The sequence below is a fragment of the Lissotriton helveticus genome, chromosome 3_1 (genome assembly GCF_964261635.1).
Source record: "Lissotriton helveticus chromosome 3_1, aLisHel1.1, whole genome shotgun sequence".
Classification (NCBI taxonomy): domain Eukaryota; kingdom Metazoa; phylum Chordata; class Amphibia; order Caudata; family Salamandridae; genus Lissotriton; species Lissotriton helveticus.
In genome coordinates this window covers 57,683,768-57,755,856 of record NC_136061.1, presented here as the reverse complement: position 1 = coordinate 57,755,856, position 72,089 = coordinate 57,683,768, and positions in this window count along the sequence as shown.

Below are 72,089 nucleotides of genomic sequence, written 5' to 3'. Positions count from 1 at the left end.
TTATCGCAGACTATCTCTGGAATTTATCGCCCTGGTAGCGTGTTATTAACAGCGCGTTTCTCCAGGGCGATAAAAATTCCAGAGATAGCGAGGTCATCGCCCTTTTGCAGGGAACATCGCTGGTTTTTCAGTGATGTTCCCTGCAATACGCCGATAACCTTGCTGATACGTATCAGCATAATCCACCCCAATGTTGGGGATAGGTAAGTCTGCATTTTAGCAGACGTTAGTTTTTGGAGATAACAGCTGTTTTCTCTAAAAACTAAAGTGTGCTAAAATGCTGAGGCAGCCTTGTAAATATCGCGATGTGAACATCAGCGATATTTGCAAGGTTGTCCATCTGGGGGACGCCTAGTGACGCCCAATTTGCATCTCATTAGAGATGCAAAAGGAGGCGTTGGGAAAAAGGGTGCTAACATGCGATTATGCATGTCAGCACCCTCTTGTAAATAGGGTGATAGTTTTATCTCCGCTTTTTAGGCTTTTTAAGCCCTTGTAAATATGCCCTTAATAACCTAATTTAGACTCACACTATGGGTCTGATTCCGATTCGGGAAAAACCACTCCAAATAGCCGTACAGAGCGTTTTTCCCGTATGAATCGTACCCTGCAACCTCCCCGTACTTACGATGAAGTACAATTCGTACCAGGAGCAGGACTCCGTACTAATCGTACAAAGACCGTATGACTCTAAATTCCGCACGATTCTCCCTCGGAACCCGCTGTACACGACATCCATACGGTTCGAAGCAGGTTTTCCCGACCCGCAAGTACGATTCGTGTTGGGTACGCACCGTACAACGCTTTATTTACGGGAGCCCAAAACATCCAGAGAAGCAGAGTACGCCGCGAAACAGGTACGGAACAGCCCCCCGGGTACGGTGCGTACACCCCATGTCTGCAGGGGTACGGTGCGTACCCCTGCGATCATGGGGTGTACGCACCGTACCCCACGATCATGGGGTGTATGCACCGTACTCCATGATCGCAAGGTGTACGGTGCGTACATCCTGCGATCATGGGGTACAGTGCGTACACCCCATGATCGCAGGGGTATGCACCGTACCCCTGCGATCATGGGTTGTACGCACCGTACGGTGTGTATGTGATTGTGTGGTTGTCCGTACGAATTGCCCTTACCTGACGTGGACCGTACAAATCCCATCCTCATACCCCGGTCCGGATCGTACTCGCCGGGTCGTACGGCATGTTTACGAATCGTACGGTTCACTGTGAGGGTCCGTGTCGTACAGTTTCAGCCTTGCAATTTGTACGGTTTGCGACGATTCGGACGGATTGACGAGATACGGATGTTACTACGTGATTCTGACGGACATGTACGAATCGTACGGAGAGGGCTCCGGATACGAATCGGACGGACGTTTTTTTCCCGCATCGAAATCGGCCCCTATATGTATATGATCTGTAGGAACTCCATGATTTCAGTGCATTGCAACTGAAATCTTTGAGCAAACTATTGGAGAGAAATGAGGAATAACAAGGGGAACTGTGCATGGCATTCCCAGTCCCCCGGTAATTTCTCATTTCTAATAAAACACTCAGAACCTGATTCTCAAAGGTAACTGCCATTTTTGAGTAATTTACACTTTTGAGTAAGTTTACTACTTTTGGGTATTCACAAAATATGAGTGTAAGTTACTACAACAAAACCAAGAGTAGCAAGTCCAGCACCATATGTACAATTTTTATATATATCATGGCCTTATACCCCGCCGTAGAAGGCTATACCGGCTAGTAAAGGCCCTCTCCAGCGTTAAAGGCCCGAGCCGATGGCAAGGGCTTTTAACAAGGGAGAGGGACTTTAATAGCCGGTATAGCCCAGCTATGAAGGGCAATAAGGCTATTAGAACATTCTGCCACTAGAGGGTAGAATGTTCTAACAAATAAAACAAAGCCTTCAGGAAGCGAGACGGGATTGAACTCCCCTCAGGCTCCCTGAAGCTTTTGTTCACAGCCAGAGCTGTGAACAAAGAAACATTGGAATGTTGGCGCTCCAGGCTTATACCAGCCATTATAAGCCCAGAGCTCTCCATTGTTTTCAATCAAGCTCCCAACATTCCAATGTTCTAATTAAACATTATATAAAATTAATTTATATTTTTTACTATTTTATGTAACTCAGTTTAATTTAACATTATTTCTGCTGATGTTTTATTTTAACTCCCCAACTCCATTATTTTCTATGAGAGGTGATGCAGTACCAATGATTGGCCATGTGTGGCGCTGGTCTTACTAATGTTTCCTATTAGTTGTAACTTACACTCAGATTTTGTGAATTGCCAAAAGTAGTAAACTTACTTAAATAACTTTGCTACTTTTGTGTATCGGGCTCATAGTGTGCCCTTAATATTACCAGGCAATCCACCCCACCCTGAGGTTACCGAAGCCCCCAGTCTTAGTGACACCCTGGAGAGAGTTAACAGACCAAACTCTGAGACACTCGGAATGAGGCCACAAAAGTTAAGGCAGGAAACTAGAGACACAATCCTTGCATTTGTTGGTATCTGCTGATGGCCTCTATGTGTTTTTTGTCACATGGTCTCTGTCTTGAGGCCCACATCTGTTTGAGCAGCAAACGCGTTGGTGGTCAGTGGCTAACACCACAAAACAAAGATTATGTCATGAAAAGAAAGGTTATAACAGAGAATACCCTAAAAGAGAATCCCCCATAACAAATATTCAAAATATAGCAAACAGTATGTATTGTCTTGAAGTCAATGGGAACTATTTATAGATAAAGTCTACATTAGATCAACGCTAGGCATGAGGGAATCCATCAGCGTAAGAATAAGGAATAGCTTCAGGTTTAGGACATGAATGTATGGCTCAGGATTACATTTAGGGTTAAGACAAGAGGGTAAGGGTAATGGGAAGGTTTATGGCTAGGGCATAAATATATTGATAAGGATTAAATAGAGGTTTAGTATTAGGGTTTTTGTAAGGCTTTGGTTAATGGTTACAATGAAGGCTAGAGTAAATATTAAGGTTACAGAAAGGGGTAGATACTTGAGCAGAGTAGCAAGAGGGTTAAGCATGGTGGATGGCATGTGATAAAATGTAGTTACAGGGACAGGGGTGGAGGTTTTCCTTAGGGTTAGAGGTAAAAAAAAGAGTAACTTGATCTGTGGGGGTTGAGTTAGGAGTAGGATGCAGGGAGAAGGACCCCAGGTTCATTGTAGAGTGTGTCATTTTATGAGGTTTGTTTTCAAAGTTTTTACAAGCTAATTATAACACCTTTGCAGGAGCTCCTGATTATGGTTCCTCTGTCACGATAGCTCACTGTCATGACCTAGAGCTGGGTGCTCCTGTCAGAAAGCTACAATAGCCCAACTGCAAGTTAAGGCCCATGGATGTGGCATGTGCTTGAATGGCCTTTGGTGATAATGGGAGTAACCGAAATTTGAAAATAAAATCTAAGTGCGCTGTATATAAATTCATGTTGTCTAGAGAAAAGGAGCAGCTTTCGGATAACCCGCAAGATACAGGGGAATTTAAACTATGATATGTAGTAAGACCAGAGTAAGAGTGTTTGACAGGCTGGCATTGGTAACCCATGGCAGTCCACCACACTATAGTGAGCACATTTTAACAATGCCACAAATGCCATACACATAATACAACTAGAGCATCTTCCCGGGTGATAGCGTGCTGTGCAAATGTCTTCCCAGTCCTGATGAAGACCCCACCTCAAGGATAACAATCTGTCCTGCCCTGAGGGGTCGAAACGTCGACACAAACTCATGTGACACTGTATACAAACAACTTCTGGTCCATTTGAATTTTGCGTAACACTGGGAACATTTGATCATTCACAGGCGGAAACTTCTACACCTAACCATGTTGATGTATATATGTCACGTTTACCTTTCCTTGTCCTCTACCCAAACGTGAACACTCAGTACGCATTCCCTCCCTTCTTCCCTACCACACCAAGAGCACTGTATGATACTGCACAATTGCCTCTATGAGTAACTCCATTGCCTCTATCTGTAAAATACTTTGAATATAATCGCATCAGGTACTCTATATTGCTATCAAGTAACCCAAGTGGATATATGCCACAAGTAATTTGTGTTGTGTTTTTTGCTACTACTATTTATTTTGAACAAAAGAATTGATTTCTGCCGTGACCACACTGTTTGATACTGTACTTATTGACCCAGGTCAGGTAGTATATACGGGTTACCCCCTTTATATACAACACCACCCTATAGTGAGCACATTTTAACAATGCCACAAATGCCATACACATAATACAACTAGTGCATCCTCCCGGGTGATAGCATGCTGAACAAATGTACGTAACGTAACATAACATGACACGACTTGACATGACATGACATGACAAGACATAACAAAACATAACATAACTTTATATTTGAAACCAAAGATAAGTGTGGAGACGGGTTTCACACCTGGGAATGGAGCAGACTTCACTCTATACTATTCTTTCCTGTTCGAAGGGTTACGCCGCCTTCATTTCAGCCATCATGAGTGTCACCTACCCTGCTGAGCCTTGCCTTCTGAGGTTGTTCAAGGCTTAGATTACTTATCATTCATCCTCATTAAACAGATGCACCCTTCCCTTCCCATCCCAACCTTATTTCATTGAGTTAAGGCCGCCTTTACAGACAGGGACCCCATTGCCAAACACCTTAAAATTGACAGGAAAGATCAATTTACAGTAAGTTCTCCTTCTTGTACCTTGGGTAGGGTCATGAAGACGAGGTGAGCTCCACACCAGCACACCTCTTCAACAGTACAGTGGTATAAAGAGGCTGATACCGTTTTTTTGAGAGGAAGAACCCCCAAGGAGGGTGGATTGGGCTTGGAGAGAATCTGAGCGATAAAGATTACCGTAAGTAATCAGAGCATTACGTATTCATACTCTTCCCTAGAGATGGATATCCTGTTGGCCTTCCAAGTTCCAGCTGCAGTCTACGGGACTGCAGAGATGCAAAACTCCACATTCTTCAAGAACTGCAAAGTTTTCAGACTGTGCCCAAGTACATTTGAAACATTTTCATTCTTTAATCTCTAACTAAAATCTATGAACCAAACTGGAAGGAAATATGCATTCCTGTTCTCACAATCCGTTCTGGTCACGAGAGGATGGCCGGAAGTTAAGTTCTCATTCTCCATGTTTGAAACTGTTCCTGCTTCAGCATCCCAGTACACTGTCTCTGCTGCCTTTCTGAGGTTTCATCATCCTCCATACATTGATAACCTAGTAATTTGGATGATGGTCAACCTGTTGATGTGATGTGATGTGATGTGAAAGGTTCTTGTAAAGCGCAGCTAACACCTGAAGGTTTCTTGGCGCTTGTGTGGAGAGAGCGGAAAAGAAAAAGGGATAGAGGGCTAATTGTAGGCTTCAATGAACAAAAAGGTTTTAAGGAGAGATCTAAACCTGGTGTAAGGGGAAGGTAACCTTAGAGAGAGAGGGAGGGCATTCCAAAAGGTAGGAGCTAAACAAGAAAACCTGAGGCCACCGTGTTTCTTCCTCTTAAATCTGGGGACTGTCAGTAAGGCCAGCTGAGACGAACGAAGGCTACGAGAAGGAACATAGGTGTGAAGAAGGGAAGAGATAAATGAGGGGCCTCCGCCTGCAAGGGATTTGAAAATTATGCAGCCTAGTTTAAACTTGCAGCGTGCAGTGACCGGAAGCCAATGTAAGCTTTTCAAGAGGGGACGAACATGTAGATGTCTGGGTTGGTGAAAAATGAGGCGGGCGGCCTGGTTTTGGATCAGCTGCAGTCTCTTGGCTTGGTAGTCAGGGATGCCTACATAGAGCGCATTTGCGTAGTCAATTCGTGAAATGACTAGCGCAAGCAAAGCCAGAGTGAGGGCCTCGGAGGTGAGGAGGCGGGAGATTTTACGGATCTTCCTAAGCTGGAAATGGCTGGAAGACACTACCGCACTGATCTGGGACTTCATTGAGAGGTCACTGCTGATAATGACCCCCAGGCTTTTTGCTGAGTTGACTGGGCAAGGGGGACTGCCCAGTCTTGTCGGCCAGAAGGAAGGTTGCCAAGGGTTAGGGGATCCCCCGACAAGAACCAGCTCGGTCTTGTCGGGGTTGAGCTTAAGATGGTTTAAGCTCATCCAATCACTGATGAAACAGAGGGTGGTTTGGAAAGTGGAAATTGACTGATCCGAGGGGTCGATGGTAAAGACCAGTTGGATGTCATCCGCGTAATTAAACGCGGTGACATTCAGGCTGCGGAGGGAGCGGATCAGGGGAGCCAGGTATAAATTAAAAAGAAGTGGGGACAGGAAGATCCCTGGGGTACGCCACAGGTTAGCCCAACCTGGTCAGCTGAAAACTGGGACAGCCTGACCACTTGTTTGCGGTCAGACAGGAAAGAGTGGACCCAATCAAGGGCAATGCCCCGAATGCCGGCCTCTCTGACACGGTCGACAAGGATACCATGGTCGACCGTGTCAAAGGCGGCCGACAGATCCAGCAGTACCAGGGCCTGACAGATGTTAGCATCGATGTTGAGCAAAATCCATTTGGCTTCACAAGTCAGCTCTTGGAGCACTTGATTATAAGGCGCCCATTGAAAACCTTCTAGTTTTTGTGGATTACGTAGAGACTAATGTTGCTGTCATGTGGGGTTCAAAAGGGGGTGGTGATGGACGGAGCATCTGAACCAATCAAACACTCACACCCAGTCAACAGATCTGGGTTTAATCCTTCACCGTTCTTTAGCCCACTCTGACACCCCATTTCAGACATGGCCATATGCAAATCAGTCTGACCCTGTGCCTCATGGGAACAGTCCAGCCCGAACTGCCAAGCCATTCCTTCCCTGGACCAGAAACAAGCTTCCGAGGACCGGTTTCTGGCATTTAAGCCGTCTTCAGCCCGGCTTGCTTGAATCCAGTGGCAAAGTGAGCAAGGGACTCTCGTCTGAGCATACCCTGCCAACTTATGGCGAACAAAGCGGTACAAAAGGGGGTGGTGATGGACGGAGCATCTGAACCAATCAAACACTCACACCCAGTCAACAGATCTGAGTTTAATCTATCACCGTTCTTTAGCCCACTCTGCCACCCCTGTTCAGACATGGCCATATGCAAATCAGTCTGACCATGTGCCTCATGGGAACAGTCCAGCCCGAACTGCCAAGCCATTCCTTCCCTGGACCGGAAACAAGCTTCCGAGGACCGGTTTCTGGCATTTCAGCCGTCTTCAGCCCGGCTTGCTTGAATCCAGTGGCAAAGGGAGCAAGGGACTCACGTCTGAGCATACCCTGCCACACTTATGGCGGCCAAAAGCGGTACAAAAGGGGGTGGTGATGGACGGAGCATCTGAACCAATCAAACACTCACACCCAGACTGTTCCCATGAGGCACAGGGTCAGACTGATTTGCATATAGCCATGTCTGAACTGGGGTGGCAGAGTGGGCTAAAGAACGGTGATGGATCAAACCCAGATCTTTTGACTGGGTGTGAGTGTTTGATTGGTTCAGATGCTCCGTCCATCACCACCCCCTTTTTTACCGTCATGTGGGGTTGGCATGGCCACAGCGGGATAACTTGGATACTCAAATAGAAAATTTCACCAATTGTCAGGAGTTTCCCTCACTTCAGACTCATTTCCACCCAGTTCCCACATAGAAAAATGTGGCCATTCAAGAACAAAGTTGGGGAGTCACTTTGTCATTACACCATCTTTTCCATCTATTTTGCCATCAAAGTATCTGTCCAATATCCAGGGTATTGCTCGGTGGAATTGTTCACCTTACCCTTCAGCTCTCCAAAAGGTGAGTGGAAGTTGCCTTACCCCGCCTGAGAAGACAGCAAATAAGATTAGTCACTCCCAGGTCAGGGTTAGTTTTTTCCCAAAATTCTATTTCAAATCCAGATTTTGAACTCTCACACAATTTCAGGTTTCAATAAGTGTTTGAAACCGTAGTAATGATGAATTTTAGTAGCTAATAATGCTACTAATCATTCATGAGCCTAATAATCTATCAATCAGTGTTCTTTCACACTCAACCAGCTGCAAATGACACTTACTGTAAATCAGCGTAATGGATATTGCTTTGAATCAATATGTTTTATATCATAATAAAAAGTTACTATTTTTCAAACCAAACAGCATGACTATCAAACTTTAAAAGTGAAATAATGTGGGATGAATATTGAAAATCTAGTAAAGAAATGTAAAACTAGACAGGAATTTAAACAATTGATTAAATGGATAGACATATACAGAGTTATGTCACTATACAATTTATGTACCCCTTGAAATGCATTTAAAAAGGCTAGCCTGTGTTTAAGTGCAGTTTGGAAAACAATGACACCAATGACATCAATTCAAAATTATGTACAGAGTTCGTTCGATAAGAACTCAAATGAATTCATATATTAAATGAGGTTAAAAAATATTCTTATATATAATTGCATGAATACTAAAAGCTTAGTTTAGCATATAAATAACTAGCCTTTTGTCACCACTTAAAGTAAAAGGTTCTTTATTTGGATTGAGCCTTTTCAGATCTTAAAATTATGCAAAATCTATGATGCCCCTCATGTTGTATATCCTCCAGAACACCACGTACAGGGTGCCGCAGGACTTTTTCAGGAAAGTGAATAGAGAGTTGCCTAAGCTCCTTTGGAATGGTGGGAGCTCATGGATTTCCCTTGGTAAGATACAAAGGGGGGTGTTTGAAGAGATATTGGCAGTCCCTGACATCCATGCCTACTACTGGGCAGCCCAGTTGACGATAACCAATAACTGGGTGTTCGGAGATGTTGAGGACCCTGCCTACAGAGTCGATCGTGCTGCTATGGGAAGCCCGGGACATCCATCCATCCTCTACGACAAAAGGCGAATGGGATCACTGCAATTCCACAATTAGGCAGTCGTCAGGGCGTGGCATGAAGTCACTAAATATTTGGACTGGATGGCAAACTAACTGCTACCACTCCACTGTGGGACAGCTAACAGCTTCGGGAAGTTAGGAACAGTTTGCTTCAGTGGGGATTGCTTGTATTGATGGCCTTGGAGATGTCTGGAGGGGTGGGGGTTGCACAATTGACAATTGCGGACCTCCGATCGGAATATGAAACGGGTGCCTAAGAGCATTATAGATATCGACAATTGAAACATGCACTGCTGTGCCATGTACCAGAGGGAGAGCAGGTACCGGAGTCTTCTCCTTTGGAGGACTGATTGTACCAGACCCTACGCCGGTCAAGGCGGTCTCCTGGTATACAGGAAAATACTGAATAATTCCCTCAACCCGTTACGCTCATTGCAAGAAGCTTGGAAGGGGGATATTGGATTGATGAAGGACGACAACTGGGTAGGGGCCCTATAAAGCCCTACGGAAATAGTTATAAGAGCTTGTTTCCACCTCATAAAATTATGCATACTACACAGACCCTACTATTCCAGATCCCAGTTACACCGCTTGGGTCGATATGACTCAGCCCTCTGTGCAATGGGTTGTGGAATGGTTTGCTCCTTTTATCACATCCTCTGGGATGGTCCTGTAAACCAACGTTATTGGAGGGAAGTGGTGCAGGCTATGGCCACAGCACTGGGGTTCATGGTTCCCCTCGAGGCTAAATGGTTGTTGCTATGTATAACAGAGGAGGAAACCTGGCCCCGGTATTTAAAGATATGGTTAATGTTGGCAGTAGGTGGAGCAAAACGTGATGTTGCAAAGACGGGCGAGTGGACCCCAGGGTGTCCAGGACTGGGAAAATGATTAAGACTGGTGTCAACGAGCCGAACAGGATAGTTATCAGTATCGGGGCTGCCATCAAAAATTTGAGAAAATCTGGGACAGGTGGAGATAATATAGGGAAACTTAAGGATCTGATTGGGGAACTGTAGTAGGTGGGAGGATTGTAGTTCCAACAAGGATTCCAGTTGTTTTAAGTTTATCTCCATCCAAAGGATATATCTGTTGATTTTGTCATTACTTGAAACTGATATGGTGGATTTCTCTTCATACTGGATTGTCATGTTATTATCCACAATTCTATACTTTTATAATGGTTTAATACAAAAATTTCCAACAACAAAAACATGGTGCAAAACATATTTGCTACTTTTCCTAGGAATACATGTCAATTACCTCCTCTCGCTGTTTCATTAACTTTGCCAATGCAAAAAAGGTGTAAAACAGAAATATGGATATCATTTAAATTTACAACTACAGTATATAACAATTTTTTTCTTTCAAACGATCCAAGGCTACTGCCTAAATACATTTTCAGAGAAGTATATTGGCCCATTTTGAATTCAGTAGATTTTAAGTTATTGAGTACCATCTAAAACTACTTTTTCCTGTGGCTGGTGTTTATAAAGTATTTTTTGTTATATGTTTTTACTTTCACTAGAGCTTTCCCTAATAAACCTTTAAAACAAGTGTCTGAATAAACATTGGTACAATAATGGCAACTTCCCCTCAGAAATTACACTCTGTATTACTATTGTGTCTAACCCTGAGTAACTGACCATAAATAATAACATTTTTAGTTGAGTTGGTGATTTGATATACAATGCAAAATGGAATCTAATGTATGCGATGTACTTTGAATTGTACTTACCAATGCATTACTCTGAACTTACAGTATTACATTCCGAACAATTTAAGTCCTGTATTGGAGGTTACTTCAGTACTTTATTTGTAAACTAGCAGCCCGCCCCAGCGTTGCCTGGGGCAGAAGGGGGCTGGGGGCAGCATTTGCTGATTGCGGCAGCGTTGCCCGGGGCAGAAGGGGGCTGGGGGCAACATTTCAGGCTTGGGTGCACTCCCGCCCCAGCCCCCGCCCTCCCCGACATTGCCCAGACCGCCTCCCGCCTCCCTCCTGCCTCCCTCCCGCCTCCCGCTTTGCCTTTGCCTTACCTGAGCCGCCGCTCTTCCCCGCGCTCCGGACTTCACAGCCACTCCTCGCTGCTCGTCACCGCTCCTCCCCGCCTGTCGTCATCACGCACGTTGCGGACATCGCTAGGTCGCGGCCAGCGCTACGTCGCAGGCGGCGCTACTTTTAGGGGACTACATTGTTTTTAAAGTTTAATTTTTTAATTTACGTTTTTTTGTATTTTATGCAGCCTATGTCCATCTACACCCTGAGGATTACAACAATGTATTGGGTGTGTGGATTGGCGCTGTGGTTCCCGAGTTTACCTTGCCAAAAGGTTTCTGTTCTCTCTGTATAATAGTAGTATAGAAGGACAAGTGTCAGCGCCCAAAGCTCTGCTCAGAAGCCCCTGTCCGCACTATTACATGTGGGCACCCGAATACCAAGGCTGTGGAGTCTGAAATCCACTTCATGCCTCTTTAACCAACTACCAAACACTCCCTGCCCCTTTATCTCATGCTTGCAGGTTCCTGCAGTCTCCCTCTGGGACGGGTTTTCTTCTTTCTCTTCCTCTTTCTTTCTCATTTGAGTGCTTTCTCTCTCTTGCTCTAGGTAAATGTCTGATGAGGAAACATAAGGGCCGGTCCCCAAAAATGAGTGTCAGTGAACCCCACCCACAGCTCAAATTAAGCACTGCTCCAATACTGTTTGTATGCTTTTACAACATAAATCACCAGTAAAATTGAACCCACAGGCGGTAGAGGATACATTAGATTATAGAAACAAGGGAAGGCGGCAAAATAGAGGAATGGATAGAGTAATGGGTGCAGGAGAGAGCGAGACGGGTAGATGAAGGGAAGGTACTGAGGATAGGACATGATGAAAGAGATGGATGGAGAGTAAAAGAAGTGAAAGAGGTTATTTATTAATGGAGAATACAGGAAAAAAGTGACGAAAACAAAGTAGTCTAAAAAAGAAATGCAGTAGGAAATGACAAAGAAAAGAGGAAAAGGGAAATGAAGGAAGCAAAAAAGAATGCTAGAGAGAGTGAGAAACGATGGGGAAATGGAATGCAGTTAGGATGTGATGTATTTCCTATGGGAACTGTACCAATATACCTGTTTCTGACCCTTGTCCGGTTAATAAATCAATAGTGGCCATACAACGGCACAGAAACCCGTTCTCTGATTAGGTCATAGCGCATGCTACCACGTTAGGCAAGCACTATTCCCCCAGCCCCCATAGAAAGCATACCGAGTTCTCAAAACAAATCAAACCTCCAGCAACCTGGGAAATCCCCCGCAGCTATTGTTTTGATTTTGTAGTGTAGTTCCTATTTTCCCAATAGGCTCTGCGCATCGGAATAATACCTACAGCAGTAAAGGCCTAGACCAGACGTTAACTAGGTCTACTACTGTCGATACTAGACTTAAGTTTTGGGTTTGCCAGCGTAGCTCAGAGTTCGCTAGAAACTTTCTCGAATGTTCAAGGAGGAATTAACTTCCCTGATTAGACAAGAAGGGATTTAGTTTCTGACAACCATAGAACATGACAACTTTGCTCTCCCCTAATCAAGAGTCAATCTCAAGAGTCGTGTGAGCACAAGGCAATTATTTTACTCAGTCAGTACGTGCATTCTTAGTCTCATCAGATTGTAGAGAAAAGGAAGAGACGGGCGTGTTCAATAAAAAGGTGTTATTTATTGATCAGTCTCTTTTCTCGTACAAGAGAAAATGGATCGATATTATTGCAATACTTATAGTTAAGTAAAGTGCATACATTAAAAGCAATAGTATAAAATAATACTGTAAAAACATTGATATGGTTTCTGAGCCATATGATGTTTAAAATGATTAAAATATATTTACATACACATATACATTTGACTAAACGTACTCAACTGGTGTTTCTAAATACGCCTACCCCGTGTACCTGACCTAAGTCTAATGCGTGGGCGGGAATAGAAAGTTACAGTTTAAGTTAAGTTTGTTTTTGCCAAGTGAATAACTAAAGAATTCTCTGTGAGGGGTTATTCAGTTCTGTACCTGGAATTTAGGATGAATGAGGAATGGTATCACTTTCTCTGCTCTCGATATTCCAGGCTGCCTGCGAGGGCTGCCCAGAAGCGCCGGTGCTGGGTCTCTCGGCTTGAGATAGCAGCGCGTCTCTCAGCGCGTCAGGAAGGCGGGGCTGCTGCCAGCGGGGTCTGCTCCTGCTCTCGGCTTCGGCAAGTGTGGCTGCTCCGTCTCGTCACCACGCGTGTGTTTGCATAGGGCAAGATCGGCAATATTTATACCTTAAAGGTGCCGAGATTGACGTAAGGATGGACATAGATACGTCAATAAAGATGTCATACGACTTGCTCGTTAGCACATTCTTTACTAAAGTTCTCTGTGAAATCAAAACAATGGCCGCACGGATTTTCCAGGTTGTCATAGGTTTGATTTGTTATGAGAACGTCGTATGCCTTATCAGGGGCTGGAGGAATGTCGCTTGTCTAATTAGATCTCAAGCGTTATGACCTAATCAGATAACACGTTCCTGTGCCGTAGTGTGACTGCGTCAGATAACGGTATCTGCATCATGGGGGCTTTTCTTGCCTCATGGGCTGACTGTTAGTTAACTTGATAGTTAGTTTAACCAGAATAGGGTCAGGAATAGGGGGATTGATTCAGAACCTATAGGAATACATGACACCCACTCCACGCTAACTATGGTCATATTTACTAATCTATGCATAGTATAACATAGTACAACATACTATAGAGTATAGTGTATACCTTACCACCCCAAAATACATAAATGCATTTTCGAAATTTTCAAATATACTGAAAAATTGCAGTCATATATATTGTATGCACTTAAGCTATGCTACGCATTTGTAGACATTATTGCTTATTTGGTATATGAGAAATACACATGAAATGGCTCTTAATATGGCTATACAGAAAGAAAGTTCGAGACCATTTCATCACATAATAAAATATTTGTGAACATCCCAGCGGGCAACTAAAGTTCATAAAGTATCTAAAAATAGAAATCTTAGTTCTCTAGGAATAGTTTCTTACTTTAAGCAGAAGATAAGTGTCCCGAAAAATTTGTGAAAAATAATTTGGGGCTGCTAAAAAATTGTTGTCCGTGAACTGGTGGGAAGAATTGTTCATGTGACTTTATTTTTAAAGTTGAAGGCCGAATTCAGGGAACGCCGTGTGCGAGCTTGCTCAAAAGTCTCTATTTCTGTTTCGGAGAGAACATCATATCATTAAGGCTTTCGAAAAAAACTGTCAACAGCTTCATGGGAAAGTTCCACTAAGTCGGAAATAGGGGTAACTATGCATTCGTGCGCATGATTGTCTGCATTGACATTCTGTATCGCATTGCTGACAGAAGGTCGTACCTGTTCAATGCTGCTTTCATCTTGAACTTCACTACTCTTCAATCGTAGTGGTGAAGATTCCAGGAATGCCGTCATCAGGATTGGCAGCCTTTGAGGGCAGCACAAAGCGTGAACCTTGGTAGGAACCAACAATGTATCCGCATCCACTGGCGCATCCGATTGTAGCGTCAGACAGGTGTCTAACACGCATTCTTCTCCGCATAGCAGACATCTCAATACAGGTAAAACACATCTTTGCCACATTGGTCGAAATGATAGAAACCAAGTCATGTTCAGGTCTCTAAGCCGGGATAGTCCCAGGCTAGGATCGTTTCTTCCATTGTCGCGAGAGTTTGATCTGTGACATGGGTTGCCATAACGAAAAATAAGGACTAGGAATAGGATTCCTGCAATTAGTCCCAGGATCAGGGGAAGTCCGCCAAAAATCGAATGGACGAAATCTGGAAAAATACCCAGTATGGCTTTGAATGGTGTTAATGCCATCGAAAATACTGTCTTAAATACCTTTGAGACCCCAGTGGTATCAGAAATATTTAAGATTTCGCTCAGGATTTCCGCGAAATGTACGGGGGAATTAGTTGATAATAATGTATGTATCTCTGCAGTCGTCCTTGCGACTTGTAGATCATACGTTTCTTTTGATGACGTGAGCCTTGTCGGCGTCTGAAGAAGCACTGTTTTCATTCTGCTTAAAGTATCTATTCGAATAGAAGTAATTTTCAAACTGGGCCATGCCCTTGCCTCCCTGTCTGGAAAGGAGCTGGGGAATAAAGAACGTCCACAGCACTTGACCTTCGCCGTCGTAGTGACTAGATAAGGAGTCCCGGGCATAAGACTACAACATCTGCGGTCTACAATAAGAATGTAACTCCCATTATAGAGTCTTTGAAAGAATGGTTCTATTTCAGTTGCAGGTGCGCCTTGCTGGTGACATGAAAGGTTGTATGAATTCCCTTCACAGGCTCCATGCAAACTAATTCCGTTACACAGAAGCGTGCCGCTTAGTGACATAGCACAATTGTTGCCACTAAGAAACACTTTCTGTCCTTTATTACTGACACATGCATGTGAATAGGGCAGGTTCCAAGTTGTTTTAAGGTACCCCTTTCCCAATTTCTCGTACATGCCAGCCTGTATATATTTTTGGCAGTATTGAAACCTGAAGGTTGAGATTGGAATATTTATGATTCCGTGGATTATCCATTCACTGACAGGTCGTTCTGACATTGTCATTGGTAATCTTTCTAGTTTTTCAATGCTCAAGATTGTATAATCAGCACCCTTTTGCGCCATACCGATTTGTCTATCAGTAAGGTTAAAGATTTGGAATAGTGACGTTGTGTTGATTAAACGCCAAGGCACATAGCCTGAACGCAGATTTTGCAACGTCCAGCCAAGCTGTACAATAGAACGCAATTGTGACTGACCATGTTGTAATAACAGTAAGTCTTGCGATAATATATCGATTGCTGACGACACAATGCTGTCCAAAGAAAAAATTCTGGAGGACAGAGTCATTAACCCATTGTCCACTACAGAAAGTGATTTTTCCAAATTAATACGGTCAATTTCCCGTATTCTCTCTGCTGTTTCAATTTGAGTAACCTTCCAGGCCTCATTGTATGCTGCATATACAGAGGCTGCTATGAAACGCTTTTGACGCTGTTTGCGTGGTCCCATTATGAAATCACGCAAGTCAGCACCATCAGTAAGTAAAGTTAGGTGTTGCTTAATTTCGGGCAGTGTGGAAGTTTGTAGCCATTGAAGGCATAATTTGCCCACACTGTAGGTTGTTATTATCCCTGGGTGATGTCTTTGGGGATATCTAGGGTCTGGCCTGGTCATTTTGAAACCCTGTGTTTTATTCAGGAATCTATCTTGACAGTTATTTGTATCTGTGGGCCAGATCAACCATTGTTTCCAATCAGGATGTGTTCTGTTTTGGTTTAATATATGGTTTACGTCTATCTCTTCATCTGTATCAGAGTTATTGCTAAACATTATTGGCTTTGGAATAGACGGTTTATTTAAATCTTTGATTTTGGCTAAGCCAAGACAGGTGGTTTGTTGAACAGTGTCATTTAAAAATATCATTTGTTCTGGGATCATGCAGGCTCTAAACAAAGCTTCTATACCCTGTACTTGCCAATCCTTTGTACCCCAAACACTTTTCAAATCAACATTTTTGTCCCAATAATCAAATCCAAAAGTATTCATTTTTTCGAAGAATGAATCTGAATATATCAATTTTGTGTTGGTTATCATGGTTTTCATCCCTGTCTTGTTTGACATTTTAAAATAAAATGTTTCAGCATTATTTGTGTTAAAACCTGAAAAATATGAATATTTGTCGTAAACGGTTCTTGAGCTCCCTTTTGGAGGTGTAGCACAATGTTCCCATTGATTATAATTTAAAACATTTCTAGGTTGTGCAGATTTATGCAAAAAATGATTACCATAGTGGTTATAGCAATACATACTATCATAATTTGTAGAACCTTGCAAATAATCGTGTTTTGTAAATTTAGCAGACATTACTAGATCAGACATCATGTTGTTAATACTTTCGAAGTCCCAATCATCAGCAAATGAGTTTGGTTTTGCAAAGTCACTCAAGGAGATCTTGATTTGGTGTGGATATTTCAGGATCTCGACCGGACCATAAATTTCATAGTCAGTGTTGTCCCAGGCTACCCCACCAGGTATAGGATTGGCTGTGAAGTTGGCTGAAGAAAGTTCTCTTTTCTCGACGTGTGAAGATGTGTGTGGTTTGAGGACCAAGTTGATGTTCTGGCTTGCTGTGTCCATTTTAGCATATTTTCCCTCAATGAAGCGTCCCAAAGTAAATACCATGATGAGCCAAAGTATGAGGATAAATGCACCAAAACCCACCCAAAATTCAATCCATGGAGAAATCAGATATGTTTCTTTCAGTTGGTTCAAAAGTTCCTTAGCTTTGTCTTTAAAGGATTTTGATGATGGCTGTGTCTTTGATTCACTGAAGCCTTCAGAGGAATCATCGAAGTTGATGAAGTAGCCGGATGCAGTTCTGTCAATTGTTCCAATTGGTTCAGGATTTTTGTTTCTTGCATTGTCACTTGGTACTTCATTATAGAGTGGTGTGTCTCTGCTAAATGTTTTTATTTGGGTTTTCAGAGGTCTTAGTTCTATTGCATTATTGCATAGTCCTTGTTGTTCTTCTGTAGGCGTTTCGAATGTGATGAGCCTCTTCGTTAGGACCTCTGTACTGGTAGCAAACCTTGGTGTTCTGCTACTTATTGGGAGTCCACTTGGCCTACTGTTTGTTATCGGCCACATGTTGTGGTTTTACCAGGTCGATGGATACAACTCTGTTCTCCTTTTTACCAGCAAGTGGCGGTAGTACAACTGATCTTGTACCGTTGACAGACAAGACAGGAACTGCTTTTCTGTAAGAAGGCCCAAATTCCTTCTTTACCGCGATCTTCTCCCTGACTAGATCCCCGACTTTTGGAATCCAGACAGGTCTTGCTGGGACAGGTGGTGGTTCTTCAGTGGTTGTTGGCTGTTGTTTCAACTGTATGTTGCTCAGTTCTTTTCTTGTTTTGTTTAAGTCCTGCAAAATAGCCAAACGGTCTTTGACATCAAAGCTTTTTTCTTTAACCACTGAAGTCTGACTATCAAGGTCAGAGATTATCATTCTAGTTCCAAATAATAATTCGTACGGACTGAATCCCTTCAGAGAATTTCTTGGCAAGTTATTTAGACTACGTTGGACACTTATTAGATGTTTGACTCACCCAGCTCCCGAACCTAATATCCTTTCCATTATAGATTGCTTTCTGCCTTGGTTTTTTCTTTACACCATCCCGTACCCTCAGGAAGGAAGTGAGAAGATTCCCGCTGGACTGTGCTCATTCGGCCATGTTTCCCCCCAGGCTGTTGGGCCTGAGTGAAAACAATGGTCGAACGTAACATGCTCTTAGCGTATATGCCATTTAGACTCGCAAATCTTTGTATAACAGTCCGGACGTCAGCCGAGTGCTGAGGATCGACATTATAAGTGGAAACTAGCCTGTATATGTTAATCGCAAGCCCTGCTTTTTACTGGTGATATTATCTGCCTTGATACGACGAGGTATTAAACTGTTTCTCTCCCCACTGCGATCTCTGTTGCAGTTTGGGCAGTTTTTTACAAACATGGTGTGATGCAGGCTCATGCCTGGCCACCAGTACCGTGATTGTAATTCTTCCAGAGAATCTTTTAATTTAAGGTGTCTGAGACCCTCGCCCATATGTGCGTCTGCGATTAACAAGTTTCTCCTGTCCATGTTTGGAATCACTCTATCCCCCACTCCAGGGATTCGAGCAAAAGGGACGGAGTTTGCATCGATTATGTATGTATAATTGAGTGGATAGTTGATCGGTAACGCTGAGCAGTCGCCTTTTGATGACGTTTTCACCGCCAGCACTGTTTCACCGTCAATGTATTTTAATGTACGCTTTTTTCGAACTACGGGAGCCGATTTAGTGGCTGCCGCTGCGGCTGCTTCAGCCAATGAATTCCCTACAACGTGAACGCCATCACGCTGATGACTCAGTGAGTGTGTCACGTGAGTCTTTGGTAGTTCTTTTTGTAAAAGAGCTACTTGTTCCCAGAGCAGTTTCTGCTTTATTGGTGCATCTGTGTCATCTTTGTAACCGTTTTGAATCCATGCCTGCAAATCGCTGTTATATGATTTGACGCAGTAATATGAATCTGACACTATAAGTGTCGGGAATTCGCGATCCGCATTATCTAGCGCCATTTTCAATGCTATTATTTCAGTTTGTTGTTCTGAATTAGTTTCTACTGAGTGTGATTTTGTTAATAGAGGTTTTAGTTTACCTCCGCGCCACACTTCTTTTGTAATCTCACATGTGGGGTTGTATGCTTGTTCTCCCCAAACGGGGCGTTGAGCATGTCCGTCTGTATAGATTACACAGGCGTAATGTCGTAGAGGCAGAATGTCGATTGGCAGAGGATACGTCTTTTCATATTTTAGATTTTTTAATTCTTCTAGTTCTGGATCAAAGTAGTAGTATACTTTGTCCGTTGTGATTGAATTCACCCATTGTATCCATTCCGGATTCAATGTTGTTGTTGGTAAATTACACGGTGTTGTTAGTGCCTCAAAGGCTGATTCTGCTGTTCTGACTGTGATATGTCTACCGTCAGCTATGTCTTTTTCTCTAGCTATTGCGGTTTGAACTGCGCGAATGATTTTTTCTGTATTACTGAATTTCTGTTCAGCTTCTGTGTACAAGTGTGATTTGAATGCAATTGGTACCTTTTCTCCTTCATTAGAAGTCAGGTATGTGAATCCGCATCTCCCTGGGATGACTCGAATCACAAGATTGCGTGTGTTATCACGTGTTTCTAATTTTGTTTTAATTAGCATGTCTGTTTGTAAGGATCTCAAAATTTCTGTGTGTGTTTGAGTCCAATTGGATCTTTTAAAGTCTGGTTTAATTAGATCATAAAGGGGTTTGACCCTTTCTGCGTAATTTGCAATGTATGTTCTTCCGAAATTTAGGAAGCCTAGAATTGACTGTAGGTTTTTTAGTGTTTTAGGAGCTTGGATTACGGCACATTTCTCTAGGAAATTGTCTGCCAGGCTTTTACCTTCACTTGATAACTCATATCCTAAGAATAGGACTGTCAGATGGGCAATTCTGGACTTTTTAAAGTTGAATTTGTAACCCTCTGCAGCGAACCCAAGTATTATGGTGTTCACTCTTTTCAAGTGAGTATCCAAGTCATCATCTGTTAAGTAAATGTCATCGACATAAGATAATGCTTCATCATCATATAGTTGTAGTAATTCTGTTACTCTCGCTGAGAATACCCCCGGGCTGTTCTTGTACCCCTGGGCTAACCGACAGAATTGTTTTTGAGTGCCATTTACTGAGAATGCAGTTAAATATCTGCTCTCTGGTGCTATATTTTGACAAAAGAATCCATTGGAGATGTCCAAGGTTGTTTTGTATTTTTTGCGCACTATGTTATTCATTAGTGCAGCACTGTGTGAGTTTTGCACTGCAAAGGTTTTGCAACATGTGTTAAGGTGTCGGTAATCCAAAACTAGACGATATGAATTGTCTGGTTTGGAGACCGGAAACAAAGGATTGTTCATTTGTGAGGTGCAAGTTTCAATCACCCCCTGGTATTCTAGCTGATCTAGTATTTCATTTACCTGTTTTTTAGCTTCTTGCTTAATTGGGTACTGCCTTTGTGCAGTAGGTTGTGATTTTAACTGGATTTTGTGAGGAGGAGAATCCTCATCCCATCCTACATGATTTTTATATAAAGCAGGTGCTAAGGCCACTGCCCACTTTCTAGCAAGTGTGTATTTTTTATGAATCGGGATTTGATTCGAGAAGGCAGGCATAATTACTTCTTCGCCATGAGGGCATTCCCTGACAAACTCTGGTGGCCAGTCTTTTTCAGCTAGAAGGATATCATAGCCCTTGGAGAGGTTATCCCAAAATAGTCCCCTTATTTTCCTAGTCTTATCTCCCTCTATACGTAATGTTATCTCGTATATCTTGTGGGGTTTGCTAACTCTGGTGTCTGCAGTTTCCACTTGAAGATATTCATTCGTGTCCACTGTCTCCAGATGATTCATAAGGACTTTGCGAGCTATGCTCACCTCTGCTGCGCTGTCTAGCATTGTCTGAGCCCATTCTCCGTTTTTCAGTTGTGTCCTCAGTATTCTCGGCATTTTTAACTACCTTGATACTGGCTACCTTTTTTTTTGGAAATTGTAATTTCTTTTTTAGTTGAGCAGGTTCCTTGTCTTTGGACTTGGCGTGCTCTTCTCTTTGTTCTGATCGTCCTCTTCTTTCCGATTTCTGCGAGGAATTCTGAAAAGATTCAGAGGGACGTGTATCAATGTCTTGATATCTATCAGGTTTTTTAATATTATCCCTATTTCTAAGGTTATATCTATTCCCAGAGGGGTCACTCTACGGTGACCTCTGTCTTCGGTTTGGAGATTTCTCCCTTCGCCTAGGAGACCTTCCTCTGGACTGGAATTTCTTTTCTTTTGGATTGGATTGTTTGTTTCCATCCCAGTTCTTTTTTGGTGAATTATTATTAAAAAATATTTTTTCTGGACTTTCAGTCAGTTGCGGTTTAATTGGTATTCCACCTAAACTATCTCTACCTAGTTCCTCATAGGATTTTTCTATGATTCTGGCAATTTCAGCTGGTTGGTCTGCTATATCTGTCTCTTTTAACCTCTGGCGGATTGCCACGTTTGCTGCTTCACCTTTTATGTTGGCTAATAATATAGCCGAGACCTGCTTGAAGTCTTTCAGTAATTTCATACCAAGAGTTAAAGCTGGTTCTGGACCGTATTCATCTTGAATTTGTTTTAGCACATCTGGTATCACCGAAATGGATGGAACACCGTGCGTTTTTGTGTAGATGGAAGCAAAGACTGTACCCCAAGTGTCACAGTCCTCTATGTGTGGTGCGATTCCCATTGGGAGACATATAGTCAGAATCCTGTGTTTTTCTATCGAGGTGGTGTCAGGAAACACCGCCTCTATTTGGGTGATTTTCTGTGCCAACCAGAATGGTATCTGTTCCCGTTTAGCCGGAACTTTACCTAGGCAGGATTGGATGTTCTGTGGTGTGATTTTATTTGTGTTCCCCTGGTGAGGGGTCAGCTGTGGTAGTTTAATCGCTGGCTGAATTGTTGAAGTCCGCATTACATACTGAACTAATTGTCTATGAATTTTTAGTAATTGTTTTAGCTGTATTAACAGCTCTCCCGTAGACATTCCTTCGATGTCTGGGTGTGGTGTGTATCCGGCCAAGACCGGCCACGTTGCTCCTGGTCTACCTAAAGGACCGAGCCTTGTAATGTGATTGTTATGTTTTAGGGCGCCATCAAATAAGAGCAAATGCTCTTGGAATTTGAGTGGTACTTCCACCTCCTCGAAAGGAGTGTACTCATTAGGAGGTTCCTCTATTTTGTAATAGTGGAAGTACTTTGTTACAGCATTTGCTGCTGGAAAATGTATCCATGAATAGTATACCTCTGTCTGCCGATATTCGTGTGCCTCAATTACGAATATGACTGTGCCACCTCTAGGTGTCAGTCCATTTTCTATAAGTTTTAGAGTTATAGATTTTCTTTTGATGACCGGAATGAGTATTATATCCGCGTCTGCTGCTTGCATGGTAGCATCAGCATCTGCGATTTCAGTTGCTAATCTAACTGCCTCTCTTTCTTCATCACTTTCTGACATTTTACTGTTAGAAAGGTTATTTTGTTTATTTGCAGATCAGGTTTCTCAATGGAATAAAGATTAGATGCACAATATTTTGGAACAGTGTATCCTTCAACGTTGACTAAACCAAGAACCTTACATAGGAGTTCTCTCCTGCGAGGTTTTGGAGGATATTACCTTTCACCCACTCCAGACGTCTTTGGAGTATTTGGGAAAAGGGGTCTGAGTGAGAAAGCACGACTGAGTTACTCTAAATGTCTTACGTTAGTTTTATCGCCCTTTCCAAACGCGTTGGGCGCCATGTAGTGTAGTTCCTATTTTCCCAATAGGCTCTGCGCATTGGAATAATACCTACAGCAGTAAAGGCCTAGACCAGACGTTAACTAGGTCTACTACTGTCGATACTAGACTTAAGTTTTGGGTTTGCCAGCGTAGCTCAGAGTTCGCTAGAAACTTTCTCGAATGTTCAAGGAGGAATTAACTTCCCTGATTAGACAAGAAGGGATTTAGTTTCTGACAACCATAGAACATGACAACTTTGCTCTCCCCTAATCAAGAGTCAATCTCAAGAGTCGTGTGAGCACAAGGCAATTATTTTACTCAGTCAGTACGTGCATTCTTAGTCTCATCAGATTGTAGAGAAAAGGAAGAGACGGGCGTGTTCAATAAAAAGGTGTTATTTATTGATCAGTCTCTTTTCTCGTACAAGAGAAAATGGATCGATATTATTGCAATACTTATAGTTAAGTAAAGTGCATACATTAAAAGCAATAGTATAAAATAATACTGTAAAAACATTGATATGGTTTCTGAGCCATATGATGTTTAAAATGATTAAAATATATTTACATACACATATACATTTGACTAAACGTACTCAACTGGTGTTTCTAAATACGCCTACCCCGTGTACCTGACCTAAGTCTAATGCGTGGGCGGGAATAGAAAGTTACAGTTTAAGTTAAGTTTGTTTTTGCCAAGTGAATAACTAAAGAATTCTCTGTGAGGGGTTATTCAGTTCTGTACCTGGAATTTAGGATGAATGAGGAATGGTATCTCTTTCTCTGCTCTCGATATTCCAGGCTGCCTGCGAGGGCTGCCCAGAAGCGCCGGTGCTGGGTCTCTCGGCTTGAGATAGCAGCGCGTCTCTCAGCGCGTCAGGAAGGCGGGGCTGCTGCCAGCGGGGTCTGCTCCTGCTCTCGGCTTCGGCAAGTGTGGCTGCTCCGTCTCGTCACCACGCGTGTGTTTGCATAGGGCAAGATCGGCAATATTTATACCTTAAAGGTGCCGAGATTGACGTAAGGATGGACATAGATACGTCAATAAAGATGTCATACGACTTGCTCGTTAGCACATTCTTTACTAAAGTTCTCTGTGAAATCAAAACAATGGCCGCACGGATTTTCCAGGTTGTCATAGGTTTGATTTGTTATGAGAACGTCGTATGCCTTATCAGGGGCTGGAGGAATGTCGCTTGTCTAATTAGATCTCAAGCGTTATGACCTAATCAGATAACACGTTCCTGTGCCGTAGTGTGACTGCGTCAGATAACGGTATCTGCATCATGGGGGCTTTTCTTGCCTCATGGGCTGACTGTTAGTTAACTTGATAGTTAGTTTAACCAGAATAGGGTCAGGAATAGGGGGATTGATTCAGAACCTATAGGAATACATGACAATTTAACCACGAACTCCAGTAAAGAATGTACGAACGACCAGTTCTTATGACATCCTTATTGACGTATTTATGTCCATCCTTACGTCAATCTCGGCACCTTTCAGGTATAAATATTACCGACATTGCCCTAAGCAAACACACGGTGGTGACGAGATTGGAGCAGCGATACTTGCCGAGGAGCCCAGCTGATGCAGAAAAAGCCCACGGACTCTGCCCCTCCTTTTTGACGTGCTGAGAGAGAGACGCTGCCTTTTCTCTTGCCGAGAAATCCAGCCCCGGCGTTTCCAGCCGCCCTTGCGGGCAACTGGGATATCGAGTCCTGAGATTGAGATACCAGCCCTCCAGCCTTCTAAATCCCAGGTACTGAACTGAATAACCCCTCACAGAGAATTCTTGAATCAGATCCTTGGCAAAACAAACTTAACTTAAACTGCTACTTATCTACTCCCGCCCACGTATTAGGCTTAGGTCAGGTACACCGGGGTAGGCATAGTTAGAAGCACCAGTTGAGTACGATTAGTCAATGTATATATGTATATAACTTTTATCCATTTTAAGTATCATATGGCTAAGAACCCATATAAATGCTTTTACAGTATTATTTTATAATTCTGTTTTTACTGTATGCACTTTACTTAACTATAAGTATTGCAATAATAGCGATTCATTTCTCTTGTATGAGAAAGGAGACTGATCAATAACTAACACCTTTTTATTGAACACGCCCGTCTCTTCCTTTTCTCTACAATCTGGTGAAACTAAGAATGCACGTACTGACTGAGTAAAATAAGTTGTCCTTTGTTTTCACACGACTCTAGAGATATACTCTTGATTAGGGGAGAGCAAAGTTGTCATGTTCTATGGTTGTCAGAAACTAAATCCCTTCTTGTCTATCCAGGGAGGTTAAACTCCTCCTTGCCTATTCGAGAAAGTTTCTAGTGAACTCTGAGCTAGCTGGCACACACATAACTTTAAGTCTAATATCGTCGGTAGAAGCCCTAGTTAACCTCAGTCCTACGTCTATACTATTGAAGATATTATTCCAATGCGCAGAGCCTATTGGGATAATAGGAACTACACTACATGGCGCCCAACCGTTTGGATAGGCGATAAATCTAACGCAAGACATTAGAGTAACTCAGTCGTGCTTTTTCACACAGACCCCTTTTCCCCATAATACTCCAAAGACGTCTGGAGTGGGTGAAAGGTAAATCCGCCAAAACTTCGTAGGAGGAGACTCCTATGTATGGCTCTTGGTTTATTCAACGTTGAAGGATACACTGTTCCAAAATATTGTGCATCTAATCTTTGTTTCCATAGAAACCTGATCTGCAAATAAACAAAATAACCTTCCTGACAGTAAAATGTCAGAAACTGAAGAAGATAGGGAGGCAGCTAGAATAGCAGCTCAACTCCTAGCAAATGACAATAGTCTCCTACAACAAGACCCGGAGGCAATACTAATCCCGGTCAACATAAGGAAAACTATAACCTTAAAACTTATAGAAAATGGACTGACACCAAGAGGTGGTACAGTCATATTCGTAATTGAGGCACACGAATATCGGCAGACAGAGGTATTCTACTCATGGATAAACTTTCCAGCAGCAAACGCTGTAACAAAAGAGTTCCACTATTATAAAATAGAGGAACCACCGGAAATCTACACTCCTTTCGAGGAAGTGGAGATATCACTCAAATACCAAGAGCACCTGCTCTGGTTTAATGGTGCCCTAAAACATAATAATCACATCACCAGGCTCGGTCCACTAGGTAGACCAGGAGCAACGTGGCCGGTCCTAGCCGGATACACACCACATCCAGACATTGAAGATATGTCTGCACCAGATCTTTTAGTACAGCTAAAACAACTGATTAAAATACACAGACAATTAGTCCAATATATAATGCGGACTTCAACAGTCCAACCAGCTATTAAAATTCCACAGCTGACCCCTCATCAGGGGAACACAAATAAAATTACACCACAGAACATTCAGTCCTGTTTAGGTAAAGTACCCGCAAAACGGGAACAAATTCCATTCTGGTTAGCACAAAAAATCGCTCAAATAGAGGCGGTATTTCCGGATACCACCCCGGTTGAGAAACACAGGATTCTGACTATCTGTCTTCCAATGGGAATCGCACCGCATGTGGAGGACTGTGACACTTGGGGTACAGTCTTTTCTTCCGTTTACACAAAAACACATGGTGTTCCATCCATGTCAGTAATACCAGATGTGCTAAAACAAATTCAAGATGAATACGGTTCAGAACCTGCCTTAACTCTTGGTATGAAATTACTAAAAGACTTCAAGCAGGTCTCGGCAATATTACTAGCCAATATAAAGGGAGAAGCAGCAAATGTGGCGATCCGCCAGAGGTTGAAAGAGACAGATATAGCAGACCAACCATTTGAAATTGCCAGAATCATAGAAAAATCCTATGAAGAACTAGGAAGAGATAGTTTGGGTGGAATACCTGTGAAACCCCAACTAATTGAAAATCCTGAAAAGATATTTATTAAGCTGGGATGGAAATAAACAATCCACTCCTAAAGAAAAAAGATTCCAAACCAGAGGAAGGTCTCCTCGGCGGAGAGAAAGATCTCCGGACCAAGGACACAAGTCTCCCCAAAGGGAGCCCTCTGTGAAAAAATACAACCTTAGAAATAGGGATAATATAAAGAAACCTGACAGATATCAAGATATTGATACACGTCCCTCTCAATCTTTTCAGACTTCCTCGCAGAAATCGGAAAGGAGAGGACGATCAGAACACAGGGAAGAGCACGTCAAGTCCAAATACAAGGAACCTGCTCATCCAAATAAAAAATTACAATTTCCAAAGAAGAAGGTAGCCAGTATTAAAGTAATTAACCATGCCGAAAATACTGAGGACACAACTGAAAAACGGAGAATGGGCTCAGACAATGCTAGACAGCGCAGCAGAAGTGAGCATAGCTCGCATGATCCTGATGAATCATCTGGAGACAGTGGACACGAATGAATACATTCAGGTGGAAACTGCAGATACCAGAGTTAGCAAACCTCATGAAATATATGAAATAACATTGCGTATAGAAGGGGATAAGACTAGGAAGATAAGGGGTCTGTTTTGGGATAATCTCTCTAAAGGCTATGACATCCTTTTAGCTGAAAAAGACTGGCCACCAGAGTTTGTCAGGGAGTGCCCGCATGGCGAAGAAATAATTATGCCTGCCTTCTCAAATCATATTCCAATACATAAAAAGTATACACTTGCAAGAAAGTGGGCAGTAGCCCAAGCTCCAGCATTATATAAAAACCATGTGGGATGGGATGAGGACTCTCCTCCTCACAAAATCCAGTTAAAATCACAACCTACTGCACAGAGGCAGTACCCAATTAAGCAAGAAGCTAAAAAACAGGTAAAAGAGATCCTAGATCAACTTGAATACCAGGGGGTGATTGAAACATGCACCTCACAAATGAACAATCCTTTGTTTCCTGTCTCCAAACCAGATAATTCATATCGTCTTGTTTTGGACTACAGACACTTGAACTCATGTTGCAAAACTTTTGCAGTGCAAAACTCACACAGTGCAGCACTAATGAATAGCATAGTGCGCAAAAAATACAAAACAACATTAGACATCTCTAATGGATTCTTTTGTCAAAATATAGCACCTGAAAGCAGATATTTGACCGCTTTCTCAATAAATGGCTCGCAGAAAATTCTGTCGTTTGCCCCAAGGGTTCAAGAACAGCCCAGGATTATTCTCAGCAAGAGTAACAGAGTTACTACAAATGTATGATGATGAGGCATTATCTTATGTCGATGACATCTATCTAACAGACGATGACTTGGATACTCACTTGAAAAGAGTGAACACCATAATACTTGGGTTCGCAGCAGAGGGTTACAAATTCAACTTCAAGAAGTCAAGAATTGCCCATCTGACTGTCCTATTTTTAGGATATGAATTATCAAGTGAAGGCAAAAGCCTGGCTAAAGATTTCCTAGAGAAATGTGCTGTAATCCAAGCACCTAGGACACTGAAAAACTTGCAATCAATTCTGGGTTTCCTGAATTTCGGAAGAACTTACATTATAAACTATGCAGAGAGGGTTAAACCCCTCTATGATTTAATAAAACCAGATTTTAAAAGAATCAACTGGACTCAAAAACACACAGAAATTTTGAGATCTTTACAAACAGACATGTTAATTAAAACAAAACTACAAACACGTGACAACACACGCAATCTTGTGATTCGAGTCATCCCAGGAAGATGCGGATTCACATACCTGACCTCTAATGAGGGAGAAAAGGTACAGATAGCATACAAATCACACTTATACACAGAAGCTGAAAAAAAGTTCAGCATTAAAGAAAACATTGTTCTTGCGGTTCAAACAGCTGTAGCGAGAGAAAAATACCAAGCTGACGGTAGACGTATTACAGTCAGAACAGCAGAATCAGCTTTTGAGGCATTAACAACCCCATGTAACTTACCAAGAACGGCACTGAATCCAGAATGGATACAGTGGGTAAATTCTGTTGCTACAGACAAAGTAAAATACTATTTTGATCCAGAAATGAATGAATTAAAATATCTAGAATATGAGAGAGAATATCCTCTGCCAATCGACATTCTGCCTTTACGACAGTACGCCTGTGTAATATATACAGACGGACATGCTCAACCCTCAGGATGGGGAGAGCAAGCATACAAGGCCACATGCGAGATTGTAAAAGACGTGTGGCGCGGAGGTAAACTGAGACCTCTATTTACAAAAACACACTCAGTAGAAAATAACTCAGAACAACAAACTGAAATAATAGCGTTAAAAATGGCGCTAGATAATGCCGATCGCGAATTCCCGACACTTATAGTGTGCGATTTGTATTACTGCGTCAAATCATACAATAACGATTTACAGAAATGGATTCAAAACGGTTACAAAGATGACACAGGTGCAACAATAAAGCAAAAATCACTTTGGGAACAAGTAGTTCTTTTACAGAAAGAACTACCAAAAACTCACGTGATACATTCACTGAGTCATCAACGTGATGGCGTTCATGTTGCAGGGAATTCATTGGCTGAGACAGCCACAGCGGTAGCAACTAAATCGGCTTCCGTAGCTACAAAAAAGCGTTCAGTAAAATACATTGACGGTGAAACAGTGCTGGCGGTGAAAACGTCATCAAAAGGCGACTGCTCAGCCTTACCGATCAACTATCCACTCAATTATACATACATAATCGATGCAAACTCCGTTCCTTTTGCTCGAATCCCTGGAGTGGGGGATAGAGTGATTCCAAACATGAACAGGAGAGTCTTATTAACATATAGAGACTATTTTCACTTGTAATGTAGACCCCAACTTTCGGCTGACGTCTGAACTGTTATAAAAGATTTGCGAGTCTTTATCGGCACATACGCAATTGGCATGCTGCATTCTGACCAGGGTCCTGCTTTTAGCTCACGGGCTTATAAGGAGGCCATGACCAGCATGGGCATTACATTGCGGTACTCTTGTCCCTTTCATCCTGAGGGAAACGGAATCGTGGAAAGAAAAAACCGTGACATAAAGCAATCGATAACAGCAAAGGTATTAGGTTCGGGAGCTGGGTGGGTCAAACATTTAATAAGTGTCCAACGTAGTCTAAATAATCTGCCAAGAAATTCTCTGAGAGGTCTCAGTCCGTACGAACTATTGTTTGGGACTAGAATGTTAGTCCAGGACTTAGATAGTCAGACTTCAGTGGTTAAAGAAAAATGCTTTGATATCAAAGATCGCTTGGCTATTTTACAGGACTTAAATGAAACAAGAAGAGACCTGAGCAACATAAAGTTGAAACAACAGCCAACAACCACTGAAGAGAAACCACCTGTCCCAGCAAGGCCTGTCAGGATTCCAAAAATCCGGGATCTGGTCAGAGAGAAGTTGCGGTAAAGAAGGAATTTGGGCCTTCTTACAGAAAAGCAGTTCCTGTCTTGTCTGTCAACGGGACGAGATCAGTAGTATTACCGCCCCTTGCTGGTAAAAAGGAGAACCGAGTTGTATCCATCGACCTGGTTAAACCACAATCATGTGGCCAATAACAAGTAGTAGGCCAAGTGGACTCCCAAGAAGTAGTAGAACACCTAAGTTTGCTACATCTACAGAGGTTCCAACTGAAAGACTTATCACATTTGAAAAATCTACAGTGAACCAACAAGGACTATGCAACAAAGCAATAGAACTTGAACCTCTTAAAACCCAAATCAAAACTTTACATCAAGAAACTCCACTCTACACTGATGTAACGGACTATGCTAATGAAACAAAGCAAATCCTAAAAACAAAAAATCCAGATGCATTTGAAACAATTGACAGAACAGCATCCGGCTACTTCATCAACTTCGATGATTTTTCTGAAGATCTGAATGAACATGACGATCATCCAACAAAAAGAACTTTTAAAGACAAAGCAAAGAAACTTTTTCATCAACTAAAAGAAACCTATCTGATTTATCCATGGATTGAAATTTGGGTGGCATTTGGTGCATTTATCCTCATACTTTGGCTCATCATGGTACTATGCTTGGGACATTTCATTGAGGGAAGATATGCTAAAATGGACATAGCAAGCCAGAATATCAACTTGGTCCTTAAACCACACACATCTTCACACGTCGAGAAAAGAGAACTTTCTTCTGTCAACTTCACAGCCAATCCTATACCCGGCGGGGTAGCATGGGACAAAACTGAATATGAAATATATGGTCCGGTTGAACTACTGAAGTACCCACACCAATTTAAGATTTCATTAAGTGACTTTGTAAAACCAAGCACATTCGCTGATGATTGGGATTTTGAAAGTATTAATGATATGATGTCTGATCTAGTGATGTCAGCCAAATTTACAGAAAATGATTATTTACAAGGTTCATCAAATTACGATCAAATGTTTTGCTATAACCATTATGGTAACCATTATCTGCATAAATCTACTCAGCCTAGAAATGTTTTAAATTTTAACCAATGGGAACATTGTGCAACTCCACCAAAAGGCAGTTCAAAAACATTTTATGATAAATATTCATACTTTTCAGGGTTTAACACAAGCAATGCAGAAACATTCTACTTCAAATTGTTAAATAAGACAGGAGTGAAAACCATGCTTACAAACACAAAATTGATATATTCCGACTCATTTTTTGAAAAAATGAATACATTTGGTTTTGATTTCTGGAACGATAACATTGAAACGAAAACGATCTGGGGCACAAAAGATTGGCAAGTGCAAGGTATAGAATCATTATTTAGAGCCTGCATGATCCCAGAACAAATTATATTTTTGAATGACACAATTCAGCAGACCACCTGTCTTGGTCTAGCCAAAATCAAAGACTTAAACAAACCGTCTATTCCAAAGCCAACAATGGATAGTAATAGCACCTCTGATGTGGAGATAGACGTAACCAGTATTTTAAACCAAAACAGAACACATCCTGAATGGAAAAAATGGTTGATCTGGCCCACAGACACAAATAACTGTCAAGACAGATTCCTGAACAAAATACAGGGGTTCACATTGACCAGGCCAGACCCAAGATACTCCCAGAGACAACATCCAGGGATTGTAACTACTTACAGTGTGGGAAAGCTCTGCCTTCAGTGGCTACATACATCCACACTGGCGGAAATTAAGCAACACCTAACTTTACTTAAAGAAGGTGCTGACTTGCGCGATTTCATTATGGGACCACGCAAACAGCGTCAAAAACGTTTCATAGCGGCCTCTATATATGCAGCTTATAACGAAGCCTGGAAAGAAACTCAAATTGAGACAGCAGAAAAAATACGGGAAATTGACCGTGTTAATTTGGAAAAATCACTTTCTGTTGTGGACAATGGGTTAATGACTCTGTCTTCCAGAATATATTCACTGGACAGTATTGTATCTTCAGCAATCGATATATTAGAGCAAGACTTACTGATGTCACAACACGGTCAGTCTCAATTACGTTCTATAGTACAGCTTGGCTGGACGTTGCAAAATCCGCGTTCGGGCTATGTGCCTTGGCGTTTAATCAACACAACGTCACTGTTTAATATCTTTAACCTTACTGATAAACAAATCAGTTTGGCACAGAAGGGGCTGACTATACAATTCCTAGCATTGAAAAACTTGAGAGATTACCATTGACAATGTCAGAACGACCTGTCATTGAATGGATAATACATGGGATAATAAATATTCCGATAACTACTTTCCAGTTTCAATACTGCCAAAAATATATACAGGCAGGCCAGTATGAAAGGTTGGGTAAAGGATACATTAAGTCGACATGGGACTTGCCCTATACACACACATGTGTTAGTAATAAAGGACAGAGGGGCACATGCATCATTGATAGCTTTTGCGATTCTTAATTTGCGAAAATTACCGAATCGCAAATTAAGAATTGCAAAATGCTATGCATCATTTTTTTCACTATTTATTTGGGAATCGGTAAAAATCGCAATTTTTACCGATTCTCAAATAAATAGCGAATTCCAAAGTGCATTTTCGCAATTCCCATTGATTCCTATGGGCCGAAAGGCCCATAGGAGTCAATGGGAAGGCAGTTAAGAATTCGCAATTTGTTGATGCATTCCACGGGTGCAGGGGGGGTCCAGAGGACCCCCCCCTGCACCCCTGAAATGTATTTGAAAGTGCATGTTTCACACACACATGTCCTAAGGACATGTGTGTCTGTAACATGACACTTTAAAAAAATGCATTTTTTTGTTTTTGTAAACATTTTCGCAAATTAACACGAGGTTCAACCTCGTGTTAATTTGCACTTCCAAATTCCAAATTCGCAATTTTAGAAAAAATGATGCATTGCATTTAAGGAATCGCACAAATGCGATTCCTTAAATGCATTCGCTTTTTTTGGAAGTGCAAAAAAAAGCGAATTGTGCAACAAAGTTTGATGCATCCCAAAAATGGTTTTTGCATTCGCAAACGGCCGATTTTACCGATTCGCACCGTTTGCGAATGCAAAAACCAATGATGCATGTGCCCCATTGTGTATTTCTTAGTGGCAATAATTGTGCAAAATCACTAAGTGGTATACTTCTGTGTCAGGGTTTAAGTTTGCATGGGGCCTGTGAAGGGACTTCAAATAACCTTTCATGTCACCAGCTAGGCACACCTGCAACACGAATAGAACCATTCTTTAGGAGACTCTCGAACGGGAGTTACATTCTAATTGTAGATCGCAGATGTTGCAGACTAATGCCCGGAAAACCTTATCTCGTGAGCGTGACTACCAGGGTCATGTGCTGTGAAAGAGTATTGTTCCCAAACGATACTCCAGACAGGGAGGCAAGGTTATGGCCCAGTTTTAATTTCTCTTCTATTCAAATTGATACTTTAAGCAGAATGAAGACTGTGCTCCTACAGACGCCAACCAGGTTGACGTCATCAAAAGAAACGTATGATCTCCAAGTTGCAAGGACAACGGCAGAGATTCATTCACTGCTATCAACGAATAGCCCCCTACACTTCGCAGAAATGTTGAACGAAATCTTAAATATTTCTGATACAAGTGGTATCGCCAGTGTATTAAAGACAGTTTTTTCAGGCGCTTTAACACCATTCAAAGCGATCCTGGGTATTTTTCCAAACTTCGTCCATTCTCTCTTTGGCGGACTAGCTCTCCTGTTGGGACTAGTAGCAGGCGTCCTATTTTTGCTACTTTTGCTTCGATATGGCAAACCGTGTCACAGACATGACTCCAACAACAATGGAAGAAACGATCCTAGCTATCCGCTACTGGGACCGCATAACTAAAGTCCTTGGATTAGCACGGCTACGCGATTTAAATATGACTTGGTTTCTTTCATTCAGACCCTTGTGGCAGACCTGTGTTATGCCTGTATTAAGGTGCTTGCTATGCGGCGAAGAATGCGTGTTGGACACCTGTCTCACACTACAATCGGAAGTGCCATTGGATGCAGAGACTTTGTTGAGTCCAGTTAAGGCTCATGCATTGTGCTGTCCCCAGCGGCTACCAATCCTGATGACGGCATTCGTGGAGACTTCACCACTGCGATTGAAGGGTAGTGAAGTACAAGATGAAAGCAGCATCGATCAGGTACGACCATCTGTCAGCTATGCTGATCAAACCATCACTGAAAGCAATCATGCTCATGACTGCATGGTAGCGTCATTTTCCAACCTTGTCGAACTCTCACCAGAAGCTGTTGACTGTTTTTTCGAACATCTTAATGATATGATGTTTTCACCAGAACAGAAAGAATGACTTTGAGCAAACATGCACACAGCGTTCCCTGAACTCTGAATTTGGCCTTCAAATTTCAAAATAAAGCCACTACGAATTTTTTCGAGTCTGCTCCGGCAAACAGGAACGTTCTCCAAACACCCAGAATATTTACCTTTCAGGCACTTATCTTCTGCTTAAAGTAAACTATTCTTAGAGAACAGACACTTCTATTTTTAGGTACCTCAAGAAAACTTTACCTCGACCTCTAGGTTTTTTACACATACGATTGTATTTCTATGTGATGAAATGGACTTGCACTTTTTCTTCTGTATTAAGAGCCATTTCATGTGTTATTTTCGCAAATCATTCGTGCAGATATAAAATGTGCATCCTCTTTGAATGATTACACTGCTTGAATGCATACAGTAACTATATTCATTTTTCATGTATTACGCAAATCCAAATTTAATGCAAATTAATGTATTTTGGGGCGGTTTGAATACACATACAATATTAGTTATGTTTACTATGCTTAGGTTAGTAAATATGGACATAGATTCCGTGGAGTGGGTGTGATGTATTTCCTATGGGAACTGTACCAATATACCTGTTTCTGACCCTTGTCCGGTTAATAAATCAATAGTGGCCATACAACGGCACAGAAACCCGTTCTCTGATTAGGTCATAGCGCATGCTACCACGTTAGGCAAGCACTATTCCCCCAGCCCCCATAGAAAGCATACCGAGTTCTCAAAACAAATCAAACCTCCAGCAACCTGGGAAATCCCCCGCAGCTATTGTTTTGATTTAACCACGAACTCCAGTAAAGAATGTACGAACGACCAGTTCTTATGACATCCTTATTGACGTATTTATGTCCATCCTTACGTCAATCTCGGCACCTTTCAGGTATAAATATTACCGACATTGCCCTAAGCAAACACACGGTGGTGACGAGATTGGAGCAGCGATACTTGCCGAGGAGCCCAGCTGATGCAGAAAAAGCCCACGGACGCTGCCCCTCCTTTTTGACGCGCTGAGAGAGAGACGCTGCCTTTTCTCTTGCCGAGAAATCCAGCCCCGGCGTTTCCAGCCGCCCTTGCGGGCAACTGGGATATCGAGTCCTGAGATTGAGATACCAGCCCTCCAGCCTTCTAAATCCCAGGTACTGAACTGAATATCCCCTCACAGAGAATTCTTGAATCAGATCCTTGGCAAAACAAACTTAACTTAAACTGCTACTTATCTACTCCCGCCCACGTATTAGGCTTAGGTCAGGTACACCGGGGTAGGCATAGTTAGAAGCACCAGTTGAGTACGATTAGTCAATGTATATATGTATATAACTTTTATCCATTTTAAGTATCATATGGCTAAGAAACCATATAAATGCTTTTACAGTATTATTTTATAATTCTGTTTTTACTGTATGCACTTTACTTAACTATAAGTATTGCAATAATAGCGATTCATTTCTCTTGTATGAGAAAGGAGACTGATCAATAAATAACACCTTTTTATTGAACACGCCCGTCTCTTCCTTTTCTCTACAATCTGGTGAAACTAAGAATGCATGTACTGACTGAGTAAAATAAGTTGTCTTTTGTTTTCACACGACTCTAGAGCTATACTCTTGATTAGGGGAGAGCAAAGTTGTCATGTTCTATGGTTGTCAGAAACTAAATCCCTTCTTGTCTATCCAGGGAGGTTAAACTCCTCCTTGCCTATTCGAGAAAGTTTCTAGTGAACTCTGAGCTAGCTGGCACACACATAACTTTAAGTCTAATATCGTCGGTAGAAGACCTAGTTAACCTCAGTCCTACGTCTATACTATTGAAGATATTATTCCAATGCGCAGAGCCTATTGGGATAATAGGAACTACACTACAAGGAAAGTACAAAAGGCTGGCAAGGTGAGAGAGGAAAGAAGTGAAGGTGCAAGGGAGAATGGAAGGATGGGGAAGGCAGGATGAAAGAAAGCTTGGAAGGAAAGATGATAAGAGATAAGAAAGAATAGTAAACAAAAACAGGAAGGAAAGAAGGGAAAATGTATCTAAAGTAGAGAGAAAGAGATAAGGCAAAAAAAGGAGATCAAGAAAGAAAGAAAGATAGGAAATGGAGGAAACAAAGGAAATAGAGGAAATAGAGGAAGAAAGAAGGGACCGCTAAACAAACACAATACAAATTACTGACTCCACCTCTATAGTGTCTGTCCCGAGCACAACTGCCTACACTCAAAACAAACTTAAAAAACATATATTTTCTTTTTAAATGCTGCTCCAGCGCCTTTAAGGAAAATAGGCTCTGTTTAAAAAAATGTATATTTTTTTATTATAAGGCAATCACAGACATGGTGGTGTGATGACCTCAGCAGGTCACCATCCTTGTGGTGGCCTCCATACATGGTGTGTTTCAATCTGCAAACTATGTATGTATTTATGTATGTGGTATTTCTACAGAAGACATTCAGCCAGAGTCCTGTTTTTGGTGAAAGAGGGGCATAAAATCAGTGAGTAGCTGGGTGTGAATGGATTACACTTTGTGATATCTTCAACACTTTCCTACGTTTGAGCAGCATTGGGGTGATCAAGATGGATACAGGGATGTGTTTCCAGATCATGGGTGCACAGATGGTGAAAGGCCGGCTGCTTTGTTTGACTTTTTCACATTTCTTTCTATGCAGTCTGATGGTGTCCTGGCTGCGTGTGTCAAGAACCACCAGAGATAGTGTTGGTGCAAGATACGCGGGGTGCTGGTCTTGATGGCTTTGAAGCTGGTGCCGGCCATCAGGAAGAGCCAATGGAGTTCCATCAGGATGGGGGTGGTGTGATCATATTTCTACAGGCCCTGAATGAGACATGCTTTGACATATAGGTTGCCCCGAAGTGGGGTCTGGGAAGCTATCCAGTGGGGGCATTGCCACCATCCAGATGCGAGTGCCTCCAACAACAGTTTTAAGATTGGTTTCTAGAAGAAAAAGTTTAGCATTCTTTAGACGAGATTCTTTCTGCCAATGTATCAACTGAGGGAGAGACGGGTGTCCAGGGTGAATTCAAGTGACCTGGCACTCGGTGAGAGTTAGGGTCGTGTCAATGAGCCAGGTTTGAACTGTTTCTGGTTCTTTGTTCTTCACAAATAGCAAGAATTCTGTCTTAGTTGAGTTAGTCGCTTCACAATATTCAACGCTAGCTGTGAAAATACTGAGTGCAAATTGCGACCACTTTTTGTGACCAGTCTTATATTGTATCTGACCAAAATATTTTCAAGTTACAAGCACAGTGTTTTCCCAACACAACGTAGTTCTATTCAGAAGAGGGGATGGAAGGGAGGAAGGAAGTGAGGAAGGAGGCACAGGGCACATGTCAATGCTGGTGCCAGTGAAGGAAGTTCCCCGGTACTATATATCTTGGGAAACAACCTTTACAACGCAGTCATTACATCGCACTACACTTACAATGCAGTCATTACATCACAGCATCTTTGACAACACATGTCACTACAACGCGGGCATTACAACGCATACCATTACAATGCATGACACTACATCGCATGTCACTACAACGCATACCATTACAACGCATACCATTACAACGCATAGTACCCCTACACTATCCAACACTTACCCTACTGTTGCACCCCCTGGAGTTAGAATAATAATATTGACCCCTATACTAGCCAATACTTACCTTAAATGCAATGTAATGGTATGCGTTCTAATGGTATACGTTATAAAGGTAGTATGCGATGTAATGGAATGCGTTGTAAAGGTAGTTTTTTAATATGCGATGTAGTGTCATGCGATGTAATGGAATACATTGTAGTGGATGTCGCGATGTAAAAACTGCGTTGTAAGTGCATGCGTTGTAAATGTATGCGTTGTAACGTCATACATTCATATATCTTTCCCAGAACAGCAGTGGCTGGTGTAAGCTATATTGTCCACATCCTTCTGGAATGGTTTTGTTCTACCTCCCCACAGAGTTTGCCTGTTGAATTACTGTCTTCTGCCGCGTGCACTTGCAGTGTAGGTACCCTACCTTTTGAGTCTCCTGTGAATCTTTGTAATGTTCTATTGTGTAACACTTTTCTCTTGTACCGTAACTGGTTCTATTGTACAGCGCTCTGACTCCTTCGGGTAATGTCCGCACTTTATAAAGATACACTAAATAAATAAAATAAATAAATAAAACATGAGGGTGTTTTAAGACACCCCTGGCAGCAGAGACTTCATGGGAATGACCCAGGAGCAGGTCTTCTTTGGAGATTCCAGCTGTAGGGGGACCTGCCCTTCACTTGCCCCTCAGCATCTAATGAGGTGACCCTGTTGCCATAGTCTTGAGGGATGAGGGAGGTGCACTAGCGCGTTGTCAAGCACACCAGCAGGTCTCAGTGCTTTAACACTGAGAATTGTATAAGGCGAAACAAAAGTTATAAACAGGTCTTTAAATAGTAGCAGAAAGTCAGGGAGGAACGAGTGCATTTAAAGTAGAAAAAAGAACAAAAGGGCAAAAGAAAGAAAAGAGTGCTGATGGAGACAAGAGATAAACAGCACAACAAACTGAAAGACAAGATGAAAGGATGAGACTAGTTACAAAACATGGCCTTCTATGAAACTGGAAGGGAAGATGAAAGTATGAAACTAGGAACAGAACATGGCCTTGTTTGAAACTAGAAGAGAAGTTGAAAGGATGAAACTAGGGACAGAATGTGACCTTCTATGAAACTAAAAGAGAAGATGAAAGGATGAGCATAGGTACAGAAACGCCCTACTATGAAACTGGAAGGGAAGATAAAAGGACAAGACTAGGGACAGCACATTGCCTTCTTTGAAATGAAAAGAGAAGATGAAAGGATGCGACTAGTGGAAGAACATAGACTTCATTGAAACTAGGAGAGAAGATGAAAGGCTGAGACTCGTGACCGAATCTCACCTTCTTTGCCAGGATTCAGCCGGAAGCCCTGCTGCCCGTCACAGCTCCCGACTGCACGGCCGTCCTGAACTTTGAGTTAATTCCGCGCTACGTTGCAGCAGGTAAAAAGGTCGACGTGCGCCTCGAGCAAGAGAAGCGCTATCCATCACGGTGACGCAGCCCCAGACATTCTATGCAGCGCTCCACATCTCTCTCCCACCTACCGCTCCTCTCAGGCCCTGGCACACAACAAGCTTCAGCAGCTGGGGTCGGGGTGCTTCAGGGGCAATTGTGTCTTCACATCAGGGCAAGGCCTGTTGGATTTAAATACCCGAATGCTGTGAAAGGAGCTCAGTGGGCTGGTGTGCCTGCTGAGTGTACACAGCAAGTCCCAGGTTTGAGATCAGTAAAATAGCCCAGTTGGTCAATGTGCTTGTTGCACTGTGCAAAACGGGTCCTTGAACTGGGAAGTCTTGTGGATGTGACAGACTCTGCAGCTTCACAAAGCCTTGTAGTTTATCACCTTCATAAAAGTTTATCAGAGGAAAAACATTGCAAAAAAATGTGTGGGATTTTTTTCTTGCAAGAGAATTCTTCCACTAACTGTATATTTTGTAAGAGATTTTCTCCTTCAAAACCTGATCATTTAGGTATTTATTTGTCTGTTTTCTATTAAAAGATTCAGCAGGCTGACAAAAGCCAATGTAATACATTTGTCACATGGATGGATGAAATAAGTACCATCGAGTAGAAAAACCCAAGTATAAAAGTATTCGGGAATTGAACCCTGGTCCCTGGCCGACTTCTGCTCTCAGGCCTGCCGCCTCTAACCAGTGAGCCACACTACTCCACACATTGTGGCTCTGATAACTTTACCTGGCAATAAAACAGAGGACCTCCAGTGGTCAGAGCAACCAGAGCAGCAGCAACAACTTCCATCATGAGATAAGAAAAGACAGGAAGCAAAAAAAGATATGTCAGGCATTTTCCTGCTGTTTGCCCAGGATCCTCAGCGCCAATCCACGTAGATTTGGCGCGCTCCTTCACCCCTGCATCCTTGTGGTGTCCCACAGGCCACCAAATATGGACCTGAGCTGAGAATACTCCTTGTCCCACCTGTATCGCTCTCCCTCAATCTGTCCAACAAGGCTTGTACAGCACGGCTGATCACCCGTGAAGGTATCCAGGCGCCGCAGAGGCTCAGTCGATCAGCCAGGTCTTGAGTCTTTTCTTAAATTCCAGCAGCGAGGGTGAGGTCCAGAGGTGGAGCGGGAGGTCGTGAGGGTGGAGAAGGAGCGACCTTCGCTATGGCTTTGACGTATGCGAGGGGTGCGAGCGAGGTCAAGGGAGGCTGAGCTCAGGTGTCGGGAGGGCTGGTGGAAGTTCAGGTGGTGGTTGATGTATGCTGGTCCTTGGTTGTGCAGGGCTTTGTATGTGTGGGTCAGCATCTTGAAGTGGCTTGTCTTCTGAATGGAACAACCCCTCCACCGCCGGGGAGTGTAGCACCGCTGTCAAAGGCATAAGGTCCAAGAATGTCTTCAAGTTATTCAGTATAGAGAAACATATTCATGTTGTACTAAGAACCTGCCAGCCAAAATAGAGATTATTGTCAAATTTCATGTAGAAGTCCTGAATTTTCAAACTATTCAGACAGTTGAGAGTTTTTTTTGCAGTTTTGTATAGTGCAAACTCGACCCGAAGGTATTGGAGAGCTTTACATGAGCACCGGTAACATTACACAAGGACACACTCCTTTTTAGTAGGCACGGGGACATTAAGGGCCATATGTATCATCATACCGTTTAGCAATTCCTAAATAGCGATTTTTAAGGAATCGCTATTTAGAAATCGCAAAACAGTATGTATGTAGGAAATCGCTTCTTTTTAGCGATTCCTTATCATTCCTAATCACAATTTTCCCATTCATTTCTATGGTCCAGGAGGCCCATAGGAATGAAGGGGGTATTTGCGATTAGCAATGTGCTAATTGCAAATTGCGAATATTTTCAAGGGTGCAGGGGTGTCACAAGAACACCCTGCTGCACCCCTGAAAAAGACATGTGTGGGCATATGGCGCACATACATGCCCTAAGCGCATGTATGAGCGTCATATGGCACCTTTGGAATTTAAATAAATGGCTTTTTTAAAAGAATTCACAACTTACCACCAACTAGAAGTTGGTGGTAATCTGCGAATACTTATTGGCATTTTTGCATAAATATTTCTTTGATACATTGCATTTAAGGAATCGCAAATTTTGCGATTCCTTAAGTGCAATCGCAAAATAAGGAATAGCAAAATGTGCGATTCCTTATTTTGCTGAGAAAATGTTTCATACATACCATTTTGCTAATTAGCATTCGCAAAGGCCGAAATTCTGCGAATTTCGGCCTTTGCGAATGCTAATTAGCTTGATACATATGGCCCAAAGTGATTTGCCCAGAATCACAGGATGTTGAGTTGACGCCGAGACTCAAACTTGGTTCCCCAGTTCAAAAGTCGACAGCTCTGGCCATTACGCCACATTCACATCCACCGCACCTGCTTTTCCAGCACCTAAGCAAATGCAGGAAATAAGAAGATGAGACAAAAATGAGCGAAAATATCCGGATTGGCAGATATTTTTTTTTAAAAGGGATTTGCCCCTTACCTGTTTCCAAAGCGGAGGTACAGAAGCTAAAATTAAAGAAATATTAAACAAAATATTGATTACTGGATTAATGACTTCAATTGCTTCAGCGGACACCCATAGGTGGAAACTGGTCTGCAGGTGATCCCGCTAATATATTGGAAAAATTAACCAGGAGCCCCAAATCCTTTGCAGCACAAATCACGTATTATTCGATGCAAAATAACAACTGCACCACCCCCTCCCCCCAGGTGAAGCACTTCCATGAAAACAACCACAAAGAAGCCGGTTTCCGATGGACGGTGCTGGACATGATAGGTGGGACCCCAGGGAAGGATGCACAGACGCCTTCTCCTGCAAAGAGAAGAACTCTCAGGATTGAAGAACTTTCTACAATTTCCAATATTTTCCAGGGCAACCACACGACCATGCATGTCTGGTCTGCCAAGCCTTTTACATACAATATGTTATAAACTCAGCCTGTCCACATGACCATCCAATTAGATACGTTGGCTACAGGGCCTTCCTTTATTTGCAACAAAGACTACATACCACGTTTATATTTCTTTCCTTTTCATTACTTATTCTCAAAATCCTGTAAGATTCCAGTGATAATGATGAACCTCAACTGCCAGGGTGGCCTTGATGCCAAACACACACCTGTACCTTGGGTTGTAACGCCTCAGAAACTATGTCACATTTGTAATAACCACAGTACTAATGAAAGGATATACTCATTTGTGTCATCCACCAGATAGGTGTGTAACATGGTAAAACCATTTCTGACAAGACTACTCTAATAAAGCGGTACAAAAGGGGGTGGTGATGGACGGAGCATCTCAACCAATCAAACACTCACACCCAGTCAAGAGATCTGGGTTTAATCCATCACCGTTCTTTAACCCAGTCTGCCACCCCAGTTCAGACATGGCCATATGCAAATCAGTCTGAGCCTGTGCTTCATGGGAACAGTCCAGCCCGAACTGCCAAGCCATGCCTTCCCTGGACCAAAAACAAGCTTCGAAGGACCGGTTTCTGGCATTTCAGCCGTCTTGAGCCAAGCTTGCTTGAATGCAGTGGCAAAATGAGCAAGGGACTCACGTCTGAGCATACCCTGCCAACTTATGGCGAACAAAGCGGTACAAAAGGGGGTGGTGATGGACAGAGCATCTGAACCAATCAAACACTCACACCCAGTCAAGATATCTGGGTTTAATCCATCACCGTTCTTTAGCCCACTCTGCCACCCCAGTTCAGACATGGCCATATGCAAATCAGTCTGACCCTGTGCCTCATGGGAACAGTCCAGCCCAAACTGCCAAGCCATGCCTTCCCTGGACCGGAAACAAGCTTCCGAGGACCGGTTTCTGGCATTTCAGCCGTCTTCAGCCCGGCTTGCTTGAATCCAGTGGCAAAGTGAGCAAAGGATTCACGTCTGAGCATACCCTGCCAACTTATGGCGTACAAAGCGGACTACTCTAATAAGAATTGATTCATTTTCATCAATTGCATGAATGTATGTTTAAAAACTCCTCTGCCTATGGGAACATAGCTAAAACCCAAAGTCATTCAATATTTTTTACTTACATTGTACTTTTTTTGTCCTTTGGAGATAGCACTGAGACCATTAAACATTTTGGGCACAAGAAACCCGAGCCCTAAGGCAACCCTCGAAATACATGATATGCCCCTATAAAAACAGGGGCGGTTTCTCCTAAAGGGTGGAGGAGCGTCACACCACCTGTTGCCATTTTACTTTGCTGCCTGAGTGTGAGGGTAGGGGGTGGGGCTGAACCCGGCAACTGCAGTATAAGTTGCTGCCCCTGCCAATGCGCATGTCAGATTGGCCATTTGTCTTTTGATGGTCAGTTCGACATGCGCACTGGAGACACAGCGCTGTGTAACAGCCTGGGGATTGCTGGCACAGGCCCCCAGTCTCAAAATGAGCACCTTGCTAGTCTGCTCCAACCAAACCTAGAGCTGCTCTCATGTTGAAAACAGCATGAGAGCAGCTCTAGGATTGGCTGGATTTGCCTTTCTTTGGGCAGGAAGAAAGTCCTTTCCTTTCCTGCTCATCTAGGATCCCGCCAGGAGTGGAAAGACAGGATGCAGAAATTATGGTGAGTTCTGCGCCATCGTGCTTCACCTTATTTTCATGCAGCTAGCCACCACTGTGAAAAACACAACTTTTCGCACCACCATAGCAACTAGAATATTTTTTATCCACTAGGTCCTTTCCTGAGGAGATGCAATACTCACTAGGGTTGAAAGGCTTTGACACCTTTCTTGGAGGATAGATAACTTTCACCCTACCCCTGAGACAATTAGAGAAATGTTATGTTATTGGTGTTTTTATAGTGTGTTATTTCACCCATGAAGCTATCCAGGCGGTCCGTAGCCGGTCTGTAAGACCCTCCCAGGGTGCTTTACTAAGAAAGAAAGCTCGTTAGATTCTTGTCAAAGGGAGGAGGAGACTCTGATGTGTTGTGGGAGGTTGTCCTAGGTTTTGGGGGCTAGGTACAGGAAGGCCTGGCCCCCGCTCTGCTTTTGTGTAAGCATGGGGTGCCGGTGAGGGACCGGCAGAGTAGAGGTGTGTGAAGGTTGCTGGAAGTGAAAGCGGCTGTTCAGGTAGGCAGGGCCAGTCTGTGGAGAACTCTCTTGCCCATAAGGATATTATGATCCACACCCCCTGATATATCAATTATTTCCAGAAACCAATTTAACTTGCGAATGGACTTTAGGTCCCTCTACAATATAAGTGAACCACAGACCTACAATGTTGTTTTTGGATGCCTATGACCAGAAACATTGTTTGACAATTGTAATGCACAGATGATGTGATACATGAAATGATATAATATATGATATGAGATATGATATGAGATATATGAGATGACATGACATGAGGTATGATATGATATATGAGATATGAGATGAGATATGATATGTGAGATATGTTATAAGATATATGATATGAGATAAAATGGTATGATATGAGATATGATCTGATATATGATATGATATGAGAAATGATATGATATGAGATATAATATGAGGTCTTTAAAAAGCGCACTGCCCCTCAGAACTGAGCATCCTGGCACTAACTCAGAAATGAAAGTCATTGACCACCCACAAAGAAAGCTGTAAAATTAAGAGCCAGAGAGGAGGAAGGTGAACATTCAAATCATTCAGTAAGGTGTCGGCAAAAATCATCCAATACAGAAATAAACAGGTTTTAAGATGCTTCCTAAACTCTGTTTCACTATCTATGAATCTCTTTATTCTTACTCACTGGTGATGGTGTCTTTTTGCATGTTGTTGTAGCTTATGTTTTCATATGTAAGATTCTATTGTTGCTGTTAAAACATAGGTGAATATACGCCAGCTGTTTAACCTTTGCAGGTTGTACTGTGTTGTGAACAGTGAAAAGTGAAGCTAAAATCATACAAGACATTTGTTGTTTAGAAGTTAGATAGTGTGTTTGATTTCACTATTCCCTGACCATTCATTCCTAAGATACTCAATGGTGGTAATCCTTTTTGATTCAAAGAATAATACACAGAAACGTGAATATCCTTGCATTTTCCAGGCATTTTCTCTCAGTAAATTATGGCAGCTTTGACTTGCTGAAATTTATTTGGGGAAAATTGCAGGGATGAGGTGTTTGTCGCAAAACTTTGAATTACTATACACAATGGAACTTCAAGGGCTGCGCCTAATGAGACCACAGAGATCATACATTATGAATCATTCACAGCTGGGGGGAATCAGACTAGCGTAAATGGCATTGGACGGGGAACAGAAATGTTGGATGTACGTGGACATTTTATTAGGCAATGAATCAAATCAAGTGTTTCTAAGAACTACTTTATAACCAGCGTTTTTCTTGGCATTTTAATGTAAGAGTGGTGGGATCTGCACTTGCTCCCTATTCTGGCAATGTATGGCAAACTCTTATGGTATGGATGTTTAAACGAGAATGGCACCTTTGGTATGATCGGATTGATACAAACCTAGGTAGGGGCTTGGGCTAAACTATTCAATGGTTGCTAGGATGGGTATCCACATAGAAATGTGCCCATGATGGCACTGCTTACTACACATCAATCTCTGGAGGTATAATGTAAAATTGATTTGGTGCTCCAAAAATATATGGGCCTCATTTATGAGGCCTTGCGTCAGTTTTGCGCTTCCGATGCGTCACTTTTTGTGACGCATCGGCGGCGTAAAACATGCCTCCTGTTGCGCACTATTTACAAAGTGACGCATCTAAGCAGATGCATCACTTTGTAAACCCCTGCGCTTCATTGCTCCATTACAATTGTGTCAGGTATAATGTATGCAGGTGGGGGCGTTCCCCCGCAAAAAGCCTCGTAGAAGTGACGCAGTGAAATCTATGAGATTTCACTGCGTCACTTCTAGGACGCCATCGCGTCAAAATCTTACGCCTGCCTCACAGGAGGCGTAAGACTGATGCAGGCCAAGGACGCATTGCTGGAGTTGCATCACTTTTGTGACACACTTCAGCAATGCGTCACTTTTGCACCATACAGATATGTCAGAAATACTGACGTATCTGTAACTCCTTGCGACATGATGTGTCATACAGTAAATATGACGGATCAGGTATGTCGCAGGGAGTGCACACTGAGAAGTGACGCATCACTGCTTTCACGAAGCGATGCGTCATTTCTCATAAATGAGGCCCTTATATTTTGTTACATTATGGGGAGTACATGAATGAGATATATTAAAATAAAGATCAATAAACACATGGAGGGTCAGAGGGCAGATCAAGGTCCCTCACACGCGTCCCCAGGAGTGAAGGTTTACATAAATGTGTGCAGTTCCTACATTGAAGAAGGTCGTTGGAGTCTAGTCAGGGGATCTGATCCTTCAGGAGCAAGAGCCCTCACACACCCAAGGGGTGTCATGCTTCATCATAAGGCACCCTAGCAGACAAGCAATAGCCGAGCCTGGGGTAGGTCGCACACTGTCCGTGGTGATCGTCAACCGTAAGTAAAACTCTAACATTTTGTGTGGGGGGTTTTCTCACCTACGTGGTTAATGGCCACCACGTAGGTACTTGATCTTCTATTAAAATTGATTCCTTTTTTTCCCCTACACCAGGCGGCACAACGCTTTTCTAGCACAACTCTGCCATTACTTATCGAGCCTTAGCCATTCTCTATTAGCGGCAAGATTCCTTGCTAATCCTTGTGGTTGTTTACCCTTGTCTTTGACCCTTCATTGCGCATGAGAGACCCGGTCAATTGCATATGATCAGCACCTATCATGTGGATACCTTTGTGTAACTTCACTCACTTCACTAGAACCGGTGCGTCTGCTTATCATTGTCACCACCACCGTATACGTGACTTGCATGCTGTGTACGAGCGAGCAGTGACATTATGTCTGAACTCATGCCCATCTAGTATTTCACACGCGGCATCTTGAACTCCTCTCTACTCAGTGTGGGAACACTTGATGAAACATTTCCACATTAACAGTCACTGTACTCCACCGCCATGATCATTGATGTTTTGTGATTATTGATGTACTGTTATACCAATGGGACACTGAACAAAAGCATGCAATTGCTTCACAAGCTCATTTCTATTCAGCACCAATACAGTCGTTGAATATTATTGATGCATTTTTTTTCCTTTTTTCCTTTTCTCTCCTAGGTCGGTTTACTTATCGATTGCACCAAGGTATACTATATACCCTTATGCACTGGGACTGGCACAGTGTTATAAAGATGAATGACTGAGGCGTCTGATAAGAAACTGCCTTTATTCTTTACTGCTCCGCTCTCCAGCAATAACTCTCGCCTCACATGAACATTCTAAGGGCAGCTTCACAGGAAGCTACCAAGTGCCCTATCACCATGGGGATGCCTGGAACAGACCAAGGTGAACACATTGTAAATAGATGTACAACATAATGACACATAAAATTGTAACACACAGCTTTAGGTAACACATGTACTTCCGACCATCCTCACTTTGAGTAGTTTAGTTGTTTATTTCTCACAGTCCTGATGAATTGCCTTGAGCCTTCGTGACATTTCCAGCAAGAAATATGTTGACCAACACTTGTATCTAGAGCTAATGTAGACCATTATATCCACGCCGGCCTATAACTGCTTTTAATATAACTGAAGGTTCTACACATTAAATATTGACCTTATTAACATCTCGAGTTATTTTGAACCTACCACTCTACTTACTCACAACACCCTCAACTTACGCCTCATAATTCACTATGGCAGCTTATAAGAACTCTGGCAAAGAGCCCCCCTGCGGGGTCCGTTGGACATTGCAGCGCCGGCCCAACGAGGAGCTGCCCGAGGATGAAGCATGACACCCCTTGGCGTGTGTGAGGGTTCTTGCTCCTGAAGGATCAGATCCCCTGACTTGATCCCTCAGGCTCCACCAAACCTTCCTCACTATAGGAACTGCATACCTTTACGTGTACCCATATTTAACCCCTTGGCTGCGGGGCCGATTCCCCCCGCTGTGCTGGGGGGAGGGGGAGCGCGCACAGCGCCCCGGTGTTCATGACGAGCTGAGCTCGTCATGACCACACCCGTTCTTTAGAACGCTCAGCACAGGAGGGGAATTAGCCCCGCACCTGAGCGTTCTAACGGTCATGACGAGCTCAGCTCGTCATGAGCATAGGAGGGGTTAAATAAAGCGCAGTTAAAATGCCAATTATAATGATAGATAAAGAAAAAGACACCTGCCTTTTTAGTGATAGAAAGTGAAACATTACTTAACTACCTAACTGACAGTGAAATAGTAAAATAAAGACATTGAGCTCAGAAAGATGTGGATTTTGAGATCTAAAGACTTCTCTTTCAGATCTATCTTGACTTTAAATTTGCTGCTGAGCAGTAGCAAATAAATGTTTTGGAAGTGAAATAAGGCTTCTGACTTGCTTTCAAAACATCCATTGTCTTGAGGAAGTGTTAAAATTGAATCCAGTGATGGACGCCACCCAAAATAATATCCCTATGTCGCAGAAAATTCTGTCAGTGAATTCTTGTCTTGATGCGTTGTTTTGCATTTCCTTCACATTCTTCATTAACGACCAACTCTGAATGAAGCTCAGCGTTTATCTGGAGTGTCGGTTCCACTAGCCTGTTTTTCATCTCTTGAAATCACTCTTTCCTTTGTACCCTTGGTTTTGTTTCTATGTCCTTTGGCCTAGCTGTAAGGATCATCTTTCTTTGATTCTTTATCTTCCAGTGACACTGCAAATCATATAGAGAAATAATGCGTAAAAAACTATTGGAGCGAAATATTTACATAAATGTATATAACCATATATTTTAGAGATTTAATTCAGTAGATATAGATTTACTTACATAGATCAAAATCAGTATTATTTGGGGATCTTTGCCTGTTTCTGGTTAATAATCTTTAAACCAAGTGAATTCTCTTTTGCTGTAATGATTGGAAGGAGGCAATACAGGGGATTTACATTAATACTAGATTTTGCTGCCCTGATTACAGTTATATGAGGTTTAGAGCAATGTTTGTTTGTACTTGATAAAAATGAGACAACTTTTTTTGAATGGGTATTGGTCTGTATCAGAAAAATATGCATCAAAGAGGTCACTATAGATTCAAGGTGCTGTTGCTTGCCCACTGTCAAGAATGAGACGCAATTTTTGTAGTTATCGTATCAACTGGCGAAGGAAAATGAAACTTCTCCAAGTAGCGAGGATCCTCTCCGCACTTTAATGTACATGTGAAGTGTCATGTTGATGCCCGGATTTAAACAAAGCACTAGAAGTGAATCTTGTTTGTGCATCTTTCTGAGGAGAAGATGGGCATGTCTATGTTCACAATGCCATATGTAGAGTGGTACCTTCCGTGTGTAAGATCCTCTTTGGTGCCATTGAGTCGGCTTGAGCCACAAGGGGTTCTTCACAGATAGCAGCTGGAGCGGAGCTTGGACAGTGGACCTTCAGATTACTGAATGGTAAACACATGGAGCCCGATTCACAGAATGAACTTAAGATTCAATCCTAACCTTACTACTATTTTGGTATTCATAGAATGCACTTACTACTTTTGGTATTCACAGAAGTTAGGATTTTGTCTTAAGTTTGTCTTAAGAAAAACTTAAGACAGACTTAAGACAGACTTAAGACAAACTTAAGACAGACATAAGACAGACTTAAGGCAGACTTAAGACAGACTTAAGACAAAATCCTAACTTAAGTCTGTCTTAAGTTTGTCTTAAGACAAACTTAAGACAAAATCCTAACTTCTGTGAATACCAAAAGTAGCAAGTTCATTCTGTGAATACCAAAAGTAGTAAGTGCATTCTGTGAATACCAAAATAGTAGTAAGTTTAGGATTGAGTATTAAGTTCATTCTGTGAATCGGGCCCAGTGTCAAGCTTGGGCTCCTTCTTCCTCTTGGGATCATGACTCTATGAGTTCCTGGTGGAAGGCTGAGCTTGACACACAAAGTGTTCAATGCAAGACGGTGGTCTCTCCATTGGAAATCACATGAATTTCCCAATCCAAGATGTTGCGGAATCTCTTTCTTGAAGTCAATTACTGCCTTTGGGATATAAAAGGCAGTGCTTCGAAAAGGTGATTGCATTGCATCATGTTTCATGCCCTGATTTTCTTCCTACTAAGTGCCCCTATGCTATACATTTTGGCTCTAATGTTCCACATGATCATTCCTGAGAAATCCCTTATGAATTTTCCTTTTTTCTATTGCTTTTGCTATTTTAGTTGCTATTTTCCCTCTAATCAGTTTTTGGTAAACTTCATTGTGGATTACCTGAGTCTGGACCTATTAACACACTTGCCTCTTTTCTTCCTCCTGGTATCAGTAGGAGTTTGGTACCTTGCTGATTATCACTAGAACAACATACATCATTGATCAAGATCAACATCATCAAACAAGAACTACACAGATTGTTGTCCTACCTTTTTCTCTCTGAAGGACACACCTGTCATGCACAATATTTGGTTCAAGGTGGCACAGGGGCTACTGGGGGGGGTGTCTCTCTTTCTTCTGGCACTCTTGAAGAACACTCGACAGACCACATTGCATCCAGTGCTTGACTGAAAGGTGCAAGTGCCTCCTATTTAGGAGGGAAAAGTCACAAGGGCAAAAACAACGTTCTTGGCAGTCACATTGGTGCTTGAATTGTGGTTAAAAGTCAAGACGAACTAAGCATGATAAGCAAGGTAGCAGAAGCATCCTGAACCAATGAAGAGAGGGAGCCCAGCATAAACTTTCCAGGAGGCCAGATCCACAAGAGACCCTGATGGGAAATCAGGGACAAAAGGAATAGCACTAGACAATGAAGATGATGAAAAATCAGTATAGATATTTGGTTAAATATGCCTACTTTTGCTGGAAAATGCTGTTTGCGAATAAAGGCATGCAGAGGAAGACAAATACCATGTTGGACAGCTTAATATCAAAATCCAGAACTCATTGCTCTGCGTGGCTCGCGGAGCAGCTGCGATTATAGACACAATGATGACAATGCTGACTGAAGAGGTACGTCTGACTGCATGCTGAGCGCATGTACCAGGGAAATGCTATCTTCCACCAGGTGGAACATGCCATTGCTTGTGAGTTGTACTTTGAATCTTGCTTTGAGATGTACAATCCACACACATTAACGAAACCTATACAGCAGGCCAGTGCTAGGAAATGAAAACACCTGGTTCTGCACCAATGGAGGGTTCTAAAAAATTTATCATGTACCGAATATTCAGCCAGATTCATCAAGGTAAAATCGGCTCGCAAAGGGCCAGATTCTGAGAATCTGGCCCTTTGCGAGTGCAATTTTTGCATTTGGGATTCATCATCCCAAATGCAAAAATCGCAAAATACGAAATCGCTATATTGCGAGGAATTGCATTTAAGGAATCTCTATTTGAGATTCCTTAAATGCAATTCATGAACCATTTCAGAATTGCGAATTTGCAATTTTTGGCCGCTATTTACCGCGAAGTCTGACTTCGTGGTAAATAGCGAAAACTTAGAAAAATGCACTCTAGTGCATTTTTCTAAGTTGTATGTTACACACACACATGTCCTTTGGACATGTGTGTGCGCAACATCAGTCTACATTTTCATTTCAGGGGTGCTACAGGGTGTCCTTTGGACACCCCTGGCACCCTTGAAATCGCATCCTTATTTGCGATTAGCAAATTGCTAATCGCAAATAAGGAAGCTGTAGAAATCGCAATTTATTTTGCGATTTCTACATGAATCCCGTTTTGCGAGTCTTTAATAGCGATTCCTTAATAATCGCTATTAAGGACTCGCAAAACAGGACATTGATGAATCTGGCCGATTATTCTTAGCGCTCATAAATTGTCTTTGTAACTCAAAAAGAAAGGGTTAGAGATGGTCTTGAGAGATTCTCTGTTGGTTGGCACATTAGTGATGCTTACAGTGACTATTCTGCACAAACTGCATTACTTCAATCAAAAATACTCCGGGCACTAACCAGTGATGCAGGACACAATACTGCGACTACTATTTGATGATGCAGAGAAAAAATATAGCTCTAACTCCTCATGGAAACAAAACAGTTCATCTTCTAAGGCCATCTTTTCTATCTACTCTCAAGGTTGACTACTTCTTCCCAAATATTCTTGAAATGTTTATATCTACTCCATACCTCACTGAAACCAACTGGCCCACCATCACAATCATATGTGGATCCATCTTCAACATTATGTATGGGAGATGGAATAGAAACACATACAGTCATTATGAAAAGCACCTGTGTGACACAGACATCTAGTATTCTAGAAAGGGTCAACTTCTACCTCTTGATTAGCTGCTGAACCTGTCTACTGCTTTGAGGGTTATCCAGCTTGTATTTGTATTTATGTAATAGGAAACTAGCCAGGAAGCAACAGAGCACTGTGCATTATATCGGGGGTTGGGAGAAGATCGTGCACATCAAGGGGAGAATACACAAAACATTTCATAATTTTTTACTTAGATGCAAAGGGCCTGATTCACCAAGGTAAAGTAAGATCAGAAGTCTAACTTAGACCAAATGTCTAGCTTTACTATTTTTCTGTATTCACAAAGGGGAGTTACTACTAGTAACTTTACTACTGGTATACTTACTAGTAGTTAAATGACTGCTAGTAAAATTACTAGTAGTAAAGTTTCTGGTAGTAAGTTGACTTTGAGAATACCGAAAAGTAGTAAAGTTTGACTTTTGGTCTAAGTTTGACTTTTGGTCTAATTTTACCTTTGTGAATGAGGCCTAGAGATAATAAGTGATTAACTCAGAATCACACGATGTTGAGCCAAGTGCCGGGGACAGGATTTGAAACTGGGTCCCCAGGCTCCAAGGTCACCAGTTTTAGCCCCTGAGCCACAACTTGCAGCAAATTTAAACAAGAGAAGTTGTTTATCCATGTATTGTTGGTTTGTGATTAATCTCAATATGTAATAAACAACTTCTCAAATTAGATATTTATGTTTATTGTAAATTTGCTAAGGCATGGATGGCATCCTTCATAACACAGATGAGACCTAGAATACAATGACAGGCCAATAAATGTATGTGTCGGCTGAAAATGTGATGGAAAAGAACAGAAATGCAGTTTCGCCATGGATGTCTCAGCAGAGGGTGAGCAGTGCTTGTAACATGGCTTCCTCACTGATGAACAAAGACTGAACTCTGGCCAGAAATGCGGGGAAAAGAAGGGCCAGGCTGTCACCAGCACTGTTGTGTTCCAAGCTTGGAAACTCCTGGACTTTGCGCCTGATTAAGATCTTTGGTGGATGGGATTCTCCATCACAAACGTGACGTATATCCCCTCCCCCATATTACAATTCCATGATATCCTATGGCATTTGCAATATGGCGGAAGGGATATCTGCCACGTTTGTGACGGAGTATACCATCTGCCAAGATCGTAATAAGGCCCTCTGACGTCAGTGATTCCATGAGCATTCATTCTAGCCCTGGTGATGGATGGCGCCCTGGTCCTTCCAGGTGAAGCACTAGGATGTTCAATAGCGTCTAAGGCAATGAGAGTGTGGCAAAGGATCTCAGGTTCTGAACTGGGATGGTGCAGTGAGCTAAAAAACGGTGCTGGATCAAGCCCTGATCTGTTGACTGGGTAGGAGTGTTCTGATTAACTCAGATACTCTGTCCATCACCACCCCCTTTTTGTAATTATTTTGGCCACCATGAGTGTGGAAGGGTATGCTCAGACATGAGTCCCTTGCTCATTGCACCATCAGGATTCAAGCAAGCCGGGCCGAAGACGGCTGTAATGCCAGAAACCGGTCCCCGGAAGCTTGTTTCCTTTCCAGTGAAGAATTGGCTTGGTAGTTTGGTCTGCCCTGTTCCCATGATGCACTGGGCCAGGGACAGACTAATTTGCATATAGCCAGGTTCTGAACTGGGATGGTGCAGTGAGCTAAAAAACGGTGCTGGATCAAGCCCTGATCTGTTGACTGGGTAGGAGTGTTCTGATTAACTCAGATACTCTGTCCATCACCACCCCCTTTTTGTAATTATTTTGGCCACCATGAGTGTGGAAGGGTATGCTCAGACATGAGTCCCTTGCTCATTGCACCATCAGGATTCAAGCAAGCCGGGCCGAAGACGGCTGTAATGCCAGAAACCGGTCCCCGGAAGCTTGTTTCCTTTCCAGTGAAGAATTGGCTTGGTAGTTTGGTCTGCCCTGTTCCCATGATGCACTGGGCCAGGGACAGACTAATTTGCATATAGCCAGGTTCTGAACTGGGATGGTGCAGTGAGCTAAAAAACAGTGCTGGATCAAGCCCTGATCTGTTGACTGGGTAGGAGTGTTCTGATTAACTCAGATACTCTGTCCATCACCACCCCCTTTTTGTAATTATTTTGGCCACCATGAGTGTGGAAGGGTATGCTCAGACATGAGTCCCTTGCTCATTGCACCATCAGGATTCAAGCAAGCCGGGCCGAAGACGGCTGTAATGCCAGAAACCGGTCCCCGGAAGCTTGTTTCCTTTCCAGTGAAGAATTGGCTTGGTAGTTTGATCTGCCCTGTTCCCATGATGCACTGGGCCAGGGACAGACTAATTTGCATATAGCCAGGTTCTGAACTGGGATGGTGCAGTGAGCTAAAAAACGGTGCTGGATCAAGCCCTGATCTGTTGACTGGGTAGGAGTGTTCTGATTAACTCAGATACTCTGTCCATCACCACCCCCTTTTTGTAATTATTTTGGCCACCATGAGTGTGGAAGGGTATGCTCAGACATGAGTCCCTTGCTCATTGCACCATCAGGATTCAAGCAAGCCGGGCCGAAGACGGCTGTAATGCCAGAAACCGGTCCCCGGAAGCTTGTTTCCTTTCCAGTGAAGAATTGGCTTGGTAGTTTGGTCTGCCCTGTTCCCATGATGCACTGGGCCAGGGACAGACTAATTTGCATATAGCCAGGTTCTGAACTGGGATGGTGCAGTGAGCTAAAAAACGGTGCTGGATCAAGCCCTGATCTGTTGACTGGGTAGGAGTGTTCTGATTAACTCAGATACTCTGTCCATCACCACCCCCTTTTTGTAATTATTTTGGCCACCATGAGTGTGGAAGGGTATGCTCAGACATGAGTCCCTTGCTCATTGCACCATCAGGATTCAAGCAAGCCGGGCCGAAGACGGCTGTAATGCCAGAAACCGGTCCCCGGAAGCTTGTTTCCTTTCCAGTGAAGAATTGGCTTGGTAGTTTGGTCTGCCCTGTTCCCATGATGCACTGGGCCAGGGACAGACTAATTTGCATATAGCCAGGTTCTGAACTGGGATGGTGCAGTGAGCTAAAAAACGGTGCTGGATCAAGCCCTGATCTGTTGACTGGGTAGGAGTGTTCTGATTAACTCTGATACTCTGTCCATCACCACCCCCTTTTTGTAATTAAAGGATCTCATGGGCCACTGGCTGTGGGAGGCCGGACGAACATACACATATTTTGAGGGGCTTCACTGGGGTCTCTCTCCCAGGTGGGAGGCCTCTACACACTGTCCACACAGGTCACGTAGAGGAGTCCTTTTGATTAGCTGGACATTTGAGCCAAGTTTTGGAGGGGAACGTCGTTTACGACGCAACTTTTAGCACGCAGTGCTATTACAACGCGGTTTTTTAATCGCATTCTATTACAACGCATGACTCTGGGGGGCGCTCAAAGATAGGGAATACTTTTAATTTACTATCCAACACCTTCCCTAGTGTCAACGGGGACTGGTGTTGGAATAGTAAATTAAAATATTCACTATCCAACACCCCTTTCTGTTATGCGTTGTAAAAGAATGCGTTATAAAAAGCGCGTTGTTACAGCATGCGTGCTAAAAGCATGCGTTGTAACAACGTACATCCAGTTTTGGACTGTCTGGGGCATACGTACAAGGAAATTGTGCAGCGCAAAGTTGTGGCAAATTTTGCAGCACCCTGCTGCGACATTTAAAAAATGCAGGGATGCATCGTATTTACAAGAATACGGCACACCCCTGTGTTTGCCCTTGCAATGGTGCTAAATATGGCTGCTTAGCCCCAACACATACAGCCTTGTGCCATAGTGCAAGGGTGCCTGCGTTGCAGGGATGATTGTTTATGTGCAGGAAGGCGACCCTTCACGCACATAAACATTCAATAATGGTGATTTGATTCTTTGACATGTGCTACATCCAGCAGAATGCAGCACACATAGAAAAAGCAAAAATGAGGAGAAATAAAAGTATTTCTCCGCATTGCGCCACTCTAACGTCTGCTTTTTTATGGCGTTAGTTTTTGGCACTGCCTCAGATTTACAGATCCTTGTAAATTTGGGGCAGTGTCAAAAGGCAATGGGGGTGTTGCGGTGGAACGCCCACAGCAACATCCATTTCATGCCCCTTTCCTGCAGATACCTTTGTGAAAGGGGACAATATTCATAAAGCGGCGTGAAGTCACGCAAAGCAGCTTAACGCCGCTTTGTAAATATGGAGCAGGGCATCGTGCCACCAGAGTGTCTTAAAAAGTGATGTTCCGGTGGCACACTGCCCTTCGTTTTAAATGGAGACCTATTAGAATGCTCTGAACCCGTTAACATCTGAAAGTCATACACATCATGTTAGCATTCATTTTCTAATGACCCTCCAGCTATGAGTTAGAGTTTACTCCCTGGCATGTTGAAATGAGGCTGAAGTGAGCAGATAGCACACACACCTGTCTTTTCCAAGATCACTCTCTTGGTGGACTGAGATCCTGCTACCAGATAAGAGGGAAGGAAGTGTGTTGTGAAGGGGACAAGTCGGTGCTCAAGGCAGGCCTGCCTGGCAGCATCCCTCAGACTCAGCTGCTCATTACTGTCCTGACACCGCACAAGAGTGATTGGCAGAGGGCGTTATTGGCCCGCGCCTTCGGCCTGTAATCGAACAGATGCGCCTTTGAAGCTCGCTGCCTGGGAGTGTCTGTCTGGATTGCCTTGTAAATGAGGGGCAATGAGTAAAATTAGAGTTGTGAAAAATTCAAATGTCATCCTGAGTTCCTGTGATGTTTATGAACTTAGCACACTGGGAAGTTTGCAAAGATTGTCAGCTTTTCAAAACAAAAGCATTTCTGCTAGAGAATTCTTTTTTTTAAAAGTCAGGTCTCTGGTGAAACGACAATAACACTTTTGTAACTTTTGGGCTATTTACAAACAATTGAAAGCGCATTTCACACAGTTATCTGGACACATGGGAAAAGGTGTCTATTTTATCATGCAAGCCCCACTAATCAATATTTCTGCAGGTTATCCTACTGTGGTGTTGTGATCATCAAGAAAGACACGGACCTCAAGGTTCAACAAGAATGTGCTCATTTAGAAAGACAGGGAATGGAAGAATGAGCTCATGAAGAAAGGCAGGGACCTCAAGATTGAGCTCATGAAGAAAGGCAGGGTCCTCAAGATTGAGCTCATGAAGAAAGGCAGGGTCCTCAAGATTGAGCTCATGAAGAAAGGCAGGGACCTCAAGATTGAGCTCATGAAGAAAGGCAGGGACCTCAAGATTGAGCTTATGAAGAAAGGCAGGGTCCTCAAGATTGAGTTCATGAAGAAAGGCAGGGAACTCAAGATTGAGCTCATGAAGAAAGGCAGGCTCCTCAAGATTGAGCTCATGAAGAAAGGCAGGCTCCTCAAGATTGAGTTCATGAAGAAAGGCAGGCTCCTCAAGATTGAGTTCATGAAGAAAGGCAGGGACCTCAAGATTGAGCTCATGAAGAAAGGCAGGGTCCTCAAGATTGAGCTCATGAAGAAAGGCAGGGTCCTCAAGATTGAGCTCATGAAGAAAGGCAGGGACCTCAAGATTGAGCTCATGAAGAAAGGCAGGCTCCTCAAGATTGAGTTCATGAAGAAAGGCAGGGAACTCAAGATTGAGCTCATGAAGAAAGGCAGGCTCCTCAAGATTGAGTTCATGAAGAAAGGCAGGGAACTCAAGATTGAGCTCATGAAGAAAGGCAGGCTCCTCAAGATTGAGCTCATGAAGAAAGGCAGGGACCTCAAGATTGAGCAAGAAAGTGCTCAATTAGAAAGCCAGGGACTGCAAGAATGAAGTCATCAAGAAAGACAGGGATCACAAGATTGAGGCCATTAAGAAAGAATAACCAAGACTGTGGTTAACAAGAAAGACAGGACCCTCAAGATTAATCAAGAATGTGGCCATCAACAAAGACAGGGACCTCAAGATTGAGCAAGATCTAGAGCACTCCTTTATTGCTCCTCATCCACCGAGGCACTGGCCTCACTGTCCACATTCATATATGAGCATCCTCTCTGCTCCCATCTTCTTTCCTCTTTGTGCAGAGTCATGCTTTGTCCTCACAGACTCCTATACCGAATATCCCTACATCATCCCACATCTGGGTCTGGGTATGAAAGGGTGCAAGTCCCCCTTCGTGTACCAATGCCAGGCTCGCTTTTTTAAAGATTCACTTACTGGAGAAAAGCCTCACTCATTTGGTGGGAGTTTCACACCTTGCAACACAGTCTTCTCTCATCGGGTATCAATCTCAGAAAACGCTGCACATTGTCACGCATCGAGTGTAAGTACTACATCGTGACGCACTATCTCAATCGCTGAGCATCAGTATGAAGCAGAGTCTCATTTGTTTTAAGGTAACCATTTTGGGACACAACCTCGGGGATTCTGTGTTACTGTCACACCTGGCAGCAGATGCCCAAGCAAACATAGGAGCACAAAAGCCCGGAAGCCCAAAGGCCACCAGAATAGATCATGGGCAAGACATTGGCGAGTCGTTGGCAGTGAACCAGTTTATGCAAGGAGCATGGAGTGGTGGGAGGCAGATCTAAAGAGACTGGAGAATAGAGAAAAAAGAAGAAAAAAACCTAATATCATCCACATAACATGGCAACAACAAAACAGGCATTGGCAAAACCAATAGGTCGTGTCTTCGTAAGCTGGTATATTCTTTTGTTTTTTCAGGGCAACGCCACAAAAATAAGAAAGAAAAAAAAGAAAGAAAAGAAGAAACTACCTACACATGTCAGCCATGTGCTCGCCATAAACAATTATGCTAATAAAAAACACCTATAATTCTAATATAATAGTACTGGTGTTCCACAGCATGCACATATTGTCCAAACAGCTAAAAAAACTCTTTAATATTAGAACATATCACATGGAATATGATTCTCAGTAATGCAAAACACATTTGGCTTTGACTTACTGTAACCTGAAACCATAGCTTAAAGTCACAAAGATAAATATAAACAACAAAACGATTAATGAATGGAAAGGAAAAAGCATCGCTAAAGTAAAATATTGGCTCTGACAGCAGCATACATTTCTTTTTTAGTTTGATGGGCACATTTAATCAGAAAAAGTATTTTCTCTTACAGCGCTAGACTGGGAAGTCATTGGCTGAAGTGCACTGACATGCTGACTCATGCAGTGTGCTGTGGTGGGTGAAACCAAAATATAAATGACAGTTAAACAGACCAATGGCTGAAGAAGTCTGACCCAAAGGTTCTCTATGTATGCATATACGTCTGTATTTTTTTTTATTATATAATATTTGCAGGGCAGGTACAGCAGACTGTAGGCATACATGAAATGCATTGACAAAGTCAATATATCTCACCTATGCGAGAGGCTTTGCAAACTTGTTTTAGCCATGTTGTACACAAGCTTGCTTGCTGTTCAGCATGGCTAAAAGTTAGTGGCGTAGAGGAGGATGGCCTGGAGTGGAGTGACATGAAGTGTGTTAAAGTGGTTTAGAGTGGGTATAGAGTGTTTTAGAGTGGAGTGTTGTAGAGTGGAGTGGCGTAGAGTGGAGTTAAGTGTCGTACAGTGTAACGGTGTAAAGTGTAGTAGAGTGCCATAGAGTGGAGTGTCATAGAATGGAGTGTCGTGGAGTAAGTGTCATACAGTGAATGGGGTTGAGTGGAGTGGCACAGAGCAGCATAAAGTTGAGTAACATAGTGTGGAGGAGAGTGTCTTAAACTGAAGTGAAGTGGCTTGGAGCAGAATAGATTGTCGTAGAGTGGAGTTATATAGCACCACATAGAGTGGTTTCGTAGAGAGGAGTATAGTGAAGTGGCACAAAGTGGAGTGGTGTAGAGTGACGTGGTTATTACAACTGTCAAATATCAGTGGTGCACCAACTCATATTCTAAGGGTACAATAACTACCATCAAATACAATTAGGCATGAAGATGGTCTCGCGTATTTAGTGAAGTTGGAGACCGAAACATCAACGTACACACCACTACTTACAGACTAACTATGACTGGAACAGGCTCTACTCACAAGGGATTCATGATCTGGAATGTTTCTTTCATGGCCTTACAACGGGATTGTATTGTTGCTTGGATATGAATTTATCTTCAAAAAATGAAAAGACAAGAGGGGTTTGGCAAAAAACAGGAACAAGTTGGATTAATTAAATGCAGTGGCTAGGAGAGTATCGACAGAGTAGCATCTGAAGACAGTCTCAATGTACAGAGCTTTTGGCCGGCATTATATACAGTTCTTGAATTACAATAAACTGATTACACATTTTTGTAGAGCATGTGGGTCCGGGCATCGTCATAAATTATAAGTATAACAATCTGATAATGGCTCTCAACCTGGTGGACAGCTAGTGTGGGCCAGTGTGTATGTATCCAGATGTCCGACATGAGAAGGAGGAGGAGGAGAAAGGGTCAGGGGGAGAAGGTGCACGGGGGCCACTCCTGGAAATGTCCAATTCCAATGACCCCTATCATGAGATAGGGGCACCTAACTTTGTGGTATTTTGGGAACGTGAGCTTTTGGCCAAACATGGATTATTGGAGCCATTTTCCTCAGACTTGTTTGGGGTGTAGCTGCCTATCAGTGGGATCGGTCAGGGTTTTCTGACTGAATGTAATCCCACCGGAGACCTATGAATTGGTAGGCCTGGGTTTGGGTCACAGTGCCTGTCTAACCAAATATCCCTGACTCAGGGTTGATGGGGAGGTCATTTTGGGTGAATTCAACAGCAATAATATGAGCTCGTTGCTGGGTTGGCATACAAAATGGCGGTCATTGAGATCATCTTTATAGACATTCTCATTATGGTGTGTACAGCTGTCATAGCGTACACCGTTATTGCTTTTTACTATTTTTGACATGGTTATGTGTGCATAGTTTATGGCGTACATCAACATTGCATTTACTGGTATTGCCACTGTCAGGCCTGCACATTTCATGGTGTACATTGACATCGTACTTACCAATATTAACAGTGTCTAACAATGTATAATTATTATACAGGTCAGATCTGTGTCTGTTGCATGGTTTGAACCCCATACAAATAGATTTGCAATATCTTCTGTATTGATACTCAATATTTACTAAGACATTGCTACTAACCCTGGGTGTAGGACTAGGCTACTCTTGTTGAGCGTGCGTAGTTTGTGCTACTACGCGCTACGCGCATTGCATGTACCACTGTGCAAAAAACGCATAGCGGGCATTTTTTGCTTGCTCGCAGTCCTCAACGTCAAGTTGGCGACCGCGAGCGAGCAAAATCAACATCCCGGCAGGACTTTTTCCTCGTTCACCATCAGCAACATCAAGTTGCCGATTGCGAGCATGGAAAATATACCTCCCTGCGAGATTCTTAACGCGGGTAGGTCAGGTTTCTCATTGCGAGTAGTCACGTATGCTCGAGAAACTACCAGTACGCGTTGAGAAAGCTGCCGCTCGAGTACAAATCTACTCGAGAGGCAGAAAACGACCGCTTGCACTGTGCAAGATGCCGTTTGCAATGATTGCACAGTGCGGACAAGCATCCGGCACGGTGCAATCAGTGCGAACAGCATTTTCCCTACAGCAGTTCGCGTAGCTACGCGTAGCTTGCGTAGTGCGAAGTGCACTTCGCGTAGCTACGCATAGCGCTACTACACGAACTACGCCCAGGGTTAATTGCTACATCATTGCTGTTGTACGCCTGTTCAATATGTTCAATTAATTAATGTTGTATGAATTTGTTCAATTGGAAATAGGTTTGTTTGATTAGATTTCATTGTTGTCACTGCTGCGTTACTTTTTAGGGGTTGTTTTTGTGCAGGAAAGTGCTCCTTCCTGCACAAAAACAATCCTACAAGCAACACAGGCACCTTTAAACCATGGTGCAAGGGTGTCTGTGTTGGCGCTAGGTAGCCAATTGTGCACCAATGCTGGAGAAAGGACAGGATTGCGCAATGTTGCCTTAAATACAGTGCATTCCTGCCCATTCCAGTAACGCAGCGCAGCAAGGTGACTTGCTGCGCTGTGCCACTTTGTCATAAATAAGGCCCACACGGACTATGGCATGGAATGTGGTAACCCTACACCATATGGACTGTGCTGGTACAAGGGTTTCAATCATTTAGTTCTTGGCTCTTTACAGGATCATGACAAAGATGGGTGCGCACTAGAGTTCCTGCTTGTCATCCTCCTTGTGAACAACCGATATCTGGACAAATACAGTGGATGATCAAAGTCAATATCAAAGAATTCCCCCACTGCTGAAGCCCATACTATGGACTTGAGTCTGGCGTAGGAGGTGTGTTATTCCCCTTCTTTAGCGCTATGCCACGGAGAGTACATTTTACCTCTACGGAGTCCTTCTCTTGTTTGGTTTGAGATGTCGTGAGCCCATCTTTCCAGCGTTGACGTCACTTGACTGACTCCCCGTAGAAGGAAAGATTGCCAGTAACAATACCATACAGGGCTGCACACACAGTCCATTGAATAACAACCTATAATGCGTAAATAGAAAAACTGTGATAACAACGACAATAACTTCCAACTGGGGGCCCTCCCCATTCGAGTGAGGGGTGGGGGAGGCAAGGAGGCAAGGCGAGAGGAGTTGGCCTAATGGCTAGGGTGGTCAACCTCAAATCTGGGGAACTGGATTAGAGTCTTGGCAAAGAAGCGCAACATCCTGTAATTCTGGGCAAATCGCTTAAACTCCCCGTGCATAACAAAAATTAATTTGTCCTCATGTAACATGTAACACCGCTGGTGCTTGTGTAAAGTGTTCTGATGCCCGATACCTTCGGGTCAGGTTTGCACTATATGAAACTCAGTTAAAAATAAAAAATAAAATGTTAACAAAAGGCGGAGAGTGCACTATCTATGATCTCAGAGGAGTGAGGGGGAGGAGGTTGAGTTGACTGTCTATCTAATTTTGCGCAATTTTCCTGAAATGTTACGTGATTAAACAAAACCGAACCATGGAAGTTTCCGACTCACCTATGCTGAGACCCAGTGTTCCTCACCACTACCCCATAGACACTGGGTCTCAGCGTAGGTGTGTCGGAAACTTCCATGGTTTGATTTTTTTTAATCACGTAACATTTCAGGAAAATTACGCAAAATTAGATCACCAAGGGCGATATGTATCAACATTCCGTTTTGCGATTCCTAAATAGCGATTTTTAAGGAATCGCTATTTAGAAATCGCAAAATGGTATGTATGTACAAAATCGCTTCTTTTTAGCTATTCCTTAATATTCCTTAATTGTAATTAAGGAATAATTTCCCATTCATTTCAATGGGCCAGGAGGCCCATAGGAATGAAGGAGAAATTTGCGATTCGCAATTTGCTAATCGCAAATTGTGAATATTTTCAAGGGTGCAGGGGTGTCCAAAGGACACCCTGTTGCACCCCTGAAATCTGCATGGGTGCACATGTGGCGCACATACATGCGCTAATGGCATGTCTGTGCGTCACATGGCACTTTGAAAAATGAAAAAAAATACATTTTGTAAGGAATTCGCAACTAGAAGTTGGTGGTAATTTGTGATTCCTTAAGGCCAATTTGCTATTTTTTTTTGCTTCTTACATTGCATTTAAGGAATCGCAAAATTTGCGATTCCTTAAATGCAGTCGAAAAATAAGGAATCGCAGATTTTGCGATTCCTTATTCTGAACTACGTTTTGTTTAATACATACCATTTAGCATATTCGCATTCGCAAAGGCCGAAATTCTGCGAATTTCGGCCTTTGCGAATGCGAATTTGCTTGATACATATCGCCCCAGGTATGCAAAATTACTAGGCTACCCTTAAATTCACACAGTTTAATTATCTCCACCTTGTTGTGTTTTCACCCCTTCTTACAGCCACTCTGCCTATGGCTGGAAGAATTAGCCTCCCTCCACCCCCCTCCCCCCCCGGAAATGTGGTTCTTGTTGCCCGCCAGCTGGCCACTGATTGCCTTCCAGTTGGGTAACCGAGTGGACTGAACCAGATTCAGTGCATCGCTGAATGTGGCGGTCGAAGCATCTTTGTCAGTGAATCAGACAACGATATGATATAAAAAGCCTGCAATATGCACCAGTGTGCGGTGTGCGGTGTGGTGTGTTCAAACACACAGGAGTGGAGGGGTCGACCCGGCGCCTGCAGTCACTTTGACTGACACTTGAGTCTGAGGCAGGGGGGTCGCCTGTGGCACTCTCGGCTGATTGGGCAGGATTACGCCTCGGTTCCACTCCACCAATCGCACGGCAGCAGCAGCCCCTGAAGGGAGCACTGTTTACTGGCTGATCTCCATGGGAACACACACTAAGAAAAGAAGTTGCATTTTTCGGTTGGGATGGGTACATTTTTGGTTCTCTGGAGGAATTCCGGGCCCATCTCGCGCTGATCTCATTAGGCTCAAATTACCTTCATCGTGATTGTCAGGGCAGCAGACTGTTTCCAGGATCTCAGCAGAGCAGGAGCACCGGGACTTCCTGTCAGATGAGAGGCAGTGAGAGTACATATGTGGTCACATGCATTTCCATCCGCAATGAGCTGGTTTTATATTCTGACGGCAGATTCTACAACAATCCAGGAGCAAATTGAGTTTTTCAACGTTTGTGCAGAGGGCTGTGTTCATTAACCACCGATATTTCTCCATTTTAAATCTCCCACGATTAGTGCCAACAGAGCACCGTGTACATCTCCTACTTAACCTATAACCTATATCTCTCTCCACTATCCCCCGGGGCGGCGCGGGGAGCAAGATGCTTGGTCACAAACGCCAAGGAACACCAATGGACGCAATATGACTATGAGTCTATGAGACTTGGGACTATGAGACTACGAACCGGCGAATGATCTCAAGAGTACGGAATGCCACTCCCCCCCCCCCTTTTTTTTTTCTTTCTCTCTTTTCTCTCTTTTCTTCTTTCCGCTCATGTATAAGCCTCTTCCCTGTATGTAAAATTATATTTTTATATATACAATAAAGAATTTCGGAAATTAAAAAAAATCTCCCACGATTGAATTTGTGATCAAAAACAATTTCTATAAACAATAGGATAAAGCAATTCACACAAATCCGGCGCCTGTGTTTACCTGGAAGCAGACATTGTGCTTAACCCCTCCCCTGCTGGTGACGGAACCACTCCGTCATCAGCTGCGGTCGCGCTGTGCTGATGACTGAGCGGTTCCGTCACGGCCCGCTCGGCACGCCTGCGCGGCACGGATTCCGCGCCTGCGCTGAGCGTTCCATTGAGCGGGCGGGGCTGTGACGGAACTGCTCCGTCATGAGCACAGCGCAACCGCGGCTGGTGACGGAGCAGTTCCGTCACCAGCATGCGCCCGCCGCGTGGCCACCCCGCCCCCTTAGCACTGCGGCGGAATAGCCGCCGCAGTGAAGGGGTTAATGATGAACAAGTTCTCAATTGGAAACCAGTAGCAGAGGAGAGAACCTCACAGTTCACGCGCGTGCATGCACGCAGTGAGCACTCACGCAAGTGCATGCATGCACTGAGCACTCGTGTGAGCGGCGTAGCTCCTTCTGCAGGTAGTGGCATTGTTGTGAGTCCCAGAACCTGGGTCTGCTTGCCATCTCTTTGTTTTCTTTATATTGTCCTACCTCCTTTATGTGCTGCTGGGGGCATTGTTAAGCTGTGGATTGAAGCCCTATAAGGAATGGCTCTCGGCTGTAGGACAGTGCACCCCATCTACCTTTTATCATAGCCATTCAGGGTAGAAAAATCGCCAATTATCAGTAAAGTATTTCTGCACCCTAAATCCCTCATCCTGCCATAGACATATTAGAAAGACTTTATCAATTCAAAGAAGTCTGAAGGAGCCGGGGAGCTGACGGCTTCAGGGTTGAAGTAGGAAACTAAAAGCAGCCTTGGCAAAAATGCTCAAAACGGCTCGGCTCCCTTCATCTCCTTCCACAATCTCTCTCTTGCCATCCAGCCAATCTCTCTCCTTCCTTCTCTTGTTTCCCTCGTCTCCCTCTCTCATTGGCTTCTCTCTGTCTCCCCCTCCCTCTCTCTCTCTCTCTCTCTCTCTTGAAGCCTCTCTAACCTTGGGGGGCTGCGGAAGAGACAGACCCACCAGGAGCCTTTCCAAACCCGCCTCCGAGGGCCAAGGCCCACCAGGGAACTGACCAATGGAATAAAAGGCTTGACTGGCCCTGGAGACCTTTAACTATTCTTGGTGGTCTGACTGACATTATGGATAATATAATCTTTTTATAATATCTAAGTAGGAAGAGAGATCACTGAAACAGGTATGATATGTCCTGGCCAACAACATCCACTGAAGACACATTTCTGTGTACTATAATATCTTTATTGGGAGTAGTGAGAACTGCGATATCGCTCAGTTGCCAGTTGGCCCAATCATCTCGACTGCAACATTGTAAATTTGTTATGATGTCAATACACCCTTCATGGTGTACAGGCGTGTTCCCCTGCCTGAGTGCTCGACCCCGGTACCTTATATTCTGTTTAAATTCTTGGTCCTAATTCAGTGTCTGTGTGCAGAACATGTAGGTCATGGACGCGTCCTGTGACCCAAAGGGGTGCACCAAGCACACCCTCATTTACGGACAGAGGGCTACTGTCCGTGTCCTGGGTTTAGCGCTACTGTCCCTGTCCTGGGTTTAGCACGTCGATCAGTGGTGTCAGCGTGCCCTCGTTTACTGATAGAGTGCTACTGTCCCTGTCCTGGGTTTAGCACATTGATCAGCGGTGTCAGCGTGCACTCATTTACTGACAGAGGACTACTGTCCCTGTCCTAGGTATAGCACGTCGATCACCGGTGTCAGCGTGCCATCCTTTACTGACAGAGGGCTACTGACCCTGTCTTGGGTTTAGCACGTCGATCAGAGGTGTCAGCGTGCCCTCGTTTACTGACAGAGGGCCACTGTCCATGTCCTGGGTTTAGCACGTCGATCAGCGGTGTAAGCATGCCCTCCTTTACTGACAGAGGACTACTGGCCCTGTCCTGGGTTTAGCACGTCAATCAGCGGTGTCAGCGTGCCCTCATTTACTGACAGAGGGCCACTGTCCCTGTTCTGGGTTTAGCATGTTGATCAGCCGTGTCAGCGGGCCCTCGTTTACTGACAGATGGCCACTGTCCCTGTCCTGGGTTTAGCACATCGACCAGTGGTGTCAGCGTGCCCTCATTTACTGACAGAGGGCCATTGTCCCTGTCCTGGGATTAGCACGTCGATCAGCGGTGTCAGCCTGCCCTCGTTTACTGACAGAGGGCCACTGTCCCTGTCCTGGGTTTAGCACGCTGTCCCTGCCGATTAGCTGTGTCAGCATGCCCTCGCTTACTGACAGATGGCCGCTGTCCCTTTCATGGGTTTAGCACGTCACTCAGCGGTGTCAGCGTACCCTCGTTTACTGACAGAGGGCCACTGTCCCTGTCCTGGGTTTAGCATGTCGATCAGCGGTGTCAGTGTGCCCTCATTTACTGCCAGAGGGCTACTGTCCCTGTCCTGGGTTTAGCACGTCCATCAGTGGTGTCAGCGTGCCCTCGTTTACTGACAGAGGGCCACTGTCCCTGTCCTGGGTTTAGCATGTCAATCAGCGGTGTCAGCGTGCCATCGTTTACTGACAGAGGGCCACTGTCCATGTCCTGGGTTTAGCACGTCCATGTCCTCGGTTTTCCATGTCGACCAGATGTGTCAGCGTGCCCTCGTTTAATGACAGGTGGCCACTGTCCCTGTCCTGGGATTAGCATGTCGATCAGCGGTGTCAGCGTGCCCTCGTTTACTGACAGAGGGCCACTGTCCCTGCCGATTAGCGGTGTCAGCGTGCCCTCGTTTACTGACAGAGGTCCACTGTCCCTGTGATGGGTTTAGCACGTCGATCCGCCGTGTCAGCGTGCCCTGGTTTACTGACAGAGGGCCAGTGTTCCTGTCCTGGGATTAGCATGTCGATCAGCGGTGTCAGCGTGCACTCGTTTACTGACAGAGGGCCACTGTACCTGTCCTGGGTTTAGCAGGTCGATCAGCGGTGTCAGCGTGCCCTCGTTTACTGACAGAGGGCCACTGTCCCTGTCCTGGGTTTAGCATGTCGATCAGCGCTGTCAGCGTGCCCTCATTTACTGACAGAGGGGCACTGTCCCTGTCATGGGTTTAGCATGTCGATCCGCGGTGTCAGCGTGCCCTCGTTTACTGACAGAGGGCCACTGTCCCTGTCATGGGTTTAGCATGTCGATCCGCAGTGTCAGCGTGCCCTCGTTCACTGACAGAGGGCCACTGTCCCTGTCCTGGGTTTAGCACATCGATCAGCGGTGTCAGCGTGCCCTCGTTTACTGACAGAGGGTCACTGTCCCTGTCCTGGGTTTAGCATGTCGATCAGCGGTGTCTGCGGGCCCTCATTTACTGACAGAGGGCTTCTGTCCCTGTGATGGGTTTAGCACGTTGATCAGCGGTGTCAGCGTGCCCTCATTTACTGACAGTGGGCTACTGTCCCTTTCCTGGGTTTAACACGTAGTAAAGGGGTGGAGACAGGGCTCCATTAGATCTTCATTTTGATCTTTTGCTTAGCAAAGAGTTGCTGATTTGTTATCCTGAACACTGCCATCTGGTGGACGACAGGGGTGAAGGGTGGATCAGCAGACTGTTGAGCAAGGTGAGGAAACCATTGGTCTTCCCCTAATTACTCCTTGAGTTGGACAGACGACAGCTGGGTGCAGGGACCGCACACCTCTTTGTGACTCTGTTGTCAGTGCTCCAGGCTGGACACTACCCTGCTGCGAGAAGCACCACTCTACACAAAGGCTGGAGAACAGCCTGGAAAGACACTTGAAAGAACCAGCACGAACAGGTTCTACAGTTTCCGACAGTGGATACACAGCTCCAGTTGTGTATACAAGTGGGACCCCACAACCCTACTTGTTATTTCTGTTCCAAATATTTTATGATCAAGGAAGGGAAGGCTGGTGTCTGCCTGGTAGCAGTTTCCAGGAGGTGAGGGGAGATCACCTGAGGTCTTAATCTTCTCCTGATGGAGAAGCTTTTCATCATGCCTGAAGCACCGAGCAACCTTCCTGCATGCTTAGACCAGGATTGCTCCAGCAAATGTGTGGAAGTGGTTGTACTCACTGGTTAGAGGCGGCAGACCCGGGAGCAGAAGTCGGCCCGGGACCAGGGTTCAATTCCCGACGCGACAGGGTCGTGGACCAGGGTCAGCGGACTCGACAATTCTCGCCTCGGTGCCTACTCTAACCTGGGGTCCGACTCGGCAACTCTGGGCATCAGCTTGCCTAATCTCCACATGGCCCCACCAACGCCGGGGATGCCTGGCTCCACCTTGGGAATTCCCAGTAGGGACCGTCCCACAGGGAAAGCCAGGACGGGTTCCCCAGTGGTATACAGCGCCGGGACGCCCCTTTGGTGGGGCAGCTGTGCGCTTTACAAGTATACGACATTTAACATTTACTTCTCCCAGTTTTCACCGCCTTAATAGTATAGACCTCAGGACAAAAAAAAAGCAAAAACATCAAACTCCACGGAGGATGCCAGTAGCCCCTGCTTGCCCCGAGGCCCACTGGACAGAGTCTGACAATATCTGATAGATTTTGCTCCAATTATGTTTTGTAAAAAAGTATATGTGTTGATTTTATATCTTTATAAGATAGATACAAATGAGATGGTAAGAAAAATCATAGAGAAAAAAAATCACATCATGAATGTTAGTGGCATATGAATATGAGGTGTCAAAGACCATTACATAGAAATAGGTGAGCAAAGCTACACAGCCAGAAGTCAATAGCTAAAATAAGCAATAGCTACAGATGGTTGACAACTAAACAAGATGAGCACATTAGAAGAAAAAGAAGCACCGTCGTTCTTAAAACCATATATCAGCTTCCTATGCTACCCAAGCGTATATCATTGAAGTGTTATTCGACATTTTCATCATCTGATACCTCAGAGACAGAAGTTACAAGCGCATGGTATGGTTGGTTGTTCTTCCAAACATGCTTGGGTTGTGTAACTAGATGGACCAGGTCAATAACTGATACTCGTGATCTGAACACAGCACAGGTCTTTAAAGCGGACATGGACAGGAGGAAGGACCCTCGTCCAGTGCATCTGGCAAAGAGTAGAGCCAACTCAACTGCTCTGAGCTGCAAAATCTGTAATCTAGGACACATTCCCAGCAACAAAACCCCAGGACCACAGCCCCGGGATCAGCATAAATGCATACATGCCAACCCTCCCGATTCAGGCGGGAGATGACTGAGTTCTAAGCTAGTCTCCCGCCTCCCGATTCCTGAATGCAAAAACCTGATACCTCGGCAGTCTTCAGCCAACAGGGACTGGTCTTGTGTGACGCGGAGTATGCACTGCCAGTAGTAACCTGCTCCTGCAGGCCATAGCACAACATGTTTGTCTAGCTCTCTCTGCCTTCCAAAGTGTTTTCTCCGTGCTCCTGACAGTTAATGGAAAAACGTATATTTACATTTCTGATATCCAATCCTGCAGTAGCACACGTACAAGTCCCATAAATGCAAAGAGACCCGATTCACACCTCAATAGAATTCAATGGGAGAAATACATTCTCCCGATTCTTTGTTTAAATTTCCCGCTTTCCTCTTCTAAAATATTGACATGTATGTAAATGGTATAGCTGAATACAGGTATTACCTTAGGACTTGCAAGCCATGAACTAGAACAGGAAAGAGAGTTGAAAGAAGTAAACCAGGCGAGGACGTCTATAAAATGACAAGAGTGCAGGAAAGTACAAAGGGGAAATGAAGAACCAAACAGGTCAGAAGTGCAGATCAGACGGCTTGTGACGCAATGAGCCACAGCTCAAAGATGGCTCATATTGGCCTATGACAGGAAGGCGCAGGCGGTACATGATGCTATGAGCAGTAGGGGTTACATGAGCAAACTGCTACAGACATCAGTCACTTGCATACATGTAATTCCATGCATCTGTAGCGATGAGTCAGTTTCCCTGTGCCAGCCTGTGATACCCTTTTGCCACCATGGATCTGCCGTATTTATAATACTGCGCACCATGGTGCAAGGTTTGACAAATGCGTCAGAATTTCTGATGCATCTGTTGGTGTTTCCAAAGTAAATTTGCGATATTTCCTTTCAAGGACTAGATGCAGCTGAACTGTATGCAATATTTTATCATGAGTTAAGCTACAAAACCATTTATCTCGCAACTCTGAAACTATGTGGATGTTGGAAAAAATGTATTAGGCCCCCAATACAAGTTTATTGAAATAAGGTGGGGTATTTACCACACTTAGGGGCTCATTAGGATGGCGGACGGACTTGCGTCCGTCCGCCACCCTAGAGTAGGAGGGACCGTCCGCATGGGCTGCGGCGGTCCCTCCGTGCAAACGG